We start from the raw sequence: 72,089 nt of genomic DNA on the forward strand, positions 1-72,089 counted from the left end.
GAAAGCTTTTGGAACTCGATTAAGCTTGAGTACAGCGTACCATCCCCAAACAGATGGTCAATCCGAGAGGACGATCCAAACACTAGAGGATATGTTGAGAGCTTGTGTTTTGGACCAACCGGCGAGTTGGGATCGGTATATGCCGTTAGTAGAGTTTGCATACAATAATAGTTACCATGCGAGCATCGGAATGGCTCCGTATGAGGCTTTGTATGGGAGAAAATGTCAATCTCCACTATGTTGGTATGAAGCTGGAGAGAAAGGCTTGTTGGGGCCGGAAATGATAGCTGAGACCACTGAACAAGTCAAGAAGATCCGAGATAGGATGCTTACGGCGCAGAGTTGTCAAAAGAGTTACGCCGATCAAAGGCGGAAGCCCTTAGAATTTGAGGCAGGAGATCATGTTTTCCTGAAAGTTACTCCAACTACAGGAGTAGGTAGGGCGATTAAGGCAAAGAAGTTGAATCCTCGATACATTAGTCCATTTCAGGTCCTGGAGAGGGTTGGACCGGTGGCGTATCGGATGGCTTTACCACCCCATCTTTCAAACCTGCACGACGTATTTCACGTGTCGCAGCTTCGAAAGTACACTCCTGATGCTAGCCATGTGTTAGAACCCGAATCGGTTCAGTTAAGAGAAGATTTGACGCTTCCAGTGGCTCCAGTCAGAATTGATGATACTAGTATCAAACGGTTGCGTGGAAAAGAGGTTTCATTAGTCAAAGTGGCTTGGAGTCGAGGCGGTGTTGAGGAACACACTTGGGAACTTGAGTCGGAGATGCGAACGGATTATCCGCACTTATTCTCAGGTAATTGAATTTGAATTTGAATTTTGTGGGCAAAATTCCCAATTAGGTGGGTAGAATGTAAGACCCGGTTAATTAACGGCTAATTAACCCATATATGAGAATTTATTCTAGAAAGCCAAAAATGATATTTTTATGGCTTAATATGATAGAGGAAATTGAGACGAGAATTTCGGTACCAATTTTATAGAATTCGGACAAAGATTGGACCGAACGGGCCAAACCGGGCCAACCGGACCCAAAGTGGGCCCTTGGCCCAACATAACTAAACCAAAACCCTAGTTTTCAGCACTCTCTCTCCTCACAACACACTCAAACACGCTGAAATTGAAGAGAGGGGAGGAAGAACACTCTCTCAAGTTCTTTCTCTCACTTGATCTTCAAACCACCATAACTTTTGATCTAGAGCTCCGATTGCCGCTCCGTTTGCGGCCACGCGTTCACCGCAGAGAGCTCTACAAAACCCATACAACTAATATTGAGGTAAGCCACGTGTTTCTGTTCGAAATTCCAGCCCTTATTTTCGAGTTTCATGGGTAAAATGTTGAGATTTTGGGTTCTTTGATGTTATAGGACCCAACTCTCTTGAAGGAGAAGGTTAATGTTGTCTCCTTGGACCTTGGGTGTGGTAAGATTCTCAACCCTAGTGTGATTTTGTTGTTCTATGATGTTTGGGTTTTGAGATGTTGTGTATGGGTATGATGATTGTGGCTTAGGTTGTGTATGTGTGGGTATTGGAGCTTGATTGGTGACTTTGAAAAGCTTGGAAAGGGTTTGGTGGTGAAAAATCTGTTCTTGGAGGTGTTGAGGCCTTGAGAGCTTGTGGATAAGTGGTTTGGAAGTGCTCCGGGGGAGCTTGGGAAAATCGGCTAAGGTATGGTTTCGGTTTCCCGTATCTAATATGTAATGTGGTAGGAAATACTTAGGCTAGAGGCCCTAAGATAGGCATTGAATTGTTGATGTTGTTGAATGATTGAGATATATGATGTGGTCATATATGTGATGATGATTATTAATGCCTTAGTGGTATGATGTATGAGAAATATGCATGTTGTGATATATATACTTGATGACTGGTTATGGTTGAATTGTGGGTTGAACCATGTTGATGGTGAGTATGATGTTGATTGTGTACAATAATAATTTATTGGAATTGGTGTTATTGAGAATCGGCATGAGGAATAGTATATGATATGTCAATGTGTTTGAGTTTGAGCCACTTGGGTGAAGTGGGGTAAAATGATAAGATAGTGATTTTGGTAATTTGTGGTAATGTGTCAATGTGTGAGTTGAGGAGGCTTGATGTTGAATTTGATATATTTTGATTGATTTCAAAGAAACGGGATGAACTTGGCATGTTTTGATTGGTTTTGAAAAGAGTTGGAAATGGCTTGTTTTGAAATTGGCACTTTGTGGTTTTGTATGAAAATATGGTTTTTGGGCACACTTTGGCGGGACATAACTTGGACTACGGATCTCCGTTTTGTACCAAATCTGTTTAGAAATGAAATTGGATCCGGGATGTCCATGCCGTTCAAAAAACGAGTGAAAGACGATTTAAAATGAGGAAGTTATGTCCGTTGGAAGATTGGGGTTTAAATCTGTGAATTCTGCAGCTTTTAACTTAGAAAATTTTTAGCAGAATGACCCCTTGCGCGTGGGCGTACCTGGCGCGTACGCGCCGATCTTCCAGAAAGCGCCATCCACGCGTGCGCGTGATGTGCGCGGGCGCGCCGATTGTGCTGCACCCAATGCCCAGCCATTTTCCAGAGAGTTATGCCAGAACTGTGCCAGTGTTGTGCCTGGGGCACGAGAACACCCGCGCGTACGCGTGGTTGGCGCGTGCGCGTCGATTGGCAAATCTTTAATCCACGCGTTAGCGTGCATGACGCTTGCGCGTCGATGAGTTTTTGAGGCCATCCACGCGTGCGCGTGGAGTGCGCGTACGCGTGGCCCTGTTTTCATCCCAAAGTTGATTTTTGAGTTTTAAAAGCCAAATCTCATACTTCTAAGCCTCCGATCTCACCATTTATGTCTTAAATCATTATGACATGCCTAGCTATTAAAAAGGGGCTAGTGAATGAGGTAACTTGCGAGTGAAGCAAGGGAAAAATGAATGATCAATGAGGATCAAGATGATTATGTGAGATGCGGAGGATGGTGGTGGAAGTGCTTGTTAAGCCATGGGCCGAAAGGCTGTAATTGCTAATGAAACGGCTGGTTATGGATTTAACCATGAGCCGGAAAGGCTGTGTATAATATGAATATTGGCTGGTTCTGGACTGAACCGTGAGCCGGATGGCTGATATGGATGTTGATCCATGGATGAGAATTTATGCATGCTTATGCTGAATTATTGATAATTGAGATTTGCACTTCCACTATCAGAGGCACGAGATCCCTGGGAGGAAGCAGTGGCTAGCCACCACGTGCTCCAGGTGGAGGCTCGAGACTCTGTTGACCCTATGTCGTAAGTGTGGCCGGGCACTGTGAAAGACCCGGATGAGCTCGCCCCCGAAATATTCACCAGTGAGGGTGATGGATATGGATCATGATTATGATCAAGTTTATGATGAGTATAACTCGAGTTGGGGATGCACGACAGAGGGACAGTCCAATGGTTAGCTACCAGGACTTGTCGGGTTGGCTCTATAACCGACAGATGATATCATCAGCCACTAGGGACAGGCATTCATCATATGCATACTATGTGAATTGTTTGAGATTGCCTATTTGACTGCATATTACTTGCTAATTGTCTAAATGTCTTAACTGCTCCTATTTGTATATTCTTTGTCTGATATAACTGTGTTTGCTATAATATACTCCTGCTGGTGGTTGGGAGGTTTGAAGGAATTGGAAAGGGAAGTATTAGTTAGACTGAAGAATCTTTAGTCAGATACCCTTATATGGTTTAGCTTGTTTATAAGCTTTGATATTATCTGGAGGAAGTTCTAGGATTGCCTTTGGCTTTCCTCTATTATTATGTATTATATATGTGGAAGCTGTTACCGTGCTGGGGACCTCTGGTTCTCACCCATGCGGATTTTGTGGTTTTCAGATGCAGGACGCGAGGCTTCTCGTTGAGACATGTTGGGGACTTCTGGATTAGCGAAGATTCTTGTTCTCGGGACTCTATCTTGATTTATATATCTTGTTTAGATACTTTTATCTCCATTAAATAATACAAACTGTACTCCTTCTAGAGGAGATTTTGGAGATTAGGTTTTCGGTATTTATGTCCCTTTGGGTTTTCCTTGGGGTTTTCCTTATTTTATTATATGTATATATTGCTATGCTCGAACCGGTTACCTTCGCAGCCGAATTTTGAGTCTTGATATTCCTGTTTTTGATACTCTTTATATATATGATCTTGCGTTAGCTTATCCTTTTCTCGTTACGTTATCGATCGGAGTGTTGCGCGTTCGAGTTACGGTTTTTGTTTACCCCTTTTTCTACAAAGGCTCCTAGTTATAATCAATTATTCATACTACTATACGTACTAAATTTTTGTTTTAGAGGTCGTAATACCTTGCCATCTCTGTCTTATGACTTAAGCATAAGACTCTGTATGGTAGGGTGTTACATCCCTAGTGGCTGATGATATCATCTGTCGGTTATAGAGCCAACCCGACAAGTCCTGGTAGCTAACCATTGGACTGTCCCTCTGTCGCGCATCCCCAACTCGAGTTATACTCATCATAAACTTGATCATAATCATGATCCATATCCATCACCTTCACTGGTGAATATTTACGGGGGCGAGCTCATCCGGGACTTTCACAGTGCCCGGCCACACTTACGACATAGGATCAACAGAGTATCAAGTCTCAACCTGGAGCACGTGGTGGCTAGCCACTGCTACTACCCAGGGAAACTCGTATCTCAGATAGTGGAAGTGCAACATTCACATTTATCAATGATTCAGCATAAACATACATTCAATCTCATCCATGGATCAACATCCATCTTAGCCATCCAGCTCACGGTTCATTCCAGAACCAGCCAATATTCATATCATACACAGCCATTCCGGCTCACGGTTCAATCCAGAACCAATCAATATGTATAATCATACACAGCCATTCCGGCTCTTAACAAAACAGCACTTCCACATTCAAAATCATCAAATTCATGAAATCGGCGTTTAAGCCATAAATCATTTTCTCAATTCATTTCGCTTTGAAATCAAGTTTCAACTCTTTTCAGCCTTGGCTTTAAAGATCTCATTTCTCAAATCATCTCAGGCTCATAAGCCACTTTTACTCAAGGTAAATTCCCCTTTTAAAACAATGCCACTCTCGGCATCCTCTTTCCAAAACTTCCATAATCATGGCAAGTTAGAAATCTCTTTGAGATATTCAAAATCACCCATCCAACAATGGGATTTTATAACAAAAGTTTCTCGGCAGAGTCCCAAGTCTTTAGGGGAGAATAGCATAACTCATTTCGCCAAATTCATTTAAAATCATTAAAACCTTGGCTTTCCGAATTGAGTAATAAAATAAGATCTAAGCCAAACCGAGTCATGTAATCATTTATTTCTTTCAAAGCCGTTTCCTTTACTTAGGCAAAATCAACTTCGACCCCCATGATAAATTCTAGAACGTTTCAACTGTTCAAATTGTTTTAGTCTTGCAAGAATTCAGAATTCAAAGAGTACTTAAAACCTTTCTCAAAACATTTCAAAATGAAACTTGTCAATAGACATTCAGGTTCTTTCAAAGTCATTGAAACTTCTTTAATTGAAACCCCCAAGTCAAATTCAAAGGCATAAACCCTTTTCACATCCAAACAGCTTTAAAACACAAGTTTCATCTAAATAACCTTCTCCTGAAAGAGATGCAATGCCTTTCTTAAGAAGCAAGACTAAATCACAATTTCCTCTTTATTAGTTCATTTCGAAAGCATGAATCATCCTTTTCTCGATAATTCAAATAAAATAGTAGAGGTCTTTAACTCATCATTTTCCAGACAACATTTCAATAAAGACTCGGATTTTATAGAAATTTCGGCAGCACCTCCCCTAAAACTTGGACTTTTGCCACCCGGTTCGGGTCCCAACTAAACCGTTTTTCATTCCTTTTTAACAGCTCAAAATCAGAAATCAATTCAAAAACAAGCTAAATCCAACAGTCGCCTCAATGGCATACCTCAAAGAAACCATTTCAAAAATCGACTCAATATCAACCGATTTAACTCATTTATAAAGCTTTAAAGAATCGGTTCAGCAATAAATCATTTATCAAAACCAGAGCAATTAAAGCAACCCAGGCTGAATTTCAAGAGCATTCTATCTTTCACATTATCAAAATAATTGACTCAATTCAAACCAATCCTCAACGGATTAAACTCTTTTCAAATATTTAAAGAATCAACTTCAAACATTACATTTCACAAGCCACACAACAATTCAGCCAAACCAACATCCATAGTCATTCGAGTCAATCAATTGATACATAAGGCAGATACAATCACCAAATACACAATATCTCACATCAGTACCCATATGTAATAATTCCAATAAAAAACTATAGTTTTCGGAAAGCGCCCCTACCTCAAAACGCAATTCCATAACCCAAACGCCTCACAGAGTCCTTTCCCGCCTCAACTCGAACTGACAGCAACCGAAACCTCAGCTCCAAGTCACGTTCGCAATAACCATAGCAACACTAATCGCAACATACAATAATCAGGACTCGACCCCACATTATCAAAACTCATATTCATTAACCGAACGCAACAGAATACTAACGCGAGGCTTTCTAAAACATAAGTACTTACTGAACTAGCGAAACGAAACAGCTGCGATTTCGAACAGGCCCGGCAACAGCTCCAGCGACGACCAGAAGCTCCGGTGGATCAACTATAAAAACCACGCAGCATTAAAACCTTCTCAAAATCCAAAAAGGCAGAAACCGCAATTACAACCCTTACCGGAAGAGTTCTCCGGCGACGGCAGCGGGGTTTTGGGCGGCCGGAGCGGCAGCTTGGGCGGCACCCAGGAGCTGGCAGCAGCGGTGATAACCCCACGCCTGCTCCTCCGATCGCATCTCCTCTCCCTCAGATCGGACCGGTGGCAGACCCCCCAACAGTGGCGGTGCAGCAGCTCACAGCGCAAGTTGCAGTGGCGCCCTGATCCTCTTTCTTTCCTTCAGATTAGATCGGGCGGATCTCTAGCAGTGGCGGCGGCAGACCAGAGCAGTAGAATGGAGGGGATGATGACTGCTCAAACAGCAGCGACAGCACACGACGGCGCGCGACGGCAGCTGCGAGTGCCTCCCTGTGCGTCGCCGACTCCACGTTCCTCTCTTGGTCTCTCGCTCTCTTCTGGTCAGGACTCACGGCGGCGCTGTGCTCCCTCCAAGGTTGCGAGCTCGACGGTGGTAAGGCAGTGAAGACGATGGAGCTGGCGGCGAGTCCTTCTCTGCGCGACGCTGACTCCGTGTCTCTTTCTCTTTCTCCCTTCGGTGTACAACGACGGCGGCAAGGCGTGGAATGCGGCGGTGATCCTGGCAGCATGGACTGCTACGGCGGCACGGCGTGGTGAGGCACGATGGCAGCGATGAGCTCCCTCCTCCCGCTCTCGCTGCAGCTCAATCTCCCTTTCCCTCTTTGATTCTGCTACTTTCAGTCGTGGAAGGGGAAACCATGGGTGTTGCTGTCCGTGGGTGAAAGGGAAGGCAGGTAGGGTTTCGGCTGCTGGGTTGGAGGCTTTAGGGTTTCATTTTTTAAACTTAGGGTTAAGGGCAATTTGGTAATTTCACTTAAAATTGGGAATAATATAGTAATTGAAACCCAAATTAAATCCAACACTATTATATATAGAAAATACCATTTGCTCACCAATTTCGCAAATTATTTTCAATAAAATGCCCAAATCAAATAATTAGAAATAATATACTTAATTTCTTCATTTTTCTAAAATAGCAATATTAATATTTAAAATATTACTTATCTAATCCAAATCATATAAAATCCTTATTATTTTATAACTATCAACTTTATAATTCAAATATAGAAAATAATCCAATAATTGTGAAATTGGATAATAATCATAACTTATCTCAAATCCAATAAATCAAGACTTGCCTTAATCATCTTTAATAAACTGATTTTCGAAATTAAGGCTATAAATAACTATATGATTTGAGACTTGATCATAATAAGACTTTTTAAAAGTTCTGGGTCTTACATAATCCGCCGGTAACCAATTGGTTTTTCTAGCTGATAATCTGTTTGCAATTTTCGACGGTAATCACCGTCGGACGAAAAAATCCGACGATAAATATTTACCGGCTAGGTTTATACTGTTTGATTATTTCTGACAGTATTTAAATTATCGTCGAATTTCAATCATTTTTTTACCATAAATTCAACAGTACTCAACGTTTTTCTTGTAGTGATAACCCAACTAATTAACTATGGTATAATTTTTTTTTAATTTATAAAAATCATCTAAAAAATCTCATTTTGTAATTTATTTTTTCTCAAACCATGTATTTATTAATCATTTCCAACAAAAAAATCAAATGATAAAAAAACAAATATAAAAAAATTCAAGAGACATTAAAAATGTCCAAAATGTTATCTTCACAATTCTGGCTTGCTTCCTTCATATTTTTCAAAAAACTTTATATATAATATATTTGATTGTTACTAAAAAATCCTCTATTACAATAAAGTTTATTTTCAACTATAGTTTAATTAGAGTAGTGTATATTGAATGAACTTACTAAATAAATAAATTAAGATATATATAAGTACATAAAATCGTAGAAAATTTTGAGACAATAACATTTTATAAAATAAATCTCCTTAATTTCACCCAATTAAATTTGAATTTTAAATTGCATGTAGATTGCATAGTTTTTTATCTCCTATTTTTTTCTCTTGTTGTCAACAACCCCAAATTAACTATTTTTCTGCAAATTGTCTTTGTCTTTATATGAAGAATGAAAATTTTTTAAATACGAAGGAAGTAAGATAAAATTATCAAGCGATAACATTATCAGAATTTTTTTTATCTATTCATTTTTTTTTAGGTTTTCTTGGTTAAAAATGATTAATAAATTTGTGGTTTGAGAAAAAAATTATAAAATAAAACTTCTTTAATGATTTTTATAAATTATAAAAAAAGAATTATACTATAGTTCATTGGTTAAGTTATCAAAATTTAAATTAGATGAATGGTTAAATTTAATTATAATAAATTAATTTATTTCAACCAACAATACTGTGACATGTAATAAAAGATAACTTACTCTTTAAAGTAGGAAGAATTGGAGAAAATTCACCTATTTATAAATATTATGAAACATATTTCATTCATTTTTGTTTTAACAATCACCAAAACCAACTCAAAAAATATTTAAAATATTTTTTACAGGATTTGGCTTATTTATAAGATAAGGTACAAATATTCACAATAATTTTAACTCTATACCTCAAATTGTAACTTATCATAGCTTAAATATTAATTTTATGCTAAATTAACTGAAATTTTATGACATTTTAATAAGAATAATAATATATATTCAAGATTATAATAAATTATTTTTATAATATTTTTAAGAATAAAAAACAAAAAATATTTAATAAATAATTGAAAACAAACTCAATAAAATAATATTGAACATTATTTTTTTTTTTTGGTGACTAGAACATTATTTTGTTATTATGCTTTAGGCCTAATTATTTAAAAATTATATTTTTTGCTGACCCTACAAAATAATGTTAGTGTTGTTTTACTAAATAACATCTTCACTATATTAGAATCATCATTCAATTTCGTATTACGTAAATTCTATCTCACTAATGCTCTGTTTTAATTTTCTTCTTCCTTCTCCTGTTTATGCTTTGTTATAATCTATTTATTGTATATTATTAAAATTAAATTTCTTCAATTAATAATATAACTAACATGGTATGTTTTTTAAGGTGTTTTTTTATTTATTTTCAGATAAACTTCTAAAAATATACTCAAATAATTTTATCGTTGACAAAAATATATTCAAATTTTAATGTCGATAAAAATACTCTCAAATAATTTTTAAATGCAACAAAAATATCCAAAAGAATATTATTTTTTTGTAAGTGACAAACTACTTTTGTATTTGACAACTAATATATTTGATCCAAAATTTTATAAAAATATTTAAATAACTATTTAAAAAATACACACACAAAAATTGGATAAAAATTCGATCTCTATATTTTTTTATTTTTTTAAAAGTATTATTGGTTGTTGACAAAAAAATCACACAAAAATTATATACTTGACAAAAAATCACCAAATTTCAAGAATAAATTAAAAATATCTTATTTTTTTTAATCTTACTTACAAAAAAAACCGTATCAAAATTCAATTTCTAAGATATTTTTTGAGAATACGTATTTAATGTTGGAATTTTTTATTATATTTTAAAATCATTTGAAGACATTTTTGTGGATAACAAAATTTGAGTATATTTTTGTCAACAATAAAATTATTCAGGTACATTTTTATTGGTAAATATCGAATTATTTAATATTATATTTGACCATATTAACGATAAGTCTATAAATAATCAATTATATTAGTTACGTTATTTAATTTGACTAAAATAAATAAATTGATTTTGTTTTAATTTACATTAATTTTTTTGTTTTATGTATTTTGATTAATAATTTTTTAAAAGTGCCATAATTAATCATTTATTTGATTTGATTGAAGTAAACATCAAACTATTTAATATTTTATTTGACTATATTAACTATGACTAATCAATTATATTAATTATTTGATTTAATTGAAACAAATAAATTAATTTTATTTTAATTTATATTAATTTTTCATCTTATGTATTTTGATTAATAATTTTTAAAAGTATTATAATTTTATCTGGCATATTTATAAGATATTTTTTTGTTTATTTAACATATTTTATTGAGCTAAATAATTATAATTAATTTGTCATATCAATTATTTAATTTAATTAGTTTAAATATATTTTATTTGATTCAATTTATTGTCACATTAATGTTTAAGTTATTGTTTACTAAAAATTCTTTTTCTTTACCTTCTTTAAAATAGTAATAATCAAAAGTTAACCTTAAACAAATGTTTAATCAGACAGAAGAAAAGAAATCCAAGATAAAGAATCATAAAATAAAAGATTATTAATTTTTTTTTATTTTGTGTTTATGCAAACCAAAATTATACTCAAGATAAAATCAGAGCATTTAATATTATAATTTGTGAGATAATAACAATTTAAATGTTAAGTTAGATTATAGTTTTTATTTTAAAATTTTTCATTCATTAATAGTGTAACAAATTTTTATCCAGACATCTGATCATGTTTTGATACATCAATAAAAGTAACTAATTTTATCACTTAAAAAAAACTAAACGTATGAATTTTTGAATAACTATATAAATCTTTTTATATTATTAATACATCAAAATTAAATTCTATAGTAATAGTAATTAAAATGATAATATAATTATTTTAGCATAAATAATTACGTATTAAATATGCGATATACTTCCATAAATTTTATTTGACTCCTTATATGATAATTAATTATTTTTATAACAATTACCAAACTAATTATTTTATATTAATCACATAATTATTATACAATTAAATTATCTAATCAGATCAAATTAAATTTATTCATTCACTCATTTTTTCTTAATAAGTCATGCATTATTGTCACTAAATTCAAAGACATAAATAAATAATTTATTCTAATTTATTCAAAATTTCAAACATAATAATAATAATAATAATAATAATAATATTATTATTATTATTATTATTATTATTATTATTATTATTAGGGTAAGTGATATAAACAAATAAAATGGCTTTCAATATTACACCAATATCTTAAAAACAAAATAATTTGCATGCATGTCTCATTTTGACAATAAGACTATGTAAATCAAAACTATTTAATCCGATTTACAATAAGTCTATGTGAATTGAATCCATTTGATTCGATTTAGCTAGTGTTATAACAAATCTTGGATTCCATTTACTAAAAAGTAGTGTTTGTGACATAATTTGAAACAAGTTTTGATTTACTGCTTTTGATAAATCCTAAATAAATCGAATCTAATTGATTCAATTTACTAATACATGCATGCAATGGTATAAATCGAATTCAGCTAATTCAATTTACTAAGGAATATATGATATATAAATACGATCAGAACATTAGGTATTTATTATAGGGGAACTAACAATGGCTAGTGAAGATTTTTTTTTAGTTATTGGGCTCTACAGAAGGACGATTAAGAAAAATTGTAAGAGAAAATAAAATTTATTAATAAGGATCCGTTGAGTGTCTTTATCAATCCTTCTACGAGTTTTATTGAATTTCATAATACTATAATCCAAAAACTAGGACTGCATGGCATGAAACAGGTGGAGAAGTTATATTATAAATTCTAATTTCTGTTGTTCGAGATGGGGTGAAGTACGACTCCTTTATAATAGATAGTGACAATGATTTGCAAGTTTTATTTTATTATCATCGTCAATTTTTTTAGGTGAGAACTCATGAATTATTGTCCAAATTTGGAGATGTAGTCTCTAGTTCAGGAGGATCAAATAAGAATCATCAATCAGTAGTGATATGGTCACCTTTAACACGAGCTATAACTCGGCATTATAGCCGTTGTCACTGAAAACTATAACTGTCACCCGCTACAAGCTCGGCCTTTCATGAGCCATAACTCGGCCAGATTAATATTTCGATCATAAATGACGCCCGAACGGCATAATAAAGTCAGTTACAAATCAATTCGGAAACCGATGATTATTGCCGAGAAGGTAACGGACGAAGAATTCATGATATAAAAGAAGGTAAAGCATTTCTTTGAACTTAAGTTGAAATAAGACAATATACTGACTTAAGCTTTGGAGTGCCTTTGCAGGTACACTCCCCTCCTCTTTATTGTTTACTCATGCTGTGACGAAAAGAAAAGCTCAGAATCGAGTGGTGGAAGCTCAGTCTCTAAGGTTATAGCTCGGCTGTCACCAGATTGTGGAAGCCGACCTATTTCACAGGCAAGATCAATTGGCACCCACCGTGGGCCCGAGGAAAATGATTCTTTCTGTTTGGTCCCATCACCCTCACTTACACCCATGGCTGACGTACCACCTTCCATGTCCGAGCTTATGCGGATGGTAACCGAGTTACAACAAGCCAACCAATGAATGACCGATGAAAATCAAATAATGGCTGCTCAAATCGCTGAACTGAACCATGTTCGGATAGAAAATAATGACACTCGTCACCAAGAAGATAATGAGCATCATTCCGAACTTACTCACGTTTCAGAAACCCTCAGAGCTGAGGAACCTCAACCTGAAGAAGAAAATGAAGAATCTGACGAGCCCGTAGGACCCTTCACGACAGAAGTGATGAACTTCGAGCTACCAAAAAGATTCACCCTCCCGTTAACCCTCACGCCCTATGACGGGCTCGGAGTCCCGAAGAAATTTCTCAAAAAACTCCGATCAATAATGATCATTAACGGTGCATCAGATACTGTTTTATGCCATTGTTTTCCGAATTATTTAGATGGTCCTGCACTTGACTGGTTGTGTGCTTTGCCTGCAGGTTCCATTTCACGATTCCAACAACTGGCCAAATTATTCGAGGAGCATTTCGCAGGATCTGCAATTTATTTGAACGACTCGGATTATCTTAATACAATCAAGCAAGGACAAAATGAAAGCCTGAAAGACTACATGACTCATTTTATGAAGATTGCCATAAGCATACCAGGCCTTCACCCCGAGGTCCATCTCCACGCAATTAAAAATGGACTCTGACCAGGAAAGTTCCAAGAAACCATTGCGGTAGCCAAGCCAAAGACTTTTGCCGAGTTCCGCGAAAAAGCTAAAGGCCAAATCGATATCGAGGAGCTCAGACAAGCTCGAAAGTCGGACAAACCAATCTACAGAGACAAATATAAGGCGCCGAGCAGTAAGCAAAGTTTTAAACTAACCCCTCGGTTTGACTCTTATATGCAGTTCAACACTAGACAAGAGGACATAATAAAGGAAATCCTGAATTCCAAATTGATCAAGCCACCAAGAAAGGCTGGTACCTACCAAGATACTAAAAACGCGGACAAATCCAAGTATTGCGCATTCCACCAAAAGCACGGTCACACTACTGACGACTGTGTAGTAGCCAAAGACCTCCTAGAGAGATTGGCTCAGCAAGGCCACCTTGACAAGTATATTGGAGGTCACATCCAAAAACGTACCACAATATCTACAAACAGTGACTTAACCGAACAACAACACTGAGGAAAAGAAAAGGTAACATCAAACAATTACGAAAAACCTCGAGGAGTAATTAATTATATTTCAGGAGGATACGCCAGTAGAGGATTCTCAAACTCGGCAAGAAAAAGATCATTCCGAGCAATATGCTCGTTAGAAGGGCCACAAAGAGAAGCTCAAACTCCAGCACAACTCCCACAAGTCACATTTACACAAGCAGACTTCAATTCTAACATACAGAACCTGGATGATCCCGTGGTTATCACTCTTCAATTGGGAGACCTACTAGTCAAGAAAGTACTTCTAGATCTTGGAAGTAGCGCCGACATCTTATTCTACTCGACATTTCAAAAAATGAAGCTCAGTAACAACATCCTCCAGTCAACAGGGGGAGATCTCGTCGGATTCTCGGGTGAACGAGTTCCAATAATGGGATCAGTGTGGTTACAAACCACGCTGGGTGAGCATCCTCTTTCAAAAACTTGTGATATTCAATATCTAGTAGTAGATTACTTCAGTCCATATAATCTTATCCTTGGCCGCCCTTTCTTAAACAAGTTTGGCGCCATTGTATCTACAGTTCACCTGTGTGTTAAGTTTCCCTTGCAGGACGATCATGTTGTCACAATCCATGGAGATCATAAAGAAGCTCGGCATTGTTACAACGTCAGCATGAAGTTCCAAAATCATTCGAAACAACAAGTTAACAACGTCGATCTTACGAACGGTAGCTCGGCATTAGCCGACCTAGATCCAAGAACCGACTTCCGAGAACGACCTACTCTGTCTGACGACTTACAGAAGATATATTTTAACAATGACCCTAAAAAATTCACTTTTGTAGGTAAGTCAATAAGCAACGATGAGCTACAGGCCATCACTACCTTCCTGCAAGAGCAACCCGACTTATTTGCATGGAAACCTTCCGAGATGCCCGGGATAGACCCACAAATCATCAGTCATAAATTAGCTATAAACCCATCTGCGAGACCTGTACAACAAAAGAAAAGACAACTCGGCGAAGAAAAAAGAAGAGCATCATTAGAAGAAACACAAAAACTGATCAGCGCAGAATTCATCAAAGAGATCAGATTTACCACCTGGCTAGCCAACGTGGTTATGGTAAGGAAACAAAACGGTAAGTGACGCATGTGCGTCGATTTTACTGACTTAAACAAAGCATGCCCAAAGGATTCTTATCTTTTACCATCCATAGACTCTTTGGTAGATAACGCTTCCGGTTATGCTATCTTAAGTTTCATGGATGCCTATTCCGGGTACAACCAAATACTTATGCACCCCTTTGATCAAAGTAAAACAGCTTTTATTACTGACTTCGGCAACTACTGTTATAAGGTTATGCCTTTTGGACTTAAGAATGCAGGAGCAAATTACCAGCATCTCATGGATAAAGTTTTTACCAAACAAATCGACAGAAACATCGAAGATTATGTAGACGATATGGTCACCAAAACAAAGGTCAGCGGCAACCATATTGCCGATTTAACAGAGATATTCGGCCAGATCCGCCACTATAACATGCGCCTAAACCCGGAAAAATGCGCTTTTGGAGTACAAGGTGGTAAGTTCTTAGGATATTTATTGACACACATGGGGCATTGAGGCAAACCCCGACAAATGCCGAGCAGTTGTGGAGATGACAAGCCTGAAGACTATAAAAGAAGTACAACGCCTCACAGGAAGGCTTGCTGCACTATCAAGATTTGTACCTGGTGCACGAAATCGTGATTGTTCATTCCGTGGTAACTGTGCCAAAAACTTAATACGCACGTTCATAATCTTAGTTCTTTTTCACAACTTTGCACAACTAACCAGCAAGTGCACTGGGTCGTCCAAGTAATAAACCTTACGTGAGTAAGGGTAGATCCCATGGAGATTGTCGGTTTGAAGCAAGCTATGGTCACCTTGTAAATCTCAGTCAGGCGGATTCAATTGGTTATGGAGATTTGATAATTAAAATATAATTAAAATATAAAATAGGATAGAAATACTTATGTAATTCATTGGTGAGAATTTCAGATAAGCGTATGGAGATGCTTTTATTCCTTCCGAACCTCTGCTTTCCTACTGCTTTCATCCAATCATTCATACTCCTTTCCATGGCAAGCTGTATATTGGGCATCACCGTTGTCAATGGCTACATCCCGTCCTCTCAGTGAAAATGGTCTAAATGCGCTGTCACCGCACGACTAATCATCTGTCGGTTCTCGATCATGCTAGAATAGGATTCAGTAATCCTTTTGCGTCTGTCACTATGCCCAGCACTCGCGAGTTTGAAGCTCGTCACAGCCATCCCTTCCCAGATCCTACTCGAAATACCACAGACAAGGTTTAGACTTTCCGGATCTCAAGAATGGCTGCCAATAATCCTAGCCTATACCACGAAGACTCTGATCGTAGATCAGGAGGCTAAGAGATATGCATTCAAGCTTGCTTTCATGTAGAATGGAAGTGTTTGTCAGGCACACATTCATAAGTGAGAATGGTGATGAGCATCACATAATCATCACATTCATCATGTTCTTGTGTGCGAATGAATATCTTAGAGAAGAAATAGGCTTGAGTTGAATAGAAAAACAATAGTACTTTGCATTAATTCATGAGAAACAGCAGAGCTCCACACCTTAATCTATGGTGTGTAGAAACTCTACCGTTGAAAATACATAAGAACAAGGTCCAGGCATGGCCGAATGGCCAGCCCCCTAAACGTGATCTCTGAACGTAAAATTATTCAAAGACTAACCAGAGATGTAAATACAATAGTAAAAAGTCCTATTTATATTAAACTAGTTACTAGGGTTTACAGAAATGAGTAAATGATACAGAAATCCACTTCCGGGCCCACTTGGTGTGTGCTTGGGCTGAGCATTGAAGCTTTCACGTGTAGAGGTCTTCCTTGGAGTTGAACGCCAGTTTGTAACTTGTTTCTGGCGTTTGACTCTGCTTTGCAACTTGTTTCTGGCGTTTAACGCCAGAATAGGGCAGAAAGCTGGCGTTAAACGCCAGTTTGCGTTGTCTAATATTTGGTAAAGTATGAACTATTAGATATTGCTGGAAATCCCTGAATGTCTACTTTCCAACGCAATTGAGAGCGTGCCAATTGGGTTTCTGTAGCTCCAGGGAGGTCAGAATCTAACAGTATCTGCAGTCCTTCTTCAGCCTCTGAATTAGATTTTTGCTCAAGTCCCTCAATTTCAGCCAGAAATTACCTGAAATCATAGAAAAACACACAAACTCCTAGTAAAGTCCAGAAATGTGATTTTTAATTAAAAACTAATAAAAATATACTAAAAACTAATCAAATCATACTAAAACTATGTAAAAACAATGCCAAAAAGCGTATAAATTATCCGCTCATCACAACACCAAACTTAAATTGTTGCTTGTTCCCAAGCAACTGAAAATCAAATAGGATAAAAAGAAGAGAATATACTATAAATTCCAAATATCAATGAAACTTAGATCCAATTAGATGAGCGGGACTAGTACCTTTTTGCCTCTGAACAGTTTTGGCATCTCACTTTATCCTTTGAAGTTCAGAATGATTGGCATATATGGGAACTCAGAATTCAGATAGTGTTATTGATTCTCCTAGTTCAGTATATTGATTCTTGAACACAGCTACTTTATGAGTCTTGGCCGTGGCCCTAAGCACTTTGTTTTCCAGTATTACCACCGGATACATAAATGCCACAGACACATAATTGGGTGAACCTTTTCAGATTGTGACTCAGCTTTGCTAAAGTCTCCAATTTAGAGGTGTCCAGGGTTCTTAAGCACACTCTGTTTTTGCTTTGGACCTCGACTTTAACCGCTCAGTCTCAAGCTTTTCACTTGACACCTTCACGCCACAAGCACATGGTTAGGGACAGCTTGGTTTAGCCGCTTAGGCCAGGATTTGGATCCTTTGGGCCCTCCTATCCACTGATGCTCAAAGCCTTGGATCCTTTTTATTACCCTTGCCTTTTGGTTTTAAGGGCTATTGACTTTTTCTGCTTGCTTCTTTTTTTCTTTTTCTTTCTTTTTTTTCGCCTTCTCTTTTTTTTTTCCGCAAGCTTTTCTCTATTCACTGCTTTTTCTTGCTTCAAGAATCATTTTTATGATTTTTCAGATCATCAAATAACATTTCTCCTTTTTCATCATTCTTTCAAGAGCCAACAATTTTAACATTCATAGACAAAAAATTCAAAAGACATATGCACTGTTCAAGCATTCATTCAGAAAACAAAAAGTATTGTCACCACATCAAAATAATTAAACTAGTTTCAAGGATGAATTTGAAATCATGTACTTCTTGTTCTTTGTGATTAAAAGCATTTTTCATTTAATAGAGGTGATGGATTCATAGGACATTCATAGCTTTAAGACATAGACACTTAAACACTAATGATCATATAGTAAAGACACAAAAATAAATAAAACATAAGGCTTAAGAACCGAAAAACAGGAAAATAAGAACAAGGAGATTAAGGAACGGGTCCACCTTAGTGAGGGTGGCGTCTTCTTCTTCTCGAAGAACCAATGGTGCTCTTGAGCTCCTCTATGTCTCTTCCTTGTCTTTGTTGCTCCTCCCTCATAGCTCTTTGATCTTCTCTAATCTCATGGAGAATGATGGAGTGCTCTTGGTGTTCCATCCTTAGTTGTCCCATGTTGGAACTTAATTCTCCTAGGGAGGTGTTGATTTGCTCCCAATAGTTTTGTAGAGGGAAGTGCATCCTTTGAGACATCTCAGGAATTTCATGGTGAGGAATTTCCTCATGCTCTTGTTGAGGTCCATGATCTCTTGTTTGCTCCATCCTTTTCTTAGTGATGGGCTTGTTCTCATCAATGAGGATATCTCCCTCTATGTCAATTCCAGCCGAATTGCAGAGGTGGCAAATGAGGTGAGGAAAGGCTAACCTTGCCAAAGTGGAGGACTTGTCAGCCACCTTGTAGAGTTCTTGAGGTATAATCTCATGAACTTCTACTTCCTCCCCAATCATGATACTATGGATCATGATGGCCCGATCTACAGTAACTTCAGACCAGTTGCTAGTAGGAATAATTGAGCATTGGATGAACTCCAACCATCCTCTAGCTACAGGCTTAAGGTCCGGTCTTCTCAATTGAACCGGCTTGCCTCTTGAGTCAACTTTCCATTGAGCTCCTTCCACACATATGTCCATGAGGACTTGGTCTAACCTTTGATCAAAGTTGACCCTTCTAGTGTAGGGGTGTACATTTTCTTGCAACATTTGCAAGTTGAACGCCAACCTTACATTTTCCGGATTGAAATCTAAGTATTTCTCCCGAACCATTGTAAGCCAATTCTTTGGGTTTGGGTTCATACTTCGATCATGGTTCCTAGTGATCCATGCATTTACATAGAACTCCATTAAGATTCCGACTTGTTGAATAGGATTGGAGAGTACTTCCCATCCTCTTCTTCTAATCTCTTGTCAGATCTCCGGATACTCGCTCTTTTTGAGCTTAAAAGGGACCTCAGGGATCACCTTTTTCTTGGCCACAACTTCATAGAAATGGTCTTGATGGACCTTTGAGATGAATCTCTTCATCTCCCATGACTCAGAGGTGGAAGCAATTGCCTTCTCTGTCCTCTTTCTTGAGGTTTCTCCGGCCTTAGATGCCATTAATGGTTATGGAAAAACAAAAAGCAATGCTTTTACCACACCAAACTTAAAAGGTTTGCTCGTCCCCGAGCAAAAGTAGAAAGAAAGTAGTAGAAGAAGAAGAAAATAGAGGAGATGGAGGGAGAAGGTGTATTCGGCCAAGGGGGAGAAGTGGTGGATGTAATGTGTGAAAGTGGAGTAGTGTTGAGGGGTTTATATAGGGGTGGGGGGAAGGGTAGGTTTCGGCCATTAGGGTTGGGTTTGGGAGGGAAAAGAATTTGAATTTTGGAGGTAGGTGGGGTTTATAAGGAAGAGGTATGGAGGTGATTGGTGAAGGGTATTTGGGGAAGAGTGCTATGAAAAGGTGTGAAGAGGAGAGAAGAAGAGGTGGGGTAGGTGGGGATCCTGTGGGGTCAAGGACTTAGCATCTCTACTCCATGTAGGCGTGCAAAACGCCCTTAGAATGCATGTCTGGCGTTAAACGCCAGCTTGCTTCTTGTTTCTGGCGTTAAACGCTAACTCCATGCTCTATAAGCTCTTCCTCCAGGCTGAGCTATTTTTAATGCTATTTTTCATTCTGTTTTTGATTTTTCAGTAGTTTTTGTGACTTCACATGATCATCAACCTAAAGAAAACATAAAATAGCAATGGAAAATAATTAGATATAATTAAATAACATTAGGTTGCCTCCCAACAAGCGCTTCTTTAATGTCAATAGCTTGACAGTGAGCTCTCATGGAGCTTCACAGATAATCAGAGCAAGGTTAGGGCCTCTTAACACCAAACTTAGAGTTTGGTTGTGGCCTCTCAACACCAAACTTAGAGTTTGGTTGTGGCCTCCCAACACCAAACTTAGAGTTTGACTGTGGGGGCTTTAGTTGACTCTACAGTGAGAAAAGCTTTTCATGCTTCCTCTCCATGGTTACAGAAGGAGAACCTTGAGTTTTAAATACAAGGTAGTCCTCATTCAGTTGAAGGACCAACTCTCCTCTATCCACATCAATCACAGCTTTTGCTGTGGCCAGGAATGGTCTTCCAAGAATGATGGATTCATCCTCATCCTTCCCAGTGTCTAGGATTATGAAATCAGCAGGGATGTAAAGGCTTTCAACCTTTACTAATAAGTCCTCTACTAATCCATAAGCATGTTTCATTGATTTGTCTGCCATCTCTAGTGAGATTCTTGCAGCTTGTACCTCATAGATTCCCAGTTTCTCTATTACAGAGAGTGGCATGAGGTTTATCCCTGACCCAAGGTCACACAGAGCCTTCTCAAAGGTCATGGTGCCTATAGTACAAGGTATGAAGAACTTTCCGGGATCCGGTTTCTTTTGAGGCAATGGCTGCCTTATCAATGCACTTAGTTCATTGGTGAACAAGGGGGGTTCATCCTCCCAAGTCTCATTACCAAATAAACTGGCATTCAACTTCATGATGGCTCCTAGATATTTAGCAACCTGCTTTTCAATGATGTCTTCATCCTCTTCAGAGGAAGAATAGTCATCAGAGCTCATGAATGGTAAAAGAAGGTTCAATAGAATCTCTATGGTCTCTAGATGAGCCTCAGATTCCTTTGGTTCCTCAAAGGGAAACTCCTTATTGGTCAGTGAACATCCCAAGAGGTCTTCCTCACTAGGATTCACGTCCTCCTCCTCCTCTCTGGGTTCGGCCACACTAACTAAGGTTATGGCCTTGCACTCTCTTTTTGGATTCTCTTTTGTATTGCTTGGGAGAGTACTAGGAGGAGTTTCAGTGACTCTTTTACTCAGCTGGCCCACTTGTACCTCCAAATTCCTAATGGAGGACCTTGTTTCATTCATGAAACTTAGAGTGGCCTTAGATAGACCAGAGACTATATTTGCTAAGCTAGATGGATTCTGTTCAGAATTCTCTGTCTGTTGCTGAGAGGATGATGGAAAAGGCTTGCTATTGCTAAACCTGTTTCTTCCACCATTATTAAAGCCTTGTTGAGGCTTTTGTTGATCCTTCCATGAGAAATTTAGATGATTTCTCCATGAGGGATTATAGGTGTTTCCATAGGGTTCTTCCATGTAATTCACCTCTGCTATTACAGGGGTTCTCAAGATCATAAGCTTCTTCTTCAGAAGATGCTTCTTTAGTACTGTTGGATGCAACTTGTAATCCATTCAGACTCTGAGAAATTATATTGACTTGCTGAGTCAATATTTTATTCTGAGCCAATATGGCATTCATAGTATCAATTTCAAGAACTTCCTTCCTCTGAGGCATCCCATTACTGACAGGATTCCTTTCAGAAATGTACATGAACTGGTTATTTGCAACCATGTCAATGAGTTCCTGAGCTTCTGCAGGCGTTTTCTTTAGGTGAATGGATCCACCTGCAGAATGGTCCAATGACATCTTAGATAATTCAGACAGACCATCATAGAATATATCCAGGATGGTCCATTCTGAAAGCATGTCAGAAGGACACTTTTTGGTCAGTTGCTTGTATCTCTCCCAAGCTTCATAGAAGGATTCACCTTCTTTCTGTTTGAAGGTTTGAACATCCACTCTAAGCTTGCTAAGCTTTTGAGGAGAAAAGAACTTGGCTAAGAAAGCCGTGACCAGCTTATCCCAAGAGTTCAGGCTATCTTTAGGTTGAGAGTCCAACCATATTCTAGCTCTGTCTCTTACAGCAAACGGAAAAAGCATAAGCCTGTAGACCTCGGGATCAACCCCATTGGTCTTAACAGTATCACAGATTTGCAAGAATTCAGTTAAGAACTGAAAAGGATCTTCTGATGGAAGTCCATGAAACTTGCAATTCTGTTGCATCGGAGAAACTAATTAAGGCTTTAGCTCAAAATTGTTTGCTCCAATGGCAGGGATTGAGATGCTTCTTCCATGTAAGTTAGAATTTGGTGCAGTAAAGTCACCAAGCATCTTCCTTGCATCTCCACCATTGTTATTATTTTCGGCCATGTCTCCTTCTTTTTCGAAAATTTCTGTCAGGTTCTCTCTAGAGAGTTGTGCTTTAGCTTCCCTTAACTTCCTCTTCAGAGTCCTTTCAGGTTTAGGATCAGCTTTAACAAGAATGTTCTTATCCTTGTTCCTGCTCATATGAAAAAGAAGAGAACAGAAAAGAAAATATGGAATCCTCTATGTCACAGTATAGAGATTCCCTTTTGTGAGTAGAAGAAGAGAAGAGAAAAAAAATTTGAACACAGGGGAGAAGAGGGGGAAGAATTCGAAAATTAAAAATGAAATAAAAATATTTTTTTGTTTTTATTTTGACTATTAATTCGAATTCGAAATTTAAGAAGGAAAATAAAATTAAATTAAAATTTAAAACAATTAGTTAATGAAAAGAAATTTTTTTGAAAACGAGGTTAGTGATTTTCGAAAATAAGAGAGAGAAAAGTAGTTAGGTGGTTTTGAAAAAGATATGATTGAAATAGTAAACTTTTAAAATCAAACAAAAAGTTAAGTGGTTAATTGAAAAAGATTTGACAATCAAATTTGAAAGGGTGAGAAGTTAGAAAAGATTTTGAAATTGATTTTGAAAAAGATATGATTGAAATTGAAAAAGATATGATTGAAATTTAATTTGAAAAGATTTAAAAAGGAAATTAAAAAGATTTGATTTTTGAAAATTAAAGTTGATTACTTGACTAACAAGAAACTAAAAGATAGGATTTTAAAATTTAAAGAATGAACCTTTCTTAATAGGCAAGTAACAACTTGAGATTTTTGAATCAAAATATTAAAAGTTAGCAATGAATTCAAAAATATGAAACAAAAATAAGAAAAAGATTTTTGAAAATCATTTTGAAATTTTTGAAAATATTAAGAAGAAAATTGAAAAAGATTTGATTTTTTTGAAAAAGTTTTGAAAAGATAGGATTTTTTAAATTGAAATTTTGACTTGACTAATAAGAAACAACTAGATTTTAAAAATTTTGAAAAAGTCAACTCAAATATTCGAATTTTATGAGAAGAATAAGAGAAAGATATTTTTTTGATTTTTGAATTTTTATGAAGAGAGACAAAAACACCAAATTGGAACAAAACATAAAAATTATGAATCAAAACAACTAATGCATGCAAGAACACTTTGAATGTCAAGATGAACACCAAGAACACTTTGAAGATCAAGATGAACACCAAGAACTTATTTTTGAAAATTTTTAAGAAAAGGAAAACATGCAAGACACTAAACTTAAAAATTTTTAATGTTGAGACACTAACAAATTGAAAATGCATATGAGAAACAAGAAAAGATGCACAACAAGAAAATGCAAAGATCAAAACAAAGAAGATCATCAAGAACAACTTGAAGATCATGAAGAACATATGATGAATTTTCAAAAATTAAGAAAAATTTACAAATATGCAATAGACACCAAACTTAAAACTTGACACTAGACTCAAACAAGAAACACAAAATATTTTTGGTTTTTATGATTTTGTAAATTTTTTTTTTTGATTTTTTGAAAATTAATTGGAAAAAGAAAGATAAGGATTTCAAAATTTCTAATGAGAATTCCAGGAATCATGCAATATTAGTCTAAAGCTCCAGTCCAAGAGTTAGACATGGCTTACTAGCCAGCCAAGCTTTCAGTGAAAGCTCCGGTCCAAAACACTAGACATGGCCAATGGCCAGCCAAGCTTTAGCAGATCATTACATACAAAAGCTAAATTGCTGAGAAAGACAAAGAAGCTCTTCTAATGATAGTTGAAACCTCGGTCCAAAGGATTAGACATGGCTTCACAGCCAGCCAGACTTCAACAGATCATCGTGAAACTCTAGAATTCATTCTTAAAAATTCTGAAGCCATAGAATAATTTATTATTATTTTTTTTGAAAATTTTTTGAAAATAAAAAGAATAAAAACAAAAACTTAAAATTAAAATAAAATTACCTAATCTGAGCAACAAGATGAACCGTCAGTTGTCCAAACTCGAACAATCCCCGGCAACGGCGCCAAAAACTTAGTGCACGAAATCGTGATTGTTCATTCCTTGGTAACGGTGCCAAAAACTTAATACGCACGCTCATAATCTTAGTTCTTTTTCACAACTTCGCACAACTAACCAGCAAGTGCACTGGGTCGTCCAAGTAGTAAACCTTACGTGAGTAAGGGTCGATCCCACGGAGATTGTCAGTTTGAAGCAAGCTATGGTCACCTTGTAAATCTCAGTCAGGCAGATTCAATTGGTTATGGAGATTTGATAATTAAAATATAATTAAAATATAAAATAGGATAGAAATACTTATGTAATTCATTGGTGAGAATTTTAGATAAGCGTATGGAGACGCTTTTATTCCTTCTGAACCTCTGCTTTCCTACTGCTTTCATCCAATCATTCATACTCCTTTCCATGGAAAGCTGTATATTGGGCATCACCGTTGTCAATGGCTACATCCCGTCCTCTCAGTGAAAATGGTCCAAATGCACTGTCACCGCACGGATAATCATCTGTCGGTTCTCGATCATGCTAGAATAGGATTTAGTAATCCTTTTACGTCTGTCACTACGCCCAGCACTCGCGAGTTTGAAGCTCGTCACAGCCATCCCTTCCCAGATCCTACTCGGAATACCACAGACAAGGTTTAGACTTTCCGGATCTCAAGAATGGCCGCCAATAATTCTAGCCTATACCACGAAGACTCTGATCGTAGATCAGGAGGCTAAGAGATATGCATTCAAGCTTGCTTTCATGTAGAATGGAAGTGTTTGTCAGGTACGCGTTTATAAGTGAGAATGGTGATGAGCGTCACATAATCATCACATTCATCATGTTCTTGTGTGCGAATGAATATCTTAGAAAAGAAATAGGCTTGAGTTGAATAGAAAAATAATAGTACTTTGCATTAATTCATGAGGAACAGCAGAGCTCCACACCTTAATCTATGGTGTGTAGAAACTCTACCGTTGAAAATACATAAGAACAAGGTCCAGGCATGGCCGAATGGCCAGCCCCCAAAACGTGATTTCTGAACGTAAAATTATTCAAAGACTAACCAGAGATGTAAATACAATAGTAAAAAGTTCTATTTATACTAAACTAGTTACTAGGGTTTACAGAAATGAGTAAATGATGCAGAAATCCACTTCCTGGCCCACTTGGTGTGTGCTTGGGCTGAGCATTGAAGCTTTCACATGTAGAGGTCTTCCTTGGAGTTGAACGCCAGTTTGTAACTTGTTTCTAGCGTTTAACTCTGCTTTGCAACTTGTTTTTGGCGTTTAACACCAGAATAGGGCAGAAAGCTGGCGTTAAACGCTAGTTTGCGTCGTCTAATCTTGAGCAAAGTATGAACTATTATATATTTCTGGAAAGCCCTGGATGTCTACTTTCCAACGCAATTAAGAGCGCGCCAATTGGGTTTCTGTAGCTCCATAAAATCCACTTTGAGTGCAGGTAGGTTAGAATCCAACAGCATCTGCAGTCCTTCTTCAGCCTCTGAATCAGATTTTTGCTCAAGTCCCTCAATTTCAGCCAGAAATTACCTGAAATCACAAAAAAACACACAAACTCCTAGTAAAGTCTAGAAATATGATTTTTAATTAAAAACTAATAAAAATATACTAAAAACTAATCAAATCACACTAAAAACTATGTAAAAATAATGCCAGCGTATAAATTATCCGCTCATCAGTACCTTGTTTAGCTTCAAAGTCTAATCCATTTTTCCAAACAATAAAAAAGAAAAACAGATTTCAATAGACCGATGATTGTGAAAGAGCTTTTAACACACTAAAAACAACTCTCTCACAACCGCCGATTCTACAAAAACCCCTCCAAGGGGAAGATTTATTCTTGTACTTATCAGTTACTGATTGGGCGATAAGCTCTGCTCTTGTTATAGAAAGAAACAAAATTTAGCATCCAGTATACTTCGTCAGCAAAACGCTCCAACATGCCGTTAGGATAGAGAAGCCGGCCTTAGCATTAGTCTTCTCCGCACGCAGACTCCGACCTTATTTCCAGAGTCATGTCATCAACGTCAGGACAGATCACCCACTACGACAAGTATTACACAAGCCCGACATTGCAGGGAGACTTATAAAGTGGTCAATCGAATTATCCGAGGTCGACATCAAATATCAGTCTAGTGGAGCAATCAAATCATAATTTCTCGCCAACTTTATTGCAGAACTTACAATACCATCAGAAGACGACCACACAAAATAATGGACCTTGTACATAGACGCCATCCAACAAAGAAGGGTGTGGTGCTGGAATCTGATTGGAAGCCGATGATGGTTCCATCCTCGAGCATTCCTTACATTTATCTTTTAAGGCCAGCAATAATCAATCCGAGTATGAAGCCCTGGTCGCAGGACTCCGCCTTTGTTTAGATCTCCATATACCCACTATCAAGATCTACTGTGACTCCCTGTTAGTTGTTCAGCAGGTAAATGACCTGTTTCAAGTAAGAGATCCTCTTCTATCTAAATATTTGTTATTAGTGAAAGATTTAATTTCACAATTTAAAAAGTTTGAAATACAACACATACCAAGAGAACAAAACCAAAGAGCGGATATTTTATCCAAGCTCGGCAGTACCCAGTCTGAGATCTCTACATTACATCAATTTACTATAACATCTCCAAGTGTTGATCTGACAAAGGTGCTAAGTGTTATACAGGAAAGAGATTGGCGAACAGATTTCATAGATTATCTACAAACGTACCGCATTCCAGAAACCATTGAGAACGTCAAAAGGTTCCGAAGACAAGCCACCTTTTTCACATTACTGAACGGCACCTTATACAGACGAGGATACACTCGCCCATTGCTCAAATGCCTCAGCAGACCCGTGGCCGAAGTAGCACTGTCCGAAGCACATGAGGGGATCTGCGGAACACACACAGGAGCTCGGAGCTTAGCCTCCAAAATCTTCCGCGCCGGCTTCTTTTGGCCATCTCTAAAACAAGACAGTCAAAACAAAGTTCAGACCTGTATAAATTGCCAGAAGCACGCCCCAACCATCCACATTCCAGCCGAAGATATGCATCATAGCGATGTCACATAGCCTTTCAACCAATGGGGATTAGACATTCTCGGCCCGTTCCCTACGGCGCTGGGCCAGGTAAAATTTCTTATAGTCGGAATTGACTACTTTTCAAAATGGGTCGAGGCCCAGCCTTTGAAAAAAATCACATCACACCAAATAATCTCTTTCGTTTGGAAAAACATTATTTGCCGTTTTGGCATTCCTCATCATATCATAACTGACAGTGGTCGCCAGTTTGCCGATAAAAAATTTCAATCTTTTTTGCAGAACCTCAAAATCAAACAACATTTTGCCTCTGTTGAACATCCTCAGACGAACGGACTCGCAGAAGCAGCAAATAAAGTGATATTGGACGCACTTAAGAAGTTGTACAACGCAAAAGGACTATGGGCCGACCTAATACCTGAAGTCCTATGGGGATACAATACAACACCCCAGTCATCAACAAAGGAAACGTCATTCCGACTTGTATATGGCTCTGAAGCAATGATACCACTAAAAATATCCCAAAGCTCAATTAGAACACAGCTCGGCGACCACAAGGAAGCTCGGTGAACCGAGTTGGACACCATCAAAGAGATCCGAGATATAGCCACACTAAGACTACGCGCAGCACAGCAAACATTATCTCTGCGCTACAATAAATCGGTCAAAAGTCGAACGTTCGACAAAGGAGACTTGGTCATTCGAAAGACAGAAGTCGCGCGACGACCACCATCACATGGCAAGCTCGCCGCAAACTAGGAGGGCTGGTGCACGAAATCACAATCACACTTTTGCAATTTTGCACAACTAACCAGCAAGTGCACTGGGTCGTCCAAGTAATACCTTACGTGAGTAAGGGTTGATCCCACGGAGATTGTCGGCTTGAAGCAAGCTATGGTTATCTTGTAATTCTTAGTCAGGATATCAGTAATGATTCTTAGTTTTAATTGTAAAAAGTAAAAGAACATGAAATAAATACTTGTTATGCAGTAATAGAGAACAGGTTGAGGTTTTGGAGATGCTCTGTCTTCTGAATCTCTGCTTTCCTACTGTCTTCTTCTTCACGCACGCAAGGCTCCTTCCATGGCAAGCTGTATGTTGGTGGATCACCGTTGTCAATGGCTACCATCCGTCCTCTCAGTGAAAATGGTCCAAGTGCGCTGTCACCGCACGGCTAATCATCTCGGTTCTCACTCATGTTGGAGTAGGATCCATTGATCCTTTTGCGTCTGTCACTACGCCCAACACTCGTGAGTTTAAAGCTCGTCACAGTCATCCCTTCGCGGATCCTACTCGGAATACCACAGACAAGGTTTAGACTTTCCGGATCTCAGGAATGGCCGCCAATAATTCTAACCTGTACCATGAAGGTTCTAATCTTAGATTAGAAACCCAAGAGATATGGACTCAAGCTATTGCAGATAGAATGGAGGTGGTTGTCAGGCACGCGTTCATAGGTGAGAATGATGATGAGTGTCACAGATCATCACATTCATCAGGTTGAAGTGCGAGTGAATATCTTAGAATAGAAACAAGCGTGATTGAATGGAAAACAGTAGTAATTGCATTAATTCATCGAGACACAACAGAGCTCTTCACCCCCAACCATGGAGTTTAGAGACTCATGCAGTAGAGAATAAAAGTTCTGATGTAAAATGTCATGAGGTACATAGTTAGTCTCTAAAAGTAGTATTTATACTAAACTAGTAGCTAGGGTTTACAGAAAATGAATAAACTAAGATGGATAGTGTAGAAATCCACTTCTGGGGCCCACTTAGTGTGTGTTTGGGCTGAGCATTGAGCTTTACACGTGTAGAGGCTTCTTTTGGAGTTAAATGCCAGGTTGCAGATTGTTTGTGGCGTTTAACTCTGGTTTGTAACTTGTTTCTGGCGTTTAACTTCAGAATAGGGCAGAAAGTTGGTGTTCAACACCAGTTTGCATTGTCAAAACTCGGGCCAAGTATGGACTATTATATATTGCTGGAAAGCCCTGGATGTCTACTTTCAAACACAATTGAAAGCGCGCCAATTGAGTTTCTGTAGCTTAAGAAAATCTATTTTGCGTGAAGCAGGGTCAGAATCCAACAGCATCTGCAGTCCTTTTTCAGCCTCTGAATCAGATTAAAGCTCAGATTCCTCAATTTCAGCCAGAAAATACCTGAAATCACAAAAAAACACACAAACTCATAGTAAAGTCCAAAAATGTGATTTTTGCATAAAAACTAATAAAACTATACTAAAAAGTAGCTAAATCCTACTAAAACTATAATGAAAATACCCCCAAAAAGCATATAAAATATCCGCTCATCACAAGACCAAACTTAAACTGTTGCTTGTCCTCAAGTAATTAGATAAATAAAACAGGATAGAAATAAGGTCAAGAGGCAATAACATCTTAGAGTTTTATATGAAGCTCAAATTCTCATTAGATGAGCGAGATTAGTAGCTTTTTGCTTCTGAACAGTTTTGGCATCTCCATTCATCCTTTGAAGTTCAGAATGATTGGCATCTATAGGAATTCAGAATTCAGATAGTGTTATTGATTCTCCTAGTTTAGTATGTTGATTCTTGAACACAACTACTTTATGAGTCTTGGCCGTGGCCCTAAGCACTTTGTTTTCCAATATTACCACCGGATACATAAATGCGACAAACACATAACTGGGTGAACCCTTTCAGATTGTGACTCAGCTTTGCTAGAGTCCCCAATTAGAGGTGTCCAGAGTTCTTAAGCACACTCTTTTTGCCTTGGATCATGACTTTAACTGCTCAGTCTCAAGCTTTTCACTTGACACCTTCACGCCACAAGCACATGGTTAGGGACAGCTTGGTTTAGCCACTTAGGCCGGGATTTTATTCCTTTGGGCCCTCCTATCCACTGATGCTCAAAGCCTTGGACCCTTTTTATTTTACCCTTGCCTTTTGGTTTAAAGGGCTATTGGCTTTTTTTTGCTACTTTTTCTTGCTTCAAGAATCAATTTCATGATTTTTCAGATTATCAATAACATTTCTCTTTTTCATCATTCTTCAAGAGCCAACAGTTTTAACATTCATAAACATCAAATTCAAAAGACATATGCACTGTTCAAGCATTCATTCAGAGAACAAAAAGTATTGCCACCACATATAAATAATTTGAATTTTTTTCTCATTAAAACTCGAAAATAAAATTGCCTCCTTATTCTAAAAATCTGCTATTTTATTCATGTTTAATGATGATAAGAAAGATAAATTATAACTTAATTGGGGATAAAATAAAAAAATATAAAAAAATAAAGATAAAAGTACTAATTACTACTACTCATATAACTTCTAAGGCAGATTTCTAATAGTAAAAGTTATCACAGATTTAAGGTTAAGATTAGGACTCAACAACCTTTATTTTGGGAGATGGATGTTCCTTTAGTCTGTGGGGTGCTTGGCCCTTCAAGAGACAGCTTCTGGCGCTTCAGCTCCTGTAGCTCACGCCCTTGCTCCTCTTGTTCCCTTAGCAGTTTGTAGAGCATGTTATTTTGAACTTGCTGTTCTTCTTTTAGTTGATCCATAGCTTCTTGCAGCTTGGTGACAGAGGCCTCTAGGCAGGTCCAGTAGTCAATCTGAGGGATTTCTGGGAGGAACTCCTGTGCCCTCCTTTTGATGGAGTTGTCTTGTACCTGTTTTCCTTCCATTGATTTTTTTGTGATTGGGTGCCCTACTGAGATATACTCATCCACTCCCATCTTTACCCCAGCATCCTTGCATAGCAGAGATATTAAGCTTGGGTAAGCCAATTTAGCTTCTTTGGAGTTCTTGTTTGCAATTGTGTAGAGCTCACTCAAAATCATATCTTCAACCTCCACTTCATTTCCCTGCATAATACAATGGATCATGACTGCTCTTTTGAGAGTAACCTCAGAGCGGTTACTGGTGGGCAATATGGAACGCCCAATGAAGTCCAGCCAGTCCCTAGCGACTGGTTTGAGATCCCCTCTCTTGAGTTGATTTGGGACACCCTTTATGTTGGTTGTCCACTTGGTTCCAGGGATGCATATATCCTTTAGAATTTGGTCCAAGCGCTTATCTGATCTCACCATTCTCTTACTGAAGGAATCCGGATCATCTTGTAGTTGCTGCAGCTTGAAGATCTCTCTTATTTTGTCAATGTAGAAGTAAATAGCTTTCCCTCTGACCATGGTTCGAAAGGTGTAAAAGGCGATTCCGGCCCTTCTCTGCCTATCTGTTTGCCACATATTTGCGTAGAATTCCTGAACCATGTTTCTTTTCACCTTTCAGGATTAGCTGGGATTTCCCAGCCCCTGTTTCGAATTTGCTCTTGGATCTCCGGATATTCATCTTCCTTCAGATCGAATTTAACTTCCGGGATCACTGAGCTTAGACCCATTATTCTGTAGTAATGGTCTGCATGTTCTTTTGTTAAGAACTTCTCCTGATTCTACAGTAGTTTTGGAATATTCTTTTTCTTGCCTCTTGAGGTGGTTTGTTTCCCTTTAGGAGCCATGATCTTAGTAAGTCTTAGCTCAGTGATCACGCAAAGCACACCAAACTTAGAGGTTTGCTTGTCCTCAAGCAAAAGAAAGGAAAGGAGAGGAATAGAAGGAGAGGGGGATTTAAGATATGATAGAAGATATGATTTTGAAAAAGATAATCATGATATGCAAAAGATGAAATTTTAAATTTGAAAAAGATAGATTTAATTTTGAAAAGATAATATGATAGTTTGAAAAAGATTTGAAAAGAATTTAGAAAGATATATGAGTTTTTGAAAAAGATTTGAAAAGGAATTAAGAGATATATACATTTTGAAAAAGATTTTTAAGAGGGGTAGTTTTAAAAATGAAGAAAGATTTTTAGGATTGAGATTTTTTTTTGAATTTGAAATTAAAAGATGAGAGTTTGTAACATGTTTATGCAAGAAATTATGGATGAAATCATGAAAATTTGAAAAAAATAGATTTGGAAAACAAAACTTCCTCTCCTCCACAATCCTGGCATTAAACGCCCAACTGCTGCATGTTTTGGGCGTTTAACGCCCCTCTGTAGCCTCTTTTGGGTGTTTAACGCCCAGCTGTTGCTTCTGGCTGGCGTTAAACGCCAGAACTCCCTTGTCACTGGGCATTTTTTTGAACGCCCAGGATGCTGCAAGTGTGGCGTTAAACGCCTAGTATATGCTTCTTTTGGGCGTTTAATGCCCAAATATACCTCTTACTGGCGTTTTCTTGCCAGTGAGCTCCTTCTCCCTGTTTTGTACTCTGAATCCTTCTGTAACTCTGTGAACTTATGCAATTGATTCTTTACCTTGAAGATTATTTATATTAAACTCGTATAATTATTATTTAAATAACAAATAAGATTTGCTAATGGCTGGGTTGCCTCCTAGCAAGCGCTTCTTTATTGTCTTTAGCTGGACCTTACTGAGCTTTTAATCTAGTCTCAGCTCTGAGCATTCTTGCTCAACATTGCCTTCAAGATAATGCTTGACTCTCTGTCCATTAACAATGAACTTCTTATTAGAATCAATGTCTTGAAGCTCTACATAGCCATATGGTGACACACTTGTAATCACATATGGTCCCCTCCACCGGGATTTCAGTTTCCCGGGGAATAATCTGAGCCTAGAGTTGAACAGCAGAACCTTCTGTCCTGGTTCAAAGACTATAGATGACAGCTTTCTGTCATGCCAACTTTTTGCTTTCTCTTTGTAAAGCTTGGCATTTTCGAAAGTAGTGAGTCTGAATTCCTCTAGCTCATTCAGCTGGAGCAATCTTTTTTTCTCTAGCTAATTTGGCATCAAAGTTTAGGAATCTAGTTGCCCAGTAGGCCTTATGCTCCAGTTCCACGGGTAGATGACAGGCCTAACCATACACAAGCTGGTATGGAGAGGTCCCTATAGGAGTCTTAAATGCTGTTCTGTATGCCCACAGAGCGTCATCCAAGCTTCTTGCCCAATTCTTTCTACGGGTACTTACAGTCCGTTCCAGGATTCTTTTTAGTTCTCTATTAGAGACTTCAGCTTGCTCATTTGTTTGTGGATGATATGGAGTTGCCATCTTGTGGCTAATTCCATATCGGACCATAGCAAAGTAAAGCTGTTTGTTGCAGAAGTGAGTGCCCCCATCACTGATTAGTGCTCTAGGGACACCAAACCTGCTGAAGATATGTTTCTGGAGGAACTTCAGCACTGTCTTAGTATCATTGGTGGGTGTTGCAATGGCCTCTACCCATTTGGATACATAGTCGACTGCCACTAGAATATAAGTGTTTGAGTATGATGGTGGGAAAGGCCCATGAAGTCAATATCCCATACGTCAAACAACTCAATCTCTAAGATGCCTTGCTGAGGTATGGCATAACTGTGAGGCAGATTACCAGCTCTCTGGCAGCTATCACAGTTACGCACAAACTCTCGGGAGTCTTTATAGAGAGTGGGCCAGTAGAAGCCACATTGGAGGATTTTTGTGGCTGTTCGCTCACCTCCAAAATGTCCTCCTTATTGTGATCCATGACAATTCCATAGGATCTTCTGTGCTTCTTCTCTAGGCACACATTTATGGATTATTCCGTCTGCACATCTCTTAAAGAGATATGGTTTATCCTACAGGTAGTACTTTGCATCAGTAATTAATTTTTTCTTTTGTTGCCTGCTGTACTCATCGGGTATGAATCTTGCAGCTTTATAGTTTACAATGTATGCAAACCATGGTGTTTCCTGAATGGCAAATAATTGCTCATCTGGAAAGGTTTCAGACATCTCAATAGAGGGAAAGGACACCCCTTCTACTGGTTCTATCCGGGACAGATGATCAGCCACTTGGTTCTCTGTCCCTTTTGTGTCTCTTATTTCTATATCAAACTCTTGCAGAAGCAACACCCATCTTATGAGCCTGGATTTTGAATCCTGCTTTGTGAGTAGATATTTAAAAGCAGCATGGTTAGTGTACACAATCACTTTTGATCCTACTAAGTATGATCTAAACTTGTCAATGGCATAAACCACTACAAGAATAATAAATGACACAGCTAGCATAATAAATGACATGCAGAAGCTTGTTATGCCTCTGTCCCAGTACTGCACCAATGGCATGGTCACTGGCATCACACATTAGTTCGAATGGTAATGTCCAGTCTGGTGCATAAATAACTAGTGCTGTGACCAGCTTAGCTTTCAGAGTTTCAAACGCCTACAGACACTCTGTGTCAAACACAAATGGCGTGTCAGCAGCTAGCAGGTTACTCAGAGGTTTTGCAATTTTTGAAAAATCCTTTATAAACCTCCTATAGAATCCTGCATGCCCCAGAAAGCTTCTGATTGCCTTAACATTGGCAGGTGGTAGTAATTTTTCAATTACTTCCACTTTAGCTTGATCCACTTCTATTCCTTTGTTTGAAATTTTATGCCTAAGGACAATTCCTTCAGTCACCATAAAGTGACATTTTTCCTAGTTTATAACTAGGTTGGTCTCTTGGCATCTTTTCAGAACAAGTGCTAAATGGTCAAGGCAGGAGCTGAATGAGTCTCCAAATACTGAAAAGTCATCCATGAAGACTTCCAGAAATTTCTCTACCATATCAGAAAAGATAGAGAGCATGCACCTCTGAAAGGTTGCAGGTGCATTGCACAGACCAAAAGGCATCCTTCTGTAGGCAAACACTCCAGAAGGACATGTGAATGTTGTTTTCTCTTGGTCCTGAGGATCTACTGCAATTTGGTTGTAACCTGAATAGCCATCCAAAAAGCAGTAGTATTCATGACCTGCTAGTTTTTCTAGCATCTGGTCTATGAATGGTAAAGGAAAGTGATCCTTCCTGGTGGCTGTATTGAGCCTTCTGTAGTCAATACACATACGCCACCCTGTAATTGTTCTTGTAGGAACCAGTTCATTCTTTTCATTATGAACCACTGTCATGCCTCCTTTCTTGGGGATAACTTGGACAGGGCTCACCCAGGGGCTATCAAAAATGGGATAAATAATCCCAGCCTCCAGTAACTTGGTGACCTCTTTCTGCACCACCTCCTTCATGGCTGGATTTAGCCGCCTCTGTGGTTGAACCACTGGCTTAGCATCGTCCTCCAATAGGATCTTGTGCATGCATCTTGCTGGGCTGATACCCTTAAGATCACTTATGGACCACCCAAGGGCTGCCTTGTGTGTCCTTAGCACTTGAAGTAGTGCTTTCTCTTCCTGTGGATTTAAAGCAGAGCTTATGATCACCGGAAAAGTGTCACCTTCTCCCAGAAATGCATATTTCAGGGATGATGGTAGTGGTTTGAGCTCGGGTTTAGGAGGTTTCTCCTCTTCCTGAGGAAATTTCAGAGGCTCTTTTATTTCCTTTGATTCCTCCAGATCAGGCTGGACATCTTTAAAGATATCTTCTAGCTCTGATTCGAGACTCTGAGCCATGTTGATCTCCTCTACCAGGGAGTCAATAATATCAACACGCATGCAGTCTTTTGCTGTGTCTGGATGCTTCATTGCCTCAATGGCATTTAGCTTGAACTCGTCCTCATTGACTCTTAAGGTCACCTCCCCTTTTTGGACATCAATGAGGGTTCGTCCAGTTACTAGGAAGGGTATTCCTAGAATGAGAGTTGCACTTTTGTTCTCCTCCATTTCCAGCACTACAAATCAGTGGGAAAGGCAAATGGCCCAACCTTGACAATCATGTCCTCAATTATGCCTGATGGATATTTAATGGTGCCATCAGTAAGTTGAAGACATATCCGGGTTGGTTTGACCTCTTCAGCCAAGCCGAGCTTTCTGATAGTAGATGCAGGGATTAGATTGATACTTGCCCCAAGGTCGCATAGGGCTGTCTTGGTACAAGTACCCTCTAATGTGCATGGTATCATAAAGCTTCCGGGATCCTTAAGCTTCTCTGGTAAGCTTGTTAGGATGAATGCACTACACTCTTCATTGAGAAAAACTTTTTCTGTTTCTCTCCAATCATTCTTATGACTTAAGATCTCTTTCATGAACTTAGCATAAGAGGGTATTTGCTCAAGTGCCTCTGCAAACAGAATCTTTATTTCAAGAGTCCTGAGATAGTCTGCAAAGCGAGCAAATTGTTTATCCTGTTCCGCTTGGCGGAATTTCTAAGGATAAGGTATTTTGACTTTATATTCTTCAACCTTAGTTGCTGCAGGTTTATTTCCTACAGAGGCAGGTTGAGAAGCCTTCTTGAGGGAGTTAGTATCAGCACTTATAGGTGTCTGATCCTTCACTGGCATTTGGACGCCAGAACTGGACATGGATTGGGCGTTTAACGCCAAGTTCCTACCTTTTTCTGGCATTTGGACGCCAGAACTGCATGTGGATTTGGAGTTTAACGCTAGTTTTTCACCTGTTTCTGGCGTTTGATCGCCAGACCTATTCCTCTCTGGGCTCTTACTGTCCTCATAGGGATTTTGGGTAGCAGGTTGCTCATCCTCTATCAGCTATTCTTTTCTTGGCTTTCTGCTGCTTTGAGTTGGAGTATTTAACGTTTTTCCACTTCTTAATTGAACTGCTTGGCACTCCTCTGTTATCTGTTTTGATAACTACTATTTTGTCTTACTCGATTATGATTCCATATCCTTGTTAGCAATTCTGGTCTCTTGTAACATCTCCTTAAATTCTGCTAACTGCCTTGTTATAGAGAATAGTTGCTGATTGAGTTCAGCAACTTGTTCCTGAGGACTAAAGTCAGTTGACACTTCCTCAGCTTCTTCTTTTACAGAGGACTCATTACTTATGTACAGATGCTGATTTCTAGCAACTATATCAATAAGCTCTTGAGCCTCTTCAACAGTTTTTCTCATGTGTATAGATCCACCAACTGAGTGGTCTAGAGATATCTGAGCTTTTTCTGTAAGCCCATAGTAGAAGATGTCTAATTGCACCCACTCTGAAAATATTTCAGAGGGGCATTTCCTTAGCATCCCTATGTACCTCTCCCAGGCATTATAAAGGGATTCATCATCCTCTTGTTTAAAGCCTTGGATGTCCAGCCTTAGCTGTGTCATCCTTTTTGGAGGGAAATATTGATTCAGGAATTTGTCTGATAACTGTTTCCATGTTCTTATGCTTGCTGTGGGTTGGTTATTTAACCACCTCTTAGCTTGATCTTTTACAGCAAACAGAAATAGTAACAGCCTGTATACATCCTGATCTACTTCTTTGTCACGTACTGTGTCAGAAATTTGTAGGAACTGTGCCAGAAACTCAGTAGGTTCTTCCTGTGGAAGACCGGAATACTGGCAATTTTGCTGCATCATGACAATGAGCTGAGGATTTAGCTCAAAACTGCTTGCTTTGATGGGAGATATACAGATACTACTCCCATATGCAGGAGTAATGGGGTTAGCATATGACCCCAGAGTCCTTCTGGACTGTTCATTTCCACTTATGTCCATGTTGGAGTAAGGGAGATGATGTGGATAAAAATTTTATATTTTCGAAATTAAAATAAATAAAAATAAAAAATTAAAATAAATGAAAAATGGGTGAATATTTTCGAAAAATGAAGAGAGAAAAAGTGGTTAGTAAGTTTTGAAAAAGATATGATTTCAAAATTTTAAATGTTGAAACTTCCTCAATAAGGAAACACCAAACTTAAAATTTTTAAATCACAATAATAGAGTAAGAGTAGATTTTTGAAAATTATGAGCAATTAAAGGAAAGGATATATATTTTTTTGAATTTTAAATTTTATGAGGAAAGAGAAAAACCACAAAATGACACCAAACTTAAAATTTTTAGATCAGGACAACGAAAACAAGCAGGAAAACTTTGAATATCACAATGAACAACAAAAACAACTCTTTTTTTTTTTGAAAAATTTTTAAGAACACTAAAACACAAAGGATACCAAATTAAAAAAAATTTATACTCTGAACCAAAAAAAAGAAAAATTTTCCTAATCTAAGCAACAAAATAGACCGTCAGTTGTCCAAACTCGAACAATCCCCGGCAACGGTGCCAAAAACTTGGTGCACGAAATCATAATCACACTTTTGCAATTCTGCACAACTAACCAGCAAGTGCACTGGGTCGTCCAAGTAATACCTTACGTGAGTAAGGGTTGATCCCACGGAGATTGTCGGCTTGAAGCAAGCTATGGTTATCTTGTAATTCTTAGTCAGGATATCAATAATGATTCTTAGTTTTAATTGTAAAAAGTAAAAGAACATGAAATAAATACTTGTTATGCAGTAATGGAGAACAGGTTGAGGTTTTGGAGATGCTCTGTCTTCTGAATCTCTGCTTTCCTACTGTCTTCTTCTTCACGCACGCAAGGCTCCTTCCATGGCAAGCTGTATATTGGTGGATCATCGTTGTCAATGGCTACCATCCGTCCTCTTAGTGAAAATGGTCCAAGTGTGCTGTCACTGCACGACTAATCATCTGTCGGTTCTCACTCATGTTGGAGTAGGATCCATTGATCCTTTTGCGTCTGTCATTATGCCCAACTCTCGTGAGTTTAAAGCTCGTTACAGTCATCCCTTCCCGGATCCTACTCGGAATACCACAGACAAGGTTTAGACTTTCCGGATATCAGGAATGGCCGCCAATAATTCTAGCCTATACCACGAAGGTTCTAATCTTATATTAGAAACCCAAGAGATATGCACTCAAGCTATTGCAGATAGAACGGAGGTGGTTGTCAGGCACGCGTTCATAGGTGAGAATGATGATGAGTGTCATAGATCATCACATTCATCAGGTTGAAGTGCGAGTGAATATCTTAGAATAGAAACAAGCGTGATTGAATGGAAAACAGTAGTAATTGCATTAATTCATCGAGACACAGCAGAGCTCCTCACCCCCAACCTTGGAGTTTAGAGACTCATGCCGTAGAGGATACAAGTTCTGATGTAAAATTTCATGAGGTACATAGTTAGTCTCTAAAAGTAGTATTTATACTAAACTAGTAGCTAGGGTTTACAGAAAATGAGTAAACTAAGATGGATAGTGTAGAAATTCACTTCTGGGGCCCACTTAGTGTGTGTTTGGGCTGAGCATTGAGTTTTACACGTGTAGAGGCTTCTTTTGGAGTTAAATTCCAGGTTGCAGCTTGTTTGTGGCGTTTAACTCTGGTTTGTAACTTGTTTCTGGCGTTTAACTTCAGAATAGAGCAGGAAGTTGGCGTTCAACGCCAGTTTGCGTCGTCAACACTCGGGCCAAGTATGAACTATTATATATTACTGGAAAGCCCTGGATGTCTACTTTCCAACGGAATTAAGAGCGCGCCAATTGGGTTTCTGTAGCTTGAGAAAATCCATTTCGCGTGAAGCAGGGTCAGAATCCAACAGCATCTGCAGTCCTTTTTCAGCCTCTGAATCAGATTAAAGCTCAGATCCCTCAATTCCAGCCAGAAAATACCTGAAATCACAGAAAAACACACAAACTCATAGTAAAGTCCAGAAATGTGATTTTTGCATAAAAACTAATAAAACTATACTAAAAAGTAGCTAAATCCTACTAAAACTATAATGAAAATACCCCCAAAAAGCGTATAAAATATCCGCTCATCAAGGGCCCATATCGAGTTACACAGGTCCTCGGCAACGGAGCATATAAGCTAGAAACTCTAAACGGTACACCCCTACCCAACACTTGGAATGTATCCTCCCTAAAGAAATTCTATAGTTAAAAGTCAGGGACAGGCTTGTACTTTTTTTCCTACTACCAAGATTTTATCCCTAGAGGGTTTTGCTTGGAGAGGTTTTAACGAGGCTAGCCTACCTACACCTTTGTATTCAAAGGTTCACCAATCAAAATATATCAAATTTATCTTCAAATATGTATGACATATGGGCATCTATCACTCTCTTTCTTTCCAAATTCAAAGCATAATAACAAACTCGTCTACAACGACGAACAATCGTCAAAATCCGAAATAACTCGGCAATACTAACATACAAATAGGAACAACATCCTGTACAAAAATTCCAATCAAACAAGCAAAATGCTTCTCTAAATAACAATTCAACCACATAACAAAACAAAGCAAAAGTACCAACATCCAAACAAAATAGCAGTTATAACAAGTTTTCAACCTTAAAAAGGTTCTAACAACATATCCAATAACAAACCCAAAAAGATCTATTAACTACAATCTTACAAAAAGAGTAATAAATATTCTCGGCTTCCTCCTCGGCCTCCCCATCATCTTCGACTAACTTCCCATCACGAACAATCTTTGCAGGATCCATTTCAGAAAGATCAGCATCAGGAACCAAAAATTTCACTTGTAAGCATGCCCTCTCAAAACCTTCAACAAAAGAATCCAAAATTTCATCATCCTTCTTTTTTTCCATCTCCTTAAGCCGAGCTGTAACCTCAATCAACCGAGTTTCCATGCTCGCCAGATCAGCTTCCTTTTTCTTCAAATCTTCCACATCCTTAGCATAATTATCTTTTGTTTCCTTCAATTGCTTCTCAGTTTCAGTCAGCCGACTTTGTAACCCAGTAGCAATACCGTTGCTCTTAATTAACTCTTCTTTATACACAACACATTTCGCATACTCACCTGCAAGCTTCTTATGCCTTAACTCTTGACTACGCCCTAAACTAGCAAGCCTCAGACCAACCACCTACAAAACCATCAAAACTACTAAATAAAACATACAAAATAAACAAAACCAAACTACCAATATAAGAAAGATCTTACCTGCATGTACTGCCCAATAGCCATCTCACCAACCTCATTTGCCAAAGAAACATCGGCAGAGGACTGACAATATTCGTCGGCGACAGCCACGTAGGGGTACTCCTTCTCCCAGACAGACAAACCTCCACTATGCTCAGACAACTCATGAAGCCTTTTTTGATTCACAACAGAAGCCTCAATTTCCTCCAGGGGGACACCATGTTCCTTCCCACTAGACTCGTCAGATAAGTCCACCACATCCGACTTCCTCTTTTTTACAATCACTTTTCGACGACCATGAGGGGGCTGACTAACTTCCTCAGCCATTACTACCTTTTCACGATTAATAGAGGAAACCTCCTTTTCCAAGTTTTTGTTCTTAAACTGAGACATCAGCGACGCAGCCGAAACGCCAGGGTACTTACCTCCTATAAGTTCCATGGAAACAAAAGCAAAGTCAGCACATAACTAAGCAATAAAAACAACAGAAACCAATAGTAAAACTCACCCATATACTCTACCATAGAATTCCTATCCTCATCCCACTTCAACAACTCAAACATCGAAATCAACTCCTTCCGATTAATTTGTTCAACCAAAAACTCAATAATACAGACATTCCTCGGAGTAATAACTTCGGCACCGAGGATATTTTGTGGTTCCGAACACCACCACAAAGGGAATCTCTCCGCCAATAACTCATCCATATAAAACGGAAATTCTGTCTCCACACCCCTCACTTTAACATGTCCTTGAAAGATGATTTGTATAGTTTAAAAATACCAAATCCAGGAGTACTGTTCAAATTAACCCACCCCCCTTTCCAAATTCCTTTAGCTTAGAACAAAGAAAAAAATAAATCTACAGAAGGCTCCAACTCCAGGAACTCCATCAATATCTCAAAGCATCGAAGGAATGCCCACCCATTAGGATGCAATTGTGAAGGGGCACAGTTAAGTTGCTTCAGAATCTGACACTGAAAAATAGTGAAAGGCAGTCTCACTCGTAGCTCCTCTAACACGCAACTATGCATGTAAAAAAACTCAAACCCCTGCCCCCTATGATAAACCCTATCCTCACTACTACATGGCAACAACTCCACTTCAATACCACAACCAGACCTAACGACAGTCTTCACATCTATCTGCTTCACAACAACATCATCACAAAATAAAGAAACACGAGACTTCACATCATCACTTACCCAGTCATACGACCAGTCGATCTCTCCTTTTTTCTCCTTCTCTACACCCATTCAAAAAACCAAAACAGAAAAACAAAGAGGTAGAAGAAAACAGATGATGAAACAAAACATGAAAGAAATGGCACGCATATCTCTTTTACTCATTATGTTTCCCAAGCAGCAAAAAACCAAGGGTCAGGAATAAGTTACCAAACCACACATTTGAACTTAACCACATCCAGAAGTAACTGCCAACTCAATCACACCAAATGACGCAGTTACCTTGGAAATATAACAAGCCTTTAATACCCCAATCACTCTTTCTCTCTCCTAAATAAAGTAGAAACGAAGCCCCATTCTTTTTAATGAAGTACATTGAACTGTGGGCTCACTTAATAAAACATTTGACCAAATTATAACTCATCAAAAAGCTCAACCTGCTTTATTAAAAAACCCTCTTCAGGTCAAGCTTGGGGGCTATGATATGGTCACCTTTAACACGAGCTATAACTCGGCATTATAGCCGTTGTCACTGAAAACTATAACTGTCACCCGCTATAAGCTCAGCCTTTCATGAGCCATAACTCGGTCAGATTAATATTTTGATCATAACTGATGCCTGAACGGCATAATAAAGTCGGTTACAAATCAATTCGAAAACCGATGATTATTGCCGAGAAGGTAACGGACGAAGAATTCATGATATAAAAGAAGGTAAAGCATTTCTTTGAACTTAAGTTGAAATAAGACAATATACTGACTTAAGCTTTGGAGTGCCTTTGCAGGTACACTCCCCTCCTCTTTATTGTTTACTCACGCTGTGACGAAAAAAAAGCTCGGAATCGAGTGGTGGAAGCTCAGTCTCTAAGGTTATAGCTCGGCTGTCACCAGATCGTGGAAGCCGACCTATTTCATAGGCAAGATCAAGTAGCAATAGCAGCATCTGTGTCTGTAATTGAACCTGTGATAGTTTTGGTGGCATCTTCATCGTTTGCAGCGGATCTAAATTGCAATGACACTGGAGAAATAGGTGACAATCGATCTTTCAGTAAGCATGCTTACGATGGCAGATATTCCTGTTATGATCTCAATATCTAGGGAGGTTGGAAAACCAAATGTCGTGGAAGATGTACTACGGAATGACGATGATGTGGAGTCATCCATGATTGACAAAGATAGTAATGATCATCTAGAAAGGAGTATTCCAGTTAGGGGTGGTGGAGCATTGATGCATGCGCATCATGTTGTGTTTTTCTATGCTTTTTCATATAAGAAATAAATGCATAATGATTAATTATGGAGTACTTTTGTGCTTAAATTGAATATTGCTTTGATTGCTTGAGTTGATGAATTTTGCAGGAAAAAATAGAAAAAAAAAATAAAAAGCACAAAACAAGCTCAAAAGAAGGAAAAAAGAATTTTTGGCACACTTTTGAAAATGTGGCCCATGAAGAATTGCAAGGCGTTTAACATGCCAGGTTGAGTGGGCATGTAGAATGAAACGCCTTCGATATGGGACTCATGCGTACGTGCAACAGCTGAAGAAAGTTGATTCATGCGTACGCGCAAGACCTGGGAAATTGAGGATTCGTGCGTACGCATGGTGCATGTGTACACGCAAAAGCTAGAAGATTGAGGACTCATGCGTACGCATACCACATGCATACGTGCAAGTGAAAATTTTTGCATTGTCATGTGTACGCATGACACCCATGAACAGTGGGCGTTCCACACGCCAGGGAAAGCTGGGCGTGTAACGTTCACACGCCTTCGAGGATCATAATTGAGCATTTTTGCAAGGGTGTTTAATGCCCACTTTGGGCGTGTCACACGCCACATTTTTACCTCCTAGAACCTTAATTTAATTGTGGTGTTTGATGAGCGGATATTTTATATGCTTTTTGGCATCATTTTCATATAGTTTTCATTATGTTTTGCTTAAGTTTTATTATGTTTTCATAGGTTTTAGTGAAAAATTCATATTTTTGGATTCTACTTTGAGTTTTGTGTTTTATGGTGATTTCATGTATTTTCTGGCTATAATTGAGGAGCTTGAGGAAAAATCTGATTCAGAGACAGAGAAAAGACTACAAATGCTGTCAGGATCTGACCACCGTGCACTCGAATGAGCTTTTCTGGATCTACAGAAGTTCGAATGGTGCGCTCTCAACAGCTGTGGAAAGCCAAAATCTAGGGCTTTCCAGAAATATATAATAGTTCATACTTTTCTCTGGAAATGAAGGCCTTCTTATTCCTGGCGTTGAACGCCCAGAAGGGAGCAGCTGGCGTCCAACGCCCAAAAGGGGGTCCCAAGCCAGCGTTCAATGCTCCTAAGGGGTACTAGCTCATGGATTTCACCTTAACTCAGCCCAGACACTCACCAAATAGGCCCGGAAAGTAAATTTTTGCACTACTAGACTAGTTTATCTTATTTCTGTAATTCTTAGTTAGCAGATTAGTATATATAGGAGGAGATCACCCTTGTTTAGGATCTTCTTCCTCCCCCATTATATTCGAATACTATTATGTACAGTATAAGTCACTAACCTCCTAAGGTTAAGGTTAGGAGCTCTGCTGAGTTTCATGGATCAATAATATTACGTTTTCATTCAATATGTCTGATTCTATTCTCTTATGCAACCTCATTCTTCATCTTATGAATTGAGGGTGACCCGTGACAATTAACCTTGTTCTACATGGGTTCCGTGCGATTCCTGACCCGAATAATATTGAACTAAACCTAGAGATTGCATTGTGGATTCCAATAGAGCATCTGAGCAACTTTGGACACGTGACATATAATCCCGTTGACTATGGGTGCGTGAGGTCTTTGTGGCGCTAAGACTAGAGTCAAAGAAGCAGCACTTTCTGATCCGGAAGATCTGCCTTGTCTGTGGCACCTTGAGTAGGATCAGGAAGGGGAGTGGATTCCTTAGAGCTTCATTTTCTGCAACAGTGAGAAACCTAGAGGTGGCTTGATGGGAGGACATGAGTCACTTCAACATGGTGGATTGCTACAGTAGAGGAGGTTAACTTGATAAGAGGACATGAGTTAATCACTTATGACTGCCATTGAAGGAATCAGAAAGTTATTGAAGAAGACAGTAAGAAAAGTTAATCCGGAAAGACAAAGCATCTCCGAAGTCTCAACCATTATATCACCATTGAATTATCATCTATCTAGTAACTTTTATTTATTTAATTTGTTTTATGCTTTTTCTGTGACAAACTGTAATTTCTATCTGCCTAACTAAGATCTGCAAGGTATCCACTGCTTGCTCAAACCAACAATCTTCGTGGGATCAAACCTCACTCACCTGAGATATTACTTGGACGACTCGGTATACTTGCTGGTCTATCTGTGCGAATTCTGCGAAGCCAGTTTCGTGCACTAGTGTTTCATACGCCAAAGCCCGGCGTTACACGCTAGGCCAAGTTTCCATAAGACTATTTCAAAGACCCCATTTTGAGTTCCAGGGACCAAGAAAATGGGCATTTAACACCACTGAGTGGCATGTCACACGCCCAAGGGTGGCGTTACATGCCAAAGAGGCATGCTCCAGGAAAGCTTAGCATTATGCATGCAAAGCGTGATGCTTGGCCCAACCTTCACAAGTAATTTTTTTCCACTCCGAGCACATTCAAAATTCAATTTGGGACCACTAAAGTCTTGAAGAAAAGATACAAAGCTGAAGATTGAATACGGAAGATTAGATTTGATTTGTTATGTTTTTGAATTTAAGTTTGAATTTAATAATTAGGTTTTGTTTTCTTTAGTATATAAAGGTCCTAAAAACACTTTGAGAGGACCATCCGACTTTTTGCCATTTTTTATATTTGATTTTTGTTTCTCAAGCATGAGCAACTAATCTCCTTGGTTAAGGTTAAGAGCTCTGTTCATCTTTTTATGGATTATTAATCTAAGTGTTTATTTTGTATGAGGTTTATGCTTTGATTTAATCCATGATTAAGTTTTTGTTCTTCATCCCTAAAGATTTAGAATTGTTGAAAAACATTCTAACTCAGTCTTGGATTTTAAATATTGTTTTGGAAAAAATTAATATTTGAATTAGCTGAAAACTCTTTCATGCTACTTTTTTTATTACACTAGGAATAGGTTCAATGAGTGTGCGACACTTTGTGAGTTTCAATTGTTAGGACTAGCTTCAATACGTCATATATAATTCAACCTATGGATTACTTTTGAATATTACTTGAAATTGAATCAGAATTGTGCTTCACCTCTTTTTCTTAAGTAAATGATTAAGGAATTAGCGGTTAATTAAGTTAAAGAGAAATTAAATTACCAAAAAATTGAAAGTTGATTGTTTATGATTCGTCGTAATTAATATTTGCATACCTCATCTAAATAGACACAAGAATTATTTTTCTAAGGAGTGAACATCTCTAACACCTTAACTATCTTTATCATCTTACTTTCTCAACCAAGTTTTGTTTGCTTTTGTTAATTTTTCCGTTTTTATGCTATTTATTATTGAAACACTTATTCTTGATTGTCTGACTAGAATAGTTAATTGACCATTGTTTGTTCAATCTATTAATCCTCGTGGAATCGACCCTCACTCACCTGAGATATTACTTGATACGACCCGATGCACTTGCCGGTGTTTTGTGGTTTGTAAAGTTTCGCATCAAGTTTTTGGAGCCATTGCCAGAGATTAAATTTGGTTAACAAACTACCAATCAATTGATTACCTAGATTAGACCTTTTTACTTTTGTTTATTTATTGTTTTTGTTTCATTTCCCCTAGGATTCTCTTCACCTTGTGAAGGAAGTTCCAACTTGGTATTCTTGTTCTTTTTGTCTATGCGGAATAACAAGGATAAAGAGCCTCTTCAATTTGATCTTGAGATTGAAAGAACTCTTTGGAGATAAAGGAAGCAAGCTAGAAATCAAGGAGTTGAAGAAGAAATTGAAGAGAAATTTGAGCAAAATATGGCGGAGAATAACAATGCCAATGTTTCTCCACCTAGGAGGAATCTTGGTTCTTTCACTACCCCCCAATCCAGGAAGTTGTGGAAGTAGCATTGTGACACCCACTGTCAATGCCAATAATTTTGAATTGAAGCCTCATCTTGTTACATTGGTGCAACAAAATTATCAATTTAGTGGGAGCCCACAGGAAAATCCTAACTTGTTCATCTCAAACTTCGTATAAATTTGTGATACTATCAAGACAAATGGCATCCCAGCTGTAGTCTATTAGTTGTTGCTATTCCCTTTTGCTATTAGGGATCGGGCTAACCAATGGTTAGATAATCAGCGCAAGGAGAGCATAGCCATATGGGAGGACTTGGTCACTAAGTTCCTAAACAAGTTCTTCCCACCTCAGAGGTTGACTAAGCTTAAAACCGTTGTTTAAACATTCAGACAACATGAAGGAGAGTCCCTCTATAAAGTTTGGGAGAGGTACAAAGAGATGTTAAGAAAATGTCTCCGGATATGTTTGCTGACTGAGTCCAACATTAAATATTTTATGATGGGATCACCCTCGCCTCACGGGTTTCATTAGATAACTCGGCTGGAGGCTCTTTGCATATGAAGAAGACCACTTATGAAGCATTGAAGTTAATTCAGATAGTGGCCAACAATCAATATCTCTATTCCTCTGAAAGATTAATGAGAGTTAGATGCTTTGGATACCATCTTGGCTCAAAATAAAGTCTTGTCTCAACAACTGAATGCAATTACTCAACACCTAGAAGGAATGCAAGTGTAGGCAGTAAGTTCTCAAGAGAACTTCTATGGTATGAATAATGGGGTGCCTCAAGGTGAAAGCATGGAATATGGATATTCATCCTTGGAGCAAATACACTTTATAAATAATCCTCACAATGATCCATTCTCCAAAACCTATAATCTTAGATGGAGAAACCACCCAAATTTTGGGTGAAAAAATCAAAATCAGAGGCCTAACAACTTCAACAATAACCATCAACAAAGCTACTTTAACCCTCAGCAAAACACCTTCAATCCTAACTATCAAAACCAAAACCACCATCAAAATTACTCTCACCAACAACCACCCCAACAAGACTCTCAGAGGCTTTCTAACCTTGAATTAGTTTTAGAAAAATTCATGGAAAGTATAAAGATTAGCTTTAAGAATCAAGAAGCTTCATTGAGAAATCTGAAAATGAAAATAGGACAAATTGCTCAACAATTGGAGGAAGCCACAATTGTTCTTTCCAGTGACATAATTTCAAATCCAAGAAAGGAGTACAAAGCTATTTATTTGAGAAGTGAAAATGTGGTAGAACAAGAGAACAAAAAAGAGGCCAGTAACGAACAAGGGAAAGAAGAAACAGGGGATATCATTCATCTAGGGGAGCAAATGATACCCACCATTCTCCAGCAATCAATTCAAGTTACAAAAGCTCCACCAAAAGAGAGGATTCCAGTGCCTGAATACAAGCTAAAGATTCCATATCCTTAATGGCTCCAAGGGGAGAACAAGGAAAAATAATACTCCAAATTCTTGGAGATATTCAAGACTCTACATATCAATATCCCTTCATAGAAACACTTGAATAAATGCCCGTATATGTTAAATTCATGAAGGAATTATTGTCCAAGAAAAGGTCCTTGAAGTGAGGCCAAATAGTGGAGATGACCAAGGAATGTAGTGCAATTATCCAAAGAAATTTTCCAACAAAAAAGAAAGATCCAGGGAGTTTTCAAATTCCCTGTACCATTGGCAATACCACCTTTGAAAGAGCATTGTGTGATTTGGGGGCAAGCATTAATTTGATGCCTTTATCTGTGATGAAGAGGTTGCAAATTCAAGAGTTAAAGCCCACAAAAATAGCTCTACAACTTGCAGACAAATCCATGAAGCTTGCACATGGAATAGTTGAAAATGTCTTTATCAAAATGGAAAAATTCTTCCTCCCAGTGGACTTTGTTATTCTTGACATAGAGGAAGATGAGCATGCCTCAATCATCCTTGGGAGACATTTCCTAGACACTGGAAGAACCTTTGTTGATATTGAAAAGGGTGAATTAATGTTGATAGTGCATAATGAGCATCAAGTGTTTCATATTTTCAAGACCATGCATCATTCAAGTGATCAAGAGAATTACAAGAAGGTTGAGGCAAGGGACCTAAATTTAAAGGAATTACCAAATAAATCACTCCCAGAAGTACAACAAGTTGACAGAGAAGGTGCAACAAGTTGACCACTCAATTGAAACCACAAAGATCGTACAACCAAAGCCTCCCTTTACAATCAACAAACCTCCTGACATCAACCTTAAGTTTGGTGTTGATGTGCATCAAGTAAAGAGGAGGATCCCAAGAAGAAAGTGCCTCGCGGGTGGAGGAGCAAGATAATTCCTACTGAAGATATTTCACCAGGGGAGAAAGTTGTGTTATCTTACCACCCCTTGTTGCCATATACAGTGAGTAGATTTCTTTCTCTTGAGCATCTGGAGCTAACATATGAAGATGAGAAAATTCAAAGTGAGAGGGGAATAGGTGAAACACTATCAACCTCTACTTTAGCAAGGAACAACCGTCGAGCTAGTGACGTTAAAGAAGCGCTTGTTGGGAGGCAAACCAACGTTTGGTGTTCTCTTTTCATTCTTGTTTTTGCTTTATTTCAAGTTGTTAATGTGTTTGCTAGATTAAGTTTGGTGTTTCTACACCAATAGGATGATTGCATTTCTTGGGTACTTGGCCCAAGTTCACATTTATTGCATTACACTAAGTTTGGTGTTCTCACACTTAGTTTGGTGTTGCCATACTCATGCAAGATCCACATTCACCATGCAAACACATTAACAACCTTATAATTTTACTTTCTTTTAGGTTCCATTTTATTCTATTTTGATTTGGTTTCTTTTAATTAGATAAACCTCTGCATTACTTGATTTCTTTCACTTGATAATCCTATTTATGCATATTTTCATCACCACTATCTCTTTTCTTTGTTGCTTGAGGACAAGAAATCATTCTAAATTTAGTGTTAGAGGCTATGCTCTACATAGCCTAAAAGATAATGGAGAGAAAAGCAGTAAGAACTAAGGTTGTTTCCTTCCTTCTTAATTATACGCATTTGTTTCAGTTTACTCTATCCTAGATAATGCATTTAAAATTTCTATTTTCAAGTACATGTCATTACTTGTCCATCACAACCCACAATTACAATTATGCTTGTCCTGAATGTAAGTAAGGAGTCATGTGCTAAGAAAGAAACAATGGATTGATCATAAAGAGTATAACAATATGAGTTTGGAAGGCCAAACTAACTGAATTGTTCAACACTTACTGAGCCAAATTGCTTGAGGTCTTAATCTAGAGGACTATTATGGGATCCTTGTCATTGAGAAAGCCTCAGAGAAGCAAAAGATAATGAATAATAATTAATAAAACGGGGTTAAAAAGAGAAGCCAAAGGCTCTGAGTACCTCTGACTAAGAAAATCAAAAGAAAAATAAGCTTAAAGAGCCCTCATAAGTCAAGTGCTTGTGGTGCTTATGTATCAAGCAATAGCTTAAAAACAAAGAATTTAGAGCCACGGCTAAGCTCAAAGGTGCAAAGCATCCCCCAAAGAAATAGAAGCCAAAGGCTCTGAGCACCACTAATGGAGAATGTTAAAAGAAAATCAGCTCAAAGAGCCTCCAATCAAGTGCTTGTGGTGCTTTTGTATAATGCAATAGCTTGAAAACAAAGCATTTAGAGTCATGGCTAGGCTCAAGGTTCAAAGAACCCAACAAAAAATAAAAAAAATAAAAGAAAATGTGCAAAGAAAGTAAATAAACTTGCTTCAAGGTGATGATTCAAAGAAAGGATTCCATAATCTAATCCGGATAGAGGTCTTGAAAGATTATAACTATTTATGTTATATTGTGCATAAGTGAAACTACTAACCAAAATCATTTGAATTGCTCATTCACCCTTGCATTCTAAGCTTTAAAATTTTGATGATTAAAGCATGATTCTTTGCTTGCTTGAGGACAAGCAAGAGCTTAAGTTTGGTGTTGTGATGCATGCACATCATGTTGTATTTTTCTATGCTTTTTTATATAAAAACTAAAAGCATAATGATTAATTATGGAATATTTTTGTGCTTAAACTGAATATTACTCTGATTGCTTGAGTTAATAAATTTTGCAGGAAATAATAGAAAAAGAAGCAAAAAACACAAAACAAGCTCAAAAGAAAAAAAAAAAAGAATTTTTGGCACACTTTAGAGCCTTGGACACGCTTTGGAACCTTAGACCACAATTTTAAAAGCGTGACCCATGAAGAATTGCATGGCGTTTAACACACCAGGTTGGGTGGGCGTGTAGAATGAAACGCCTTGAATAGGGGACTCATGCGTACGCGCAACAGCCAAAGAAAGTGGGTTCATGCGTACGCATGCTACATGCGTTCCCGCAAGACATGGGAAATTGAGGATTCATGCGTACGCATGGTGTATGTGTACGCGTAAAAGTTGGCAGATTGAGGATTCATGCGTACGCATGCTACATGGGTACGTGCAAGTGAAGATTTTCGCATTCTCATGGGTACGCATGCCTCATGCGTACGCATGACACCGGTGAACAGTGGGCGTTCCACACGCCAGGGAAAGCTAGGCATGTAGCATTCACATGCCTTCGAGGATCATAATTGAGCATTTTTGCAAGGGCGTTTAACGCCGACTTTGGGTGTGTCACACACTATATTTTTACCTCCCATGACCTTGATTTAATTGTGGCATTTCACACGCCAAAGCCCGACATTACAAGTTGGGCCAAGTTTTTAGAAGACTGTTTCAAAGACTCTATTTTAAGTTCAAAGAACTAAGAGAATGGGTGTTTAACGCCACTGAGTGGCATGTCACATGCCAATGAAGAAAGCTGGGGGTTTCACATGCCCAAGGGTGGTGTTACATGCTAAAGGGGTATGCTTCAAGAAAGCTTAGTATTATGCACGCAAAAGCGTGGTGTTTTCATAGGAAAAGCGTGGTGCTTGGCCCAACCTTCACAAGTAATCTTTTTTGCCACTCCAAGCCCATCCAGAATGCAATTTGGGACTACTAAAGCCTTGAAGAAAAGATACAAAGCTGAAGATTGAATGTAGAAGATTAGATTAGATTTTTTTTGTTTTTGAATTTAAGTTTGAAGTAAATAATTAGGTTTTGTTTTCTTTAGCATATAAAAGTCCTGAAAACACTTTGAGAGGACCATCAGACTTTTTGTCGTTTTTCCTATTTGGTTTTTGTTTCTTAAGCATGAGCTACTAATCTCCTTGGTTAAGGTTAGGAGCTTTGTTAATATTTTTATGGATTATTAATCTAAGTGTTTATTTTATATGAGTTTTATGCTTTGATTTAATTTATGATTGAGTTTTTGTTCTTCATCCCTAAATATTTAGAATTGTTGGAAACATTCTAACTCCGTCTTGGATTCTAAATATTGTTTTGGAAAAAATTAATATTTGAATTAGCTAAAAACTCTTTCACACTACTTTTTTATTATACTAGGAATAGGTTCAAAGAGTGTGCAACACTTTGTGAGTTTCAATTGTTAGGACTAGCTTGAATACGTGACATATAATTCAACTTACGGACTACTTTTGAATCTTACATGAAATTGAATCAGAATTGTGCTTTACCTCTTTTTCTTAAGTAATTGACTAAGGAATTAGCTGTTAATTAAGTTAAAAAGAAATTAAACTACCAAGGAATTGGAATTTGATTATCTATGATTCGTCGTGATTAATCTTTGCATACCTTATCTAAATAGACACAAGGATTATTTTCCTAAGGAGTGAACATCTCTGACACCTTAACTATCTTTATCATCTTACTTTCTCAACCAAGTTTTGTTTGCTTTTATTAAATTTTATGTTTTCATGCTATTTATTATTGAAACACTTATTCTTGATTGTCTGACTAGAATAGTTAATTGACCACTATTTGCTTGATCCATTAATCCTCGTGGGATCGACCCTCACTCACCTGAGTTATTACTTGATACGACTCGGTTCACTTGCTAGTGTTTTGTGGTTTGTAAATTTCTGCATCAAGCATCGAGCTCGGGAACTCAACATTACTCCCTGCACTTTTCGACTTTAGACTCAGAGGCCATGACACAACATGGGTTTCTGGACGTAGAATTTGAATTTGGGGCCAGAGATACACAGGATACAATAGATCTAGTTCAGTTCCAAGTTGGTAAGCAATTTCGGAATAAAGAAGAAGTCGTCTTATGTGTGAAAACTTATAGCATTCGACGTAGGGTTGAGTATAGAGTGTCAGAATCAGATTATGTCAAGTACTATAGAAAATATAAGGAATTTGGAAACTGTTGCAGATGGTTGACTTGGATCATTCTTCGCCAGCGAAAGGCTATTTGGGAGGTAAGACGGTATAATGGACCTCATACATGTCTGGTCACATCGATCTGTAGTGATCACAGGAAGCTTGCTTATCACGTGATATGTACTTTCATCTTTTCTATGATCAGAGCAGATGCAACTGTGTCAATCAAAGTTGTAACACCCTACCATACATAAGCTTTACACCTAGGATATAAAACAGAGGTGGCGAGGTGCTACAACCTCTAAAAGATTATATATTTATATAATATAGCAAGGATATTTTATTCTAGAAGCCTTTGAAGAAAAAGGCGTAAAGCAAAATTCGGTAAAACGAAAAGCGCAATATTCATGAAGCGATAAAGTAACGAAGCAAGATAGAGCAAGCTAACAAGATTATATCTTAAGAGTTCTAAAATACAGATAACAAAACTCAAGACTCGGCTCGCGAAGATAAACCGGCCCAAGCACATAAGTATATCTATACATATACATATGTAGGAAGCCAAAAAGAACCCAAAATACAAAGTTACAGAACCTGTTTCTCCAAAACAACCTTTAAGAGGATGCTAATACATCAAATACATAAGCAGTAGAGATATTAAGTATCTAAATAAATATATATAACCAAAAAGAGCCCCAAAAGATAAGGATCTTCGCTAATCAAAAGCTTCCAGCATGCCTCAGTGAGGTGCCGCCTGACCTGCATCTGAAAATCATAAAATCTGCATAGGTGAGAATTGGAGGTTCTCAGCATGGTAACAGTGCCCACATATCTAACATATAATGTCCTGAAAAAGCCAAAAGCAATTCTAGAACTTCCAACAATAGATTTAAACTTAAAACCAACATTTAAGATCATAAAAATAAGGCAAGGTATCCAAAGAGTTCTAACTTATCTCAAATCTAACTTAACCCTTAAAATGATCAACATTCCTCCAATCCTCTGAAACTCCGATGGAACCTCAAAGACAAACAAAACAGACAATGCAAACACAAGTTGAAGGCAGGTACATAGCAAGAAGATCATATAGCAAGTAAGTATAGTAATTTCACAAAGGCAATCCCAAATAATGCAAACTCAAACAAGACAAACAGATGCGTATGATGCATGCCTTTCCTACTGGCCGTGAGCTCCGTGTCAGTTACTTTGCTAGAACCCGACACACCTGGCAGCTAACCCGGATATTGTCTCTCTATGCCTTCACACTCTTGGGATATAGTGCCCATCATATTTCCTGGGACAAAGTGCTCCCACACTCTTGGGATATAGCGCCCGCCATGCCACGCTCTTGGGATATAGTGCCCGACACACTTCCCAGGGTAAGGTACTCCCACACTCTTGGGATATAGCGCCCGACATGCCATGCTCTTGAGATAGAATGCTCTTCACACTCATGGGATATAGTGCCCGACACACCTTACAACAGAGAGAAACTTATACATTCTCATCATGAATGAAGTCTCAATCATCATGTTCATTCACAGTCATTCATAATCATTTCACAACCATTCATCATTGCAATGACATCACATATATTCCATGTATTCACATTTTCCATATATAAGTCATCACTTTCCAACCTTACTTCACCCCCAAGATACCTCCTCTTCCCTAGCTTCATTTCATTACTAGGTTTACTACTAAGATCTAGAGTTAAAAGAGTGAAATTTGGCCCAGGTATGTGTATGTGTACGCATACGTGTAATTTGGCCCAGGTCAAGCGTATGCGTGGGCCACGCATACGCGTGAGTGTGCGTTTGGACCAAGACGCGTACGCATTACTTTTCCCGCACACGCATACGCATTAAATAGAATCGAATGTTCACGTACGAGGGGTTTTGCGTACGCAAAAAGGTCACGCATACGTATGGGCCACGCGTACACGTGAGAGTACATTTTTGCCTGCGTATGGAATGTATGCGTACGCATACAATGCAACAGCACCAAAAAGCTGCTAAGTCCAGATTTTTTGGTTTGCACACCAAACTTTGATCGAGCATAACTTCCTCATTTTAAAATATTTTTCCTCCATTCTTCAAATGACATAAATATCTCGGACCAAATTTTATTTCTAAATAAGTTTGACAAAAATCGGAGGTCCGAAGACCAAGTTATGCTCCGCTAAAGTTGGGCCAAAATCACAATTTTCATAAAACTCTACAACGTCCATTTTCAAAACATACCAATTCCTACCTTTTAAAACCAACCCAAAAACCTACCAAATTCAGCATAAATATTATCCAACTCCCTCATTACATCCACATCCTACCAATTCTCTATTTTTTTCAATTTCCAATTCAACAATATCCAATCATACATCATCAAGTGTCTATTTAAATACAATATTCAACTTCAAATTCATCAAAATAACTATACATATACAAATCACATTCTTATCAGCAAAAACATCATCCATAATCTCTAGGGCCATTAACCACATACATAATAATTATTCTCACCCAATCAACCACAACCATCCAAAAATCACTATCCATATAATCAGCACAATTCACATTATTCAATCAACAACATCAACAATTCAATTTTTATCTTATGGTCACTAGCCTAAGTTTTCACAATACATTATATTTTAGATACAGAAAACCGAAACCATACCTTAGTCGATACCCCACTTAACCCGGAACACCTCCAATTCAACTTTCCTCAAACCTTCAAGACTCCAACACCCTTCAAACAGATTTTTCAGCACCAAAGGCCCATTCCAAACTTTCCAAGACCTCAATCAGTCTCCAACATACATATACACACTACCTAATCCACAATATGACATCCAAACATAACAACTTAATACCCAAAAACATTAAATCACGAATTTCACTAGGGTTGAGAATTTCTTATCATATCCAAGGATCAAAGAGGTAAGACTAAGCCTTTCCTTTAAGCTAATTGGATCCTATAACATCAAAAGCTCCAAAAATCTCAACACTTTTACCCAATAATTTTGAATTTAAGAGCTGGGAAATCAGAGAGGGATTTGTAGCTTAACTCTTGAATAAAGTTATGCACTTTATAGAGATCGACGCCGCAGTCACGTGGCCGTAAACAGTGCGGCAATCGGAGCTCCGGATCAAAAGTTATGGTGGTTTGAAGTGGGACAAGGGTTTGCTTCTTCTTCTCTTCCCCCAATTCAGTTTTTCAGCGTGTGTGTGTGGTGTTTGGCTGGGGAAGGAAGGCTGTTGCCTTCATTAATTGGCTATTGGGCTGGGCCACGGGTCCAATACGAGCCCGATTCGCTTGATTCGGCCTGTTCGGCCCAATCTTGGGCCAAATTCTTTAAAATTAATATCGAAATTCTCGTTTTAATTTTCTTTATCATATTAAACCATAAAATTTCACTTTCTAATTTTCTAGAATAAATTTTAATTTATGAGTTAATTATTCGTTAATTAACCGAGTTTTACAAAAGTACTACAGAATGCGATATAGGCACATTTTGGATTTAGACCGACTTACAGTTTGGTTTGCTAAGTAGAAGGTCGTTGCACAAATTTATGGAGATTGAAAAGAGTCCTACAACGAGTTGCTAAGATGGGTACTAGGTGTCCAGGTAATGATGTCAGGTAGTATTGCAGTACTGAACACGAGCCCTGACCACCTGCCATGCAATACATTAGTTCAACAACGGTAATATATAGAAAACATATTTACTCAACATAACATATTTAAACATAAGTATCTCGATGCTAACGGCTAATGAAATACGTCAAACCCATCAGGCCTGGAACTTGGAAAATGCCAGAAGATCCATGACTAAAGGAGCTGCAGTGGACCAGCCAACTTTACGACGTTCTTGTTGGCCACACGGCACATGCATCGATATAGCCACGTAAGAGTAGCAAACTCTTAGCTGTATCTATCCATGTCCTCTTGCCTAGCTACGTACGGTAGCCACTGGATGTGAAGATGTGTACTAGACTTGTCCCCAAAGAGCTGAGTCGATAATAATATCATGACATACGCCCTTGCATACCTCTTCACTGTATCCTCATCTGTGTCCTGAAAAAGCACATTGAATGTATTCTGTATCTAAGTGCACTTCACAGTGAATTTATTGATACAGTCTGTAGGAGGTAAGACACCAGTAGCTCTTCGAACCAAGTCTATAAAGGTTGGCCACCTTTAATGTACCTCTCAAAGTCCATCAGAGATCCACTGATTTACTCGCCATCGATCAGAAGGCCTAACTGATACGCTATATTCTTAGCATAATTGTGCACTCCCCAAATGGCATATGAAAAGTATGCATTTTCGGATGCCATCTCTCCACAAATGCACTGACAAGCTGCTCATCCGACCTAAACCTGTGGTTTTTCAACCTCGCAAGATAGTATAATTCAATCATCTGTAAATACGGTATGATCCTATCATCCACGGGTATAACATGCTGCCTCTTCATCTTGTAATACATTGGGTGGACTACATAATGATAAGAAAACTTTATAAGAGCCATAATAATTAACAAATTAATACGTTAAATGAATTTTAAACTATGCATGTCCTCTTAGAAAAAATACAAATAGCCAAGATTAGAATCTTACAATATATTAACCATAATAAAAAAAATTAAATTCTCACTAAATCTTAAATCACTTAACACGAAGAACTCTAATAAAAAAGAATTTAATATAAAATATATTACAATCCTAAATCACTATTATCACTGACATTTTTAGCTTAAAATAAGTTCTAACAAAATTTCTAGTCACTAATCATTCTAACATTTATAACTTAAAAATTCTAACAAAACTTCTAATCACTACTCTAGATAATATTTGTAATCACTATTCTAAGTAACACGTGGTTTTAAAATTCTAACAAACTTCTAAATCACTACGCTAAATAACATTTATAACTTAAAAATTTTAACCAACGTTTATAATGAAATATTCTAAACGAATTAATATTGCTAATATTTCTAATGTATTTTGTAGGAAAAAAAATTATTTACTAACCTCTTCATTGATATTACCAGCAATATGAACGATTTCATCCAACCAGTAGATACAATCTAGGTCATCTTCCATGTTGTGTTGGGATTTCACTTTTTCTCTCAAGCGTGGGTTATTGGAGGGAGAAGATGTTATATTTGTAATTCGAAACAAGCTAATTTGAATTCTATATATAGTTATATGAAGTAAAAATCAAACGTATTAGATTTGATTTACATTGTTACCGTTATAATAGTATAGTTCGAATTTACTTTATTCAATTTACCTTGGGTTCTTTAAACCATAAATCAAATTCAATTGTTTCGATTTAGTACTAGTTTTAAATCGAATCCTCTTACTTCAATTTACTAGGGCTGCACGAGTTTAGACGCATTTCCTACTAAATCGAATCTAGTTAATTATTTCGATTTACCCATGTTTTTGCTAATTCGAATCCAATTGATTCAATTTACATTGAGAAACTCTAAATCAAATCCATTAGAATCGATTTACATCGATATGTAAATTGAGACGTGCATATAAACTGTTTTGTTTTAAGACATTGGTGTAATATTGGAGGCCATTTGATTTGTTTATGTCATTTATCCTTATCATCATCATTATTATTATCGTGATGATTTTAAATAGTAAACTATGATACACAAACACTTGACACATACATAAGGCACGACATGGGACACGCGGACACAGACATAGAATTTGAAATTCTTATAAGACATATATATATATATATATATAAAGTATTTTTTAAATGAATTGTAATGATATTTTGGTATATATTTTATTGATATTAAAATATAAAGACATAATTTTACTCATTATTTTCTATGTTTTAATATTAAAAATGATTAAACTTTGGATTTAACCCTATGTGTTTTCATTTAAAAATAAAAAATACATCATATGGTTTTATATATTAATCCGTACAATAAATATAATATTGGTGTTATGTAAATTGAATACACAACTTCAAATTAAACTAAATTAAATTGTTTAAAACTAAACCACTAAACTATACACAAACTCATCGATCACATAAGAACCACTATATACAATACCGATAATTTATTAGAAAATATACAAGTTGTTGATAAAATTAGAAACTATTTTAATTATAAATATATTTTAGGGTGTGATTTTTTATGATGGTTATTTGGCAACAATATCTAAAAGAAAGAAAAATTTATAATTAGACTTCTATTCCATTTAAAGAATGAGCAGTTTATGGTTTACATTGCAAAGAATCTTCTTATATATATGATATTGTTAAAAAGGTAAAATATGACATGTTTATTTTTTTAAGCCAAATGATAGTAAGTGATCACATCTTCAAACTTAAAATTTGACTTATGTTGTTTCCAACCAAAATGAGTAGTTTATGATTTACATTGCAAAGAATCTTCTTATATACATAATATTGTTAAAATGATAAAATATCGCATGTTTATTTTTTTAAGCTAAATGATAGTAAGTGATCACATCTGGAAACTTAAATTTTGATTTATGTTATTTCCAACCAAATTTGTTTAGAAAAAAAAGATATTTTTCAATTGAAATGTTGATCACCTATGTGCTGGTAAGTAATGGTGTTTGTGATGTAATTTGAATAGGATCTCTTTGATTTTATTTTTAAATTTCGATCCAATTCGATCTAAATTATTGTAATTTGAATTGGTTTGGTTTATCTAACTTTTTTAATAATAATTTTTTTTTAATTTTATTATTAAAAATAGAAACAACTTTACGTTGATAAAATAAACAAATAAATAAATCTCATTTTATAGTAAAAAATTACTTACTAAATACTAATAATATAAAAAATTGTAACAAATTAACATACTAATGTAAAATTAAAATTTAATAATAAAATAATAATGTTAGGTCACATTTTACAGTTTGGATTTTAGTTTTGAAAAGTGGATATGAAATCGGATCCAATCTATTAAGTTTGCCAAAAATTAGTACAATTTTGATCGATTTTCAATTTTGGATTGGATAGTAGCTTTTGTTTAGATTGGTTTGAATTTGAACACCCCTACTTACAAGTAATGATAAGTTTATATTTAACTTTATTTTCATATGTTTAATGATTTAAATTTGAAGTATTAACATATACTTCGCATATATTTTATTTAATTTATTGATACTATAAAAAATATTCAGATAACTTTAACTACTATAATTTAGTACTATATGTAGAATAAAACTCTATTATTGTTGCCCACTTTATTAAAAAAATATTTTTCTATGCATATATAATTGCCTTATAAATGTTTTAAAACTGAGATTTTAATCGATATTTTTTTAAATACTAAAGATTATTACCAATAACTTCTCTTAAATATTCAAAAAAATATATGAATTTCAAAACATAAAGACAACAAGAGTAATGCTCCATGTGGATGCATGTTTCACTCTTGAATTAACACAAGAGGATAGAAAATTTAATGACGACATTAAAAAAAGCAAACATATAGACCTCAATATCATTTGTCAGTAGGTTGTTTGTCATTCCACTGCTTGACAGAGAAAAAATGTCAGTAAAGATTTTCACAAAAATTGTCGCGTTGCAAGTATAGTTCTAAAGGAACAAATTTTTCTCGGTCAATGTTTAAATTGTTTCTCACTTAAGAAAACCGAATAAAATTAACCGAAGTATTCAAACCTCGAGTCATCTCTCAAGGAATTGCAGGGAAGTATGTTTATTATTGGTTATGAGATTGTATCTTTTTGGGTTTTGAGTTTGATAAGCAAGGAATGTAAATAACAAGAAAATAACTAACAACTAAGAAAAGTCCTAGCAAGGATTGAGAATCGGAATTTCTATCCTCATTATCATTGTCAATTGTGATGGTAATTACAAATTGCTCTCACTTAGTTAACATCTAACAATTGAAGGTAAGTCAAGTGAGCAAATCAACTTGAGTTCAGAAGTCCTAATCAAAGACTAGAGTTAGTGAAACTCAAGCCAACTAGCAACTTTCAATCACCAACCAACAAGAGACTTTGACAATTCAAGAGACTCCAAATTACTCAATCCAAGTTAAGAATACAAAAATCTAATTTAAAATTCAACCAAGCATTTTATCAAACACTTGGTAGGCACAAAATAAAAGCATGATAAAATTAACAAGAAATATTAAATCTAAACAACCAATTGCAAGCATCAATGACTAACAATTAAAGAGAGTAACAATAAACATAGAAAATATAAATTGCATTAACAGAAATCAAATGTAACAAGATCTCATAAACATAAAAATGGCGAAAAAGAAAAATTAACAATAGAAGAAGATGAACTAAAGTGCTTAAACAAATAAAAGTAAGACAAAAACTAAATTAAAGGAAGATTGAACATGAACCTAAAGAGAAATTGAAAGAAGAAACCCTAAACCTAGAGAGAGGAGAGAGCCTCCACTACAAGAAAATGAAACATTTGTAACAAAAAATTTGTATCAAATTTAAAATTGTTACAAATTATAGTTTTTTGTAACAATAATTAGTTATTGTTACAAAATAAGAATATTTTGTAACAATAAGAAAATTTGTTACAAAATATTTCAATATTTTGTAACAACTTAATTTCTTTTGTTACAAATTATGTTATCTTTCGTATCGAATTGTTGTTTTGTTACAAAATGTTATAATGTTTTGTAACAAAAGATTATATTGTTGCAAAAATTCAAAATATTTTGTAACAAAATATCTATTTGTTTCAAAAGCTCTAAATATTTTGTAACAAAAAATTAATTTATCACAAAATACAATATTTTTGTAACAAGTTATTTATTTGTCCCAAAATTCAAAGATTTTTTGTAGCTAATAAAAAATTTTGTTTCAAAATACTAAATGTAAGACTTTGAATTTTTAAAAATTAACATAATAAGTTATTTATGATTTATTATATTTATTTAAGATTTTATATTTAAAAATTTATTTTACTAAAAATATTTAAGTCTAATTAATGATAATTTGAGTTTAAAATTATTTTAAAAATTAAATAATAAATTATTTATAATTTATTATACTTATTCAAAATAAATTTTTAGAGATTTATATATTAAACAGAGTATTTTCTTATTTATAATTAAAAATTTTAGTAATTAAAAAAAATATAAAAATTTTATATCATTTAATTTAAATATTTAAAATTTTTGAATTTAATATTTTAAATTTTATGAATAAAAAATTAACTTAAATATCTCCAATTTTATCTTAATTAATATTTGCTTAAAAATAATTATAAAATAAAAATAAAATAATATTTTAAAAATAATTAATTTAATTACTCTAATTCTTAAAATTAAAATATTTATTTAAAAATTTATAATTAAATAATATCTTTATATAATTATTAAATTAAAAATATTTAAAAATATTTAAGTTATCCTTATCCTTATTTTTATTAAAAATATTTAAGTTACTCAATCTCTGACCCCTATCTTTTTCTAACATTCACAGCACACCACTTATCCTTATTTTTATTAAAAATATTTAAGTTACCCAATCTCTAACCCTATCTTTTTCTAACACTCACAGCACACCACACACACAACCAATACAAGTGTATACACAGACACAGGCATATAGAGAGACTCGAGGAAGTGAGGGAGTCGCGGAGAAGAAAAAGGAAAGGAAAGGGGTGAGGCCGCGCCGCTACTGGCGATCGTCGAGCAACCTCTATCGCGCTTTACCGTCGGTCACTGCTGCTGAATCGCCATCAGAAATGGAACCGTGGAGAAAAGGCTGTCAAGACGCGAAGAGAGAGAGTCCACGAGAAGAGGGAGGCCGCCTGCGTCCTGTCGCCGCCACTGGAGGGAGGCTGTTCGCGTCCAGCTCTCTACGGCTATTGCATCGCCATCATCGCGCGCCGCCGTCGAGCCTGAAGCTGCCGCCATCGCACGAAGCAGAGAGAGTGAAAGACGTGATGGAGGGGTGAGGGAGGAGTTGCCATTGCTGTTGCTAGGGCTAGCCGCCGGAGCCATTGTCGTCGCCACTGGAGCTAGCTGCTAAGGAGCGTTCTGTCATCGTGAAACATGAAAGGGGATGTCACTGCCGTTGTTGCCGGTAGCACTGTTCCTGTTCTGATTCCAATTCCTTCGTTTATGAGACCTGTAACATTTTCTTCCTTGCTTTGTTACCATTTTGTTCCTCTGTCATATTTCCGTCCTAATTATGTTAGCATATTTTATTCTAGTGTTGCTAATTTATCTCCTAAACAATTATGATTGGTGCTGAGATCATTGTTGCTGCTGCTCCAAGAGGAAAGTTGTTGCTACTAGGAATTAAAAACAAACGAATGGTTTGTTGCGTTTAATTACCAAGTTTTGGCTAATTGAGGTAGGAGATTTTATTTTGAAATTAACTGTTTTAATTTATGAATGCCACGGAAGTTTAGAATTTAATTTATTAGAACTTCTGATTAGGGATATTGTTTTTGATTATCAGAACTTATGAATATTAAGGCTGTTGATTATTGTTCTGTGTAATTTTTTTCTGATTTGTTACTTTTTTTTTACTTGTTCTGATTAGTAATTTAGTATTATTGGAACTTCAAATTATTACTTGTAATTTAGTAATTTAGCATTAATGGATATGAAACTTCAATGGAAACTGGTGTTTGCTTCTTTTGATGAATTATAATAGCTTAACTTTTCTAGATTTATCTTTTGGTGGGAGTACATTTAATCGAAATCTGTATCTACATATAATAAACCATTATCTTATTTGGAAGTCTGGGGATTAGATAGTGAGGGCTTTTTTAATGTGATCCTCCAAACCCCTATCTAACTATCTATTTGTATGAACATTTTAAAGTACCATAAGTCTTGGAGGATTATATATTTATAATTATCCATTCCAAAGAAAGAAAAATCATCACTTAAAACACCCCCCACAATCAAAGAAAGGAAAATTTTAAAGATTAATGTTTTACTAACTTAATTACTACTGTTCTGTTTGCTTATTCTTTATTTGAAATTTTTTGTGAACTACAAGGTGGGAAAAGCACATTGAAAAACTGTCAAATTTTACAGGTAAGGTATCTCAGTTCCTCTCAGTTTCTCAATTTCTCTATTGAGAGCTCTTATAATACCTTTCTTTTATTTGATAATGTGCTTTACTAAAATCTCCTTTTGAAAATCCATTAAATAATAACATCATTCAATAAACTCAACATATTTCAACTGAGAGCTATGTCTTGTAATGCTATAATGAAGCCCAGTAAACTGGTTATAAGCATTTACTTTTTCAGTAGTATATAGATAGTTATACTGATGTTATTGGGGTCATTCTTTAGCTTCTTGTCTTACCTAATACTTATGTTGACGTTGATTTGAACACATCTATTGATCAAAGCTCTAAAAACTTGAACATCAAGATGCCAGAAGTTCTTTATTTTTAATTTACATATTAATCTTCAGCATCTCAACTTGTTAATAGGTCTAAAACAAAAGATTAAGTAGTTCGGGGATTTCACGTTAGAACTTAGAATATAATTGGTATGAGCCAATTCTTTTAAAAGCTTAAACTATTTTTTTTAGAAAGGAAATGTGTTGCATGCCATTTAGAAAAAAATAATAATAAAATAAAAATTTGCAAGTGTCCTTGTGATGAGTACATCACTTCTTTTTATTACTATTTTTTTTAATTAATATCATATTTCTGGCACATTAATTATTGACTACTTTGTATATAGAAACTATCAACTTATAATTAAAAGAAGATTGAGGTTTAGTTAAACCTATTATAAAGTGTTAAAACTCTGAACTAATAAAAGAGCATATAGTAGCACCATCCACTGACACTAGCGTGTTTTGATTACTTTTGTTGAAGATTCTTTGTATCTCTCATGAATTGGTAATATTGGGAGAAAAGTGTCCTGCTGATGGACCTGTTGTCCATCGACTACGCCTTTCGGCCTGATCTTAGGCCCTGACTCACCCTCCGTGGACGAACCTTGCGGAGGAACCCTTAGGTTTTCGAGGCATTGGATTCTCACCAACGTTTGCGTTACTCAAGCCGACATTCTCGCACTACTGCTTGCGCGGGTCCTTTTCTCAGTTCCGTAAAGGCCAACTATCACACATTCTATTTTATATTAATTATTAATGTATGGCAGCTTTTCCCCTTTTTCAGATAGCATAAGCTTTAGAGCCAACAACCTTATAGCAATAGAATCAACTGCAAGCAGTGGGATCTTTTCTGGTTTGAAACCTAACTCTTAGTTCTGTTATATATTGAAGTTTTATGAGAGAAAAATTAAAAAAAAAAGGAAGAAGGATTTGTTGATGCAATGAATAATGATCATGTGGTGTGAACAGGAATCAAAGTGTTTTAATTATAATTGATATGAACCAATTCTATTTTTATGAAATTGGGTGCTTCTTCCAAGCTTGATTCAGAAATTTCTTTTGAATATGCAGAATGTTCCTTACTTGGGATGCAGTGCCTTGTATACTTGTAAGTTCATTGACTGTTAGTCATTATATTATATTGAGCTACTTTTTTTTTATTGCATTTCAAATCATGACTGTGTTGAATTTTGTGGTGGTTGCAGCCTAGTAGTTATTGGATGGATTTTAGTTTCATGTACCTTCATACTTTGTGCTGGATTTCTGTTTCTTCATGCATGCAGTTCGGTTTCAATACTTTGACACTCTATATCTAAACTCATATTTGTAATACAATGTATTCGTTCCCTTTCTGAATACTAAGTTCTTACTTACTTCTTAGAGTGAGTCTGCATTATTTAAGATTTTCCTGTTCTTGTATGGCACTTCAATTTATTTAAGATTTTCTTAGACAATTTATATTATTATTTTTTTATTTAAGATTTTCAGGTGTGTGGCACTTATTAGAACTTCTCCATGAGAAATGAGAAAGGAGCTGTATGAACATGATGGAGTTTGTAATTTGTAGTTTACATTTTGGAGATTTATAATTCCTTGTTTTTCTTGTCTTATGTATCTATCTAGTTCATTAGGGTTCTTCAATATGTCTTGTTAGTTTGTACTTTAAAGTTTATATGTTGAAGATTTATTAAATAATCTTAGTTAATGAAAGATATTTGAACTATCTATGTTATTATATATTATATAAATGTTGACTTGTTGAGTAAATTAGTTAATATATTTTTAATTAAAAAATAATATAATCTGATAAATTATGTGTGTAATTTGTAGTAAAAAAATTATTACAAAATAAATAGTGTTTTGTAACTAAAGAAAAAAATGTTACAAAATTAAGTTACATTTTGTAACAAAATTTTATGATAGGAAAAAATAGATTGTCACCAAAAATACCTTGAAGATCAAAATTTGTTACCGCTTTTGTAATGACTTCTGATTTTTTATATCACAAAAATTTGTTACAAAATATCATTTTGAATTGTAACAATTCCGTTTTTTGTTACAAAATTTTTTTGTAACGGGACATACTGCAACAGTCCCTTTTTTTGTTACAAAATTCTTTTGTTTCAAAATTTCGATTTTTTGTAACAATTTTTTTTGTTACAAATATTACTTTTTCTTGTAGTGCTCCCTCTCTAGAAATTCTACATCTAAACCTAACTAATGTGAATGAATGAGAAGTGAATGATCCATCCATCCAGCTCCACTCTGCAGCCTCTAAGCAGTATTTTCGGGCCTGAAACTGGGTCAAAAGTAGCCCAGAAATCGACCCCAATGTTTTTTGTAAATTACAGCACATGACGCTGCCCACGCGTACGCGTCAGCCACGCGTACTCATGGACTGCCAGCTTCTCAAAACTTCAATTTCTTGTGTTTCTTCCACTTTTGCATTCTCTTTTTGATAGGAATAAAACACACAATTCACTACTTACAAGAATTAGAGGAGCAACAATATCCACTCACAAAAAGTATTAACACCAGCACAATAATACCCAATAGTAGTGAAAAAAATCACATAAACCAGAAATTAGAGACAAGCTAACACACCAAGATTTTTAACATGGAAAACCTTCTCAATAAGAGAAGTAAAAACCACGAGTCACCAAGACCAGGAAATAGCTTCACTATGATGAAAAATAGGGTATAAGAGAGTCACAAATTACTGCACAAAATATGCATACAACAAGCTAAACAACCCAAGCTTCAAAACTTACAAAACAAGAACAAGAAGATAAAAATACCACAAAAATAGTTACTATGCGTGGCCAATATCTCTAGCTACAGATGTCTAATTGAAGATCTGAACGGTGAAATCAAAGAACCAGATGTATAAAACACACTGTTTAAATTTGAGCTCGATCCAACGGTTAACAAATCTGCAGCGACCAGTTTACAGAGATAGCTTTGTATATGTGCGAAAATAACTTTCTTCTTTTCTCTCTAGTGTTTGGTGTTCTCCTTTCAAAATGACCTCTCTCACTCAACCCTAACTCACCTCAGCCACTTCAACTATTCATGGGTTTGGATACTAGTATTTGGACTTTCTCTCCACATAGGAAGGGAGCCCAAAAAACCCAATAAATCTCCCCCTTACGACTATGTGGAGGTAACCGCCAATCCGGCGATTAAGCAACAAACTTCAAAATTCCATCTTCGTAATGCCTTGGTCATCATATCAGAACCATTCTCATCAGTATGAACATTTTCAAGTTCCAACAACTCAGCACCCAAAACATCACGTATCCAATGATACATCACATCAATATGTTTGGATCGAGAATGAAAAGTAGAATTTTTACCAAGATGTATAGCACTTTGACTATCACAAAACAACACATACCTCTCTTGAGTAGACCCGAGTTCCTTCAAGAATTTCTTCATCCAAAGAATCTCCTTGCACGCTTCGGTAATGGCAATAAACTCAGCCTCGGTAGTAGATAAAGCAACACATTTTTACAATCTTGATTGCCAAGACACAGCTCCACCCGCAAAGTTGATCAAGAAGCCTGAAATGGACCTTCTAGAGTCAATATCTTCTGCCATGTCTGAGTCAGTGTAACCAACTAGAATAGGCTTATTACTTCCATAACACAACTTCATGTTAGAAGTACCACGAAGATATCTCATTATCCATTTTACAGCATTCAAATGCTCTCTTCCTAGGTTTGAAACAAAACAGCTAACACAACCAACAGCATGAGCTATATCCGGTCTTGTGCACACTATAGCATACATTAAACTACCCACGGCTAATGCATATGGAACTTTTTCCATGTCTTTCTTCTCTTCATCACTTGATGGACTTTGCTTGCAACTCAATTTGAAGTGTGTAGCAAGAGGAGTACTGACGGTCTTTGCTTTCTCCATTTGAAACCTGTGCAACATTGTCTCTATGTATTTCTCCTGTGACAACCAAAGTTTCTTCTCCTTTCTATCACGCTCGATTCTTATGCCAAGAATCTCCATTGCTGGCCCAAGGTTCTTCATTGCAAATGACATTGCAAGTTGCTTCTTCAACATATCAATCCTATAAGCATTCTGACCAACAATAAGCATGTCATTAACATATATCAAAAGGATAATAAAATCATTACTAGCAAACTGTTTAACAAATACACAATGATTAGAAGTAGTCTTCTTGTAGCCTTGTTCTGCGATAACAGATTCGAACTTCTTGTACCATTGTCTTGGAGCTTGCTTCAACCCATACAAGCTCTTTTTCAGTTTGCAAACATGATCCTCTTTACTTTTTACCATGAAACCTTCAGGTTGTTCCATGTAATTTTCATCCTTAAGATCACCATGAAGGAAAGTAGTTTTCACATCCATCTGCTCTATCTCTAAATCAAGACTTGCAGCCAAACTCAAAACAGTCCTAATAGAAGATCTTCTCACAACCGGTGAAAAGATTTCATTATAGTCAACTCTCTTTTTCTGCCTGTAGCCCTTGACCACCAATCTAGCCTTGTACCTTGGACACTGAGAATTTTCTTCATGCTTCAACCTATAAACCGCCTGTTCTGCAAAGCTTTCTTCCCTTTTTGGCAACTTAACAAGCTCAAATGTTTGATTATCATACAAGGATTTCATTTCATCTTGCATTGCATCAAACCATTTCTTATTGTCGTCACCTTCCATGGCTTTCGCATAACATTCAGGTTCTCTCCCATAAGTCAAGGTCACATATCCATCAGTAAATGTTACATACTCACTAGAAGGATACCTCGTTGAAGGTCGTCGCTCTCTAGTAGGCCTCCTAGGATGGAAACCTGGTGAATCTTCAGGTAGCTCAGGTTGATTATCAGCATCATCATCAACTGGAGCATCAATCGGATCTCCCATCTCCTGGTCATTAGGAACCAAAGGCTCATTTTGCTACATATGCTCCTGATCTTGATTCTCTGTTTGTTCTGACGAAGGAGGCGGCTGAACTGGATCTACATCAGTCAAGTTACTACTCTCTTGTGATTGACTCTTCTCTGCCTTATCAATGTCTTCAATGATCTGGTCTTCAACAAACTCTACATCACCGCTTCTTACAAGCTTCTTTTCAACTGGATCATAAAGCCTGTAACCAAACTCATCTTGACCATACCCAATAAAAATGCACTGCCTTGTCTTCACATCCAACTTGGAGCTCTCATTCTTTGGAACATGAACAAATACTTTGCATCCAAAGACTCTCAAGTGACCATACGAGACATCTTTGCCTGAACAAACATGATCCGGAATATCATTATCTAAAGCAATTGTAGGACTCAAATTAATCACATGAACCGTTGTAAGTAGCGCTTCACCCGAAAAGACTTTAGGTAGCTTAGCTTCAGTAAGCATACACCTAACTCTTTCAATTAATGTTCTATTCATTCTTTCTACCAAACCATTCAACTGAGGTGTTTTAGGAGGTGTCTCTTCATGCCTAATGCCTTGCTGCTTGCAATACTCATCAAATGGTCCACAATACTCACCACCATTATCAGTGCGAATACATTTAAGCTTTTTACCTATTTGCCTCTCAACCAAATCTTGGAATTGTTTGAACTTTTCCAAAGCTTGGTTCTTTATTTTCAAAGCATAAGTCCAAAGCTTTCTTGAATGATCATCAATAAAAGTAATAAAGTAAATAGCTCCATTAAAAGATCATACCTTCAAAGGACCACAAATATTGGAGTGCACCAATTCCAAGAAGTCTGATTTTCTTGAAGGTTGATGCTTCTTGAAGGATAATCTTCTTTGTTTGCCAGCCATGCAATGAGAACATTTCTCCAACTCTACATTCTTCAAACCTGAAAGAGCATCCTTTCGAGCTAAATAATTAAGTCCTTTTTCACTAATATGACCAAGTCGTCTGTGCCACAAGCTACAAACTTCTTTACTTTCAATTGCATTCACACTACCTTTTGCAATCATGGCATGCATCACATACAAACTTGAAGTACCTTTTTCTCGAGCCACCACTAACTTGCCTTTAGTAAGCTTCCATTGTCCAAAGTTGAAAGTGTTTACAAAGCCTTCATTATCAAGCCTTTTAACTGAAACCAAATTCAAGCGAACATCTGGAGCGTGTCTAACATCTTTGAGTAGTAGCTTCATTCCCATATTAGTCTCAAGAAAAACATCTCCTACACCAATAACTTTGGCCAAGCCATCATTATCCATCTTAAGCACTCCAAAATTACCTAGAGTATAAGAAGTAAAGAACTCCTTCTTCGGTGTAACATGTATTGAGGCGCCACTATCAATTACCCAGCTGAACTTATCATCAGAAACAAGATTGACCTTGTACTCATAATCAGCAATATCAACAGTAAGAAGATCATCTGAAATAGAAGATACACGATCATTACCACTATCATCCTTCTTTTCTTTCTTACCTTTGTTTTTCTTTTTCCAAAGATAGCAATATTTTTTAACGTGACCATTTTGTGACAGTAGTGACACTCAACATTCTTGTATCTTCCCTTGGATTTGCTTCTGCTTTTACCTCTACCCTTTTGAACTCTATTCTGATTTCTCCCCCTGATTTCAGTGACTAACATTTCAGAGTGTGACGAAGAATTCTGCGTCTTTCTTCTCATCTCTTTATTTAAAATGCCACCTTTAACAAGTTGCATGCTCACTTTATCATTTGGAGCAAAATTAGTAAGAGAGATACGAAATGTCTCCCAAGAATCCGGTAGAGTATTTAGCAACCACAATCCTTGAACCTCATCTTCAAACTTGATTTCCATGCTTGACAACTGATCCAGAACTCCTTGAAATTCACTCAAGTAATCTAATACTTGTGACCCCTCCTTGTATCTCAAATTCATCAACATATTCAATAAGTACAATTTATTATTGCCAGACTTGGAAGCATACAAG

General features: G+C 36.7%; 1 protein-coding gene and 1 non-coding gene across 2 annotated transcripts; both read left to right on the top strand.

Moving 5' to 3' along the window:
• Positions 1–22,164: 22,164 nt before the first annotated feature.
• LOC148577948 (small nucleolar RNA R71) lies at positions 22,165–22,272 on the top strand. Its single transcript, XR_015904647.1, has one exon. It is a non-coding gene; the product is annotated as a small nucleolar RNA R71 (small nucleolar RNA).
• Positions 22,273–49,143: 26,871 nt separating this feature from the next.
• Positions 49,144–49,713, top strand: LOC107609481 (uncharacterized). The gene has a single exon (XM_016311474.1). It carries the CDS (start codon positions 49,144–49,146, stop codon positions 49,711–49,713), a length of 570 nt encoding a protein of 189 aa, XP_016166960.1.
• Positions 49,714–72,089: the final 22,376 nt, after the last annotated feature.

Source organism: Arachis ipaensis, chromosome B1, assembly GCF_059453495.1.
Source record: "Arachis ipaensis isolate K30076 ecotype BB chromosome B1, ASM5945349v1, whole genome shotgun sequence".
NCBI classification, from domain to species: domain Eukaryota; kingdom Viridiplantae; phylum Streptophyta; class Magnoliopsida; order Fabales; family Fabaceae; genus Arachis; species Arachis ipaensis.

What these genes read in the sequence shown, in the direction of transcription:
- LOC107609481 (XM_016311474.1), top strand. Translation starts at nt 49,144, where the DNA reads ATGACCAAGGAATGTAGTGCAATTATCCAAAGAAATTTTCCAACAAAA.